Genomic DNA, 71665 nt, shown 5'->3' on the forward strand with positions numbered 1-71665 from the left:
AAAAAAATAATAATAATATATATATATATATATTTATTTTGTTTTGTTTTTTTTCTCTCACACCCAATAATTGGAGTTGCATTTCCAGTGGTTGTTACATAAGAGATACATTTTTACAACTTGGTGTGATCATATATTTTGAAATCAGTTCCAACAGGAACATTTTTAAACTTATACAATCATTGTTTTTTGAGGTTAGAATCATAGGCAAGCAAGTTGCTTTTAAAAACCTTTATTTGCTTTACAAACAATTTTAAACCAAAAAGGACAGACTAGTTCGCTATTTACAACATTAACATTTGAAGATGCTATTAAAATAAACTGGATTCTATTAGTTATAATGTCATAGCAAATATCATAATGGGTATTTAAAAATATACAACTTTTTTTTTTTAAACTAACGCGTGATCCTGAGGTCTTCATTTTCTGGATTCAGACGGACGCTCCTCGAATGCTGGAATTGACAGAACATTGTGATTTAAAAATAAATAAAATACAGTGGTAGGTCGATTCACGATTGACCTGACTTACAAGGATTTCGAGTTACAAGTCATTGCTTGGCTGATTTTTTTCTCTTGAGTTACGCGAGTGCTAGATTGTGGTAAACACCGTTGAAATTTAAACATAAAACAAAGAGAATTACGCATGTATTTAACCAAAGAAACTGTGGCGGCTCATCAATAGAGGGCGTCTTACAGCCCAGCTTTCAGTTTTCCTGGCTTGATACTTGTTGCTGAAATCTAAAGTAGACTTTCGCGTAGGGCTGAGCGATAATTCAATATCAATATGTATCGTGATTGACACGTGATCGATATCAATAGAAAATACTTTTGATAAAACGTTAGATAGGAAAAACATCAGAAAGCAAACACGATCACGGCATCGTGCGTGTTGTAGGCAGCGCGCAGCCACCTCCAAACACAAAGAAACAGTTAAACCAACGGAGAAAAAGCCGCTAAACCAACGAAGTAGCATTCAAACCAACAAAGAAGCAGCAGCTAACCCAACGACGCAAGCTTGTGGCATACTCTCATGCAGCGAGAGAGTGGCATAACTTTGTCCAAATAAATAACCAGTCGACTCAGCTCTTACAATAAAATTCTATTATGCACATTAACCTGATTAAACACCTCTGGATGGAGACGTGGTGTACAAGTAAAGGAGTTCTGTTTTTGCTAGCGCCAGTGTTAGCCATGTACGAATGAGGCAAGTACAATATGAATGTACTACGGCAATAATGAGTCCACTAAAAAGGATCAAGTAGTCCTAAGGCGGTTGGTCAACGCTAATGCATGCACTGCAAGAGAGTCTTAGTTCACTACACTTACATTGTAAGAACAATGAATGAAGGCTAATGTAAGTGTATCAACATTATTGCTTTGGGATAGCATTGAATGCAAATAAGCATTTACAATGCACTGGTGGAGGAGAAACTGCACATTACACTCCATAAAGATGTACACAAAAACAGTTCATCGTTTTTTTTAATAGGTTAAAAAAAATCAATAATTATCGATATTGACTGATGAAATATGAAATACTCTTTTCTATTGTGAAACATTTGTCAGCCATATCACCCAACACACTATGTGCTTAAACTTAAGCACATTATGTTTAAAGAGGAGCTTATTTAATCTTTATATCGACCAGTTTATTTGACTTTTTCATAGTTGTTTTGAACTCATTCACTGCCAGACATTTTCAGATCCTCTTTTACCCTAATGTTTTAAAAAATTGGAAAGAAGTATAAATAAGTTCCTGGGTTTGAATGGCTGGACTGTGAAAAGATAAGACAAGTAAATTTGTCAATGGCAGTGAATGAGTTAAAGGTGAAGTATTATCGGTATGTTAAAATAAAATAACCTAAATTCAGCCTTTTTTTCTCTGGGTCCTTATTTTTAAAAGTAAAAAAAAAAAGAAAATGCAATACATATCGACCAATAACCATAAAAACCATCAAGAGTAGGACTGTTACAACCAATCAGACTGGAACCTGACTGGCGCTGTTCGATCAGTACTCAGGAACACTTTTGGTTTTATAGGACAAAGGGGGCTCTCTTTTATAACTAATTGTACATAACGTATGATGCTGTTCACGCAAACTTTACGTTTTTTGTTTTTTTTTGGTGTATCATGATACACTTTTCAGTCAAATCGCCCAGCCCTACTTTCACACATTTTCAACAAAGAAATAAGAGTCCACAAAACGAATTGTTTGATTGTAAATTGCAAACAACTTACTTGCTCTGTTGTGCTACCATTGTTGCCATAAGTGTTAATAATTTATGTTGCTCCAACTTAAATCAATCAATCAATCAATCACATTTTATTTATATAGCACTTTTCATACATAAAAATGCAACTCAAAGTGCTTTAAAACATTCAAAGCAAAACATAGAATTATCTTCAATCAAAAGAAAAGATAAATTATTTAAAAGTTGTTGAAAGCCAAACTAAAAAGGTGTGTCTTGAGCTTCCTCTTAAAAATATCAACAGTCTCTGCAGACCTGACATCCTCTGGCAGGCTATTCCAAAGGTGAGGACCAAAATGGCTGAATGCAGCCTCGCCATGCATTTTGGTCCTCACCCTTGGAATAAATAAAAGGCCGGCGCCAGAGGACCTCAGGATCCGCGAGGGCTGGTATGATAAAAGCAAATCAGATAAATAAGATGGCCCAAGACCATTAACACATTTATAAACTAATAAAAGTACTTTAAAATCGATCCTGAAACACACAGGGAGCCAATGCAGCAATTTCAAAACTGGCGTAATGTGCTCCCGCCCTCTGGTTCTCGTCAGCACCCGAGCGGCTGAATTCTGCAGTAGTTGCAGTGGTGAAATGCTCTTTTTCGGGAGGCCAGAGAGCAGGGCATTACAGTAATCTAAACGACAGGAAATAAAGGCATGCATCAGCACTTCCGTGTTAGCCTGAGAGATGACTGTTTTAGCCCCAAAAAATGCAAGTTGTGTTTTCAAAAAATACAAGTTGTGGTTTTTTTGTTGTTTTTTTTTACTGTGTATGAGGTGTCACAAAAAGCAAAATACAAACAAAAACAAGCCAGTGTGCTGACATTTTTTCATAAAGTTTTTAAGTTATTGCTGTATGTTTTTTTTTTTAGGTAATAAGGTAGAGTGCCATTTTCAAAAAAAGAAAACATTTCTGTTTGGTGTTTTTTGTGGGCCTAAAACAGATTAATAGCATTTCAATTTATTTCAATGGGAAAAGACGAATAGGGATATGAGTGCTTGAGCTTTGAGCGTGGTCACAGAACAAATTAAACTCTTAAGTCCACGCAATACTGTTTTCAAAAAAGATAAACATGCAAAAATGAGACACATACCAGGGACCTCGTGAGGCCAAAAGTCATTACAAGCAGGGCACCGTGGCTCAGTGGCTCCCCTGAAGAATCTCGCCACACACGGGTTGTGTATTTTTATACCACACGTTGGATTCTCACAGACCTGGCTCTGAAAAACGAAATCAAAGGATTTGTTTAATTGTTGGTTTGACACACAAGTTCCATGAATAGTTTGAAAGATTTTGATTATAGGTGATGTTATTTGGTAGGAGTGGACCTGGAAGGCAATGTTGCGACAAATGCGGCACACTTTGACCTGGTCCTGATACATCGTGCGAATGTATTGCTCCATCTCGATGATACATCTGGTGGATAAGCAGTATTCACCCTCTTTCTGCACAGAATAAAGAAGTGTTTAATGTTTCCGAGCAAAAATCTTCATGAGTGTGCTGACATCGCCCGGGTCATGATTCAGTGAACTGTGATGTGGAACGGAATGTACCCAATCAAAAAGGCGCCCTGGCTAATGAACAAGGAAGCGGTGGTAAATACAACAAAATATAGCCTACCCGATGCCATTGTTTGAATAAAAGTGGGCTCTCCAAACAGCAAAAAAGTATTTTCAAAAGCAAGTCTTTTCTTGACGATAATGCAGTTTTTCAACGCTCCCATCTCCGGTCTTTTTTGGAAACACTCAGGAAACATGGGTACATATCCAGGTTTGTCTCCTCTTCATTTTTGAGAGTTCATGTGTGACCGTCTTAATGCATGTGGTCCTCTCTGTTGAGATTATCGGCACACACCACACACAATATGACCCAAATTGTTAGATGCCAGATTTTTTTTTTAACCTTTATGTGCCAGAACAAAAAAATCTTTCAAGATTTGAAAAATCCATATGTGTGTAGCGGGCCTTAATGGATGGCCGGATGTCCTAAAATGCTTCATGTGGTTTTCAAAAGCACTGTCTACAAAAAAAAATAAAATAGCCACAACATAATGTACACTTGCAACATCTGATGGGATCCAAAACATTAACTGCAAAAATGTCTGCCTTTAGAAAGGAAACTGCTTCTACAATACCTTATTATGCTATTTTAATAAAAGACCCTGCAAAGAGCAACAGCTCAGGTTTCAATAGGTGTTTTCCTCTTACCTCAGTGAGCCATTTGTCTCGCACAAGTCGATTGAGCAGCTGTTCCGTGTCTCTCTTCTTTATTTTTTTGGTCAGGGTGATGGCGGAATTGAGAATATCAGTTGAGTAGGCCCTGCCAATGTCCGAGTCCACAATCAGGTCCATCTTAATATGAACAGTGCACACTTGTCACAGAACGGTCACAGTAGATTTCTCAATCTTTATGTTGCTTTGGTTAGAATGTGTACAGCATATTGTCGGAAAGTGTCCAACGATGTTAGTGTACATGACTGTACGCACTATTTTCCGGAAAATCTCCAGTTCATGATCGGCGTAGTCAGACGTCATTCTGGTGACATCCGTTTCAATCATGTTAACCTAGGCAGCAGTCACATCAAAATGATTATTAACAATCTTGCAAGATTATGTTATGTACGGCAACATTTTCACTCAAACATACACGAATTACGGCTGAATTGTGAACCGTTTACTTCTTGTTTGAAAAGTTAAAGTTTTGCGCCTGGGAGCTGCCTGCACTTTTTGTGAGAATATGTTTATAGTCTAAGACAGGGGTGCTCAATACGTCGATCGCGATCTACCAGTCGATCGCAAAGGTAGTATTGGTAGATAGCATGACATAAAAAAAAAAAAAATAGATGTTCATAGTTAATTATGTTGTGTTGTGTAACATTGGCTCATGCGGTTATGCAGGGTACATCAACATACATTGTAATAAAAGAATCAATATATTTGAAAATAAATATATGTTTTGCATTTTTGTAGTGGGTAGGACCTACCCACTACAAATACGCAAAACATACTCTACCCGGAAGGTAGATCATTTTGACTTGGTCATTTTATAAGTAGCTCGCATGCTGAAAAAGTATAAGCACCCCTGGTCTAAGATTTTAAAAAAATGCCTTAAGCATTTTTCAAATCTTACAAGCTGTTTAATAAACAGGGATTCAAAGTTATGTGTGAATCTGTACAATTCAAAATTTTGACAGAAACAATATTTGCCTTTTTACTGCAAACGACTACCAGCTCCAAATGTTGGTTATCAACCTCCTTGACTACTAATAATTGTATCGGTCCTGGAAAAAAAACAAACATATAGGTCTATCTGTAATCTGAAGCTAAATTTTACAATGCACTGATTGCAGCTTGCTTCATTTTCCAAAAGACGATGCACCAACACGTTTGTATCATCTTGCTGAATCAAGCCTAGTCATGCTTAGCAAGATGGACTAGTCTATTGTGGAAGAAGAGCGAAAGGAGGGTTTCTGTGATCAGTCCTAAACAATCAACTTAACTAAATTTGCAACACAAATTTTAAATACATTAGCATAATAGCTAGCAATAATATCTGCTAAATTAGAGTGCATATTAAAAGTGTCTGAAAGCATATTATCGACATTTACAGGCACTTGCGCACAGCCTCCTTTGTTGTTATAGTTTAATTGTACCAACAAATAGTGCTGTTGCTCTGTGCTTATTCTGATTTTATAAGGATTGTGCAATCTGAGGCAAGGCTGGCTGCTCACTGCCACACTTCATATGTTACTGTATGTATTTGAACAAGAGTCAAATTTGTTACAAATGACATGTTAAATTTTGAATGTGTCTGTGGCATTTTTAGACCTTTGAATGACTCAAGTAGAACCAAAACTTTCTTTAGGTAAAATCAAATAAAGACCTCTTGCAGGTGCATAGACTCATACATGTGAATAAAATTGTAAAGTAAATACTGATAGCTCGAGCCTGGAATTGATCAATAGTATTTTTTTATGGATAAAATTTGTTTCAAAATCTAAAACTGGATATTGACCTGTAGCCTTTTAAAGATTGTGGTCAACCTATAAAGGTTCCACTGCACTTTGTGGTCTGAAAGGCTGTGTTTTATTAACAATTACAGTATTCTTAAACATGGTTGGAACAGATGAGAGACCACATAAGATATGCTACAATAAATAACATCACTTACCAAAGCATAGTGCTGCACACCGCTATCTTCACACATTCCTTTTCTAATCTGCATGAACATGGGCTCCAGATTAGAGTTGATGGTATCAATATAGTCATCAAGATGGTCTGGGGCATAAACGGCTGGAAATGAAACAAAACTATATAAATCTCCACTTTATATGTTATATACATTTCAAAATTAAGTTACATTACTATGGTTTGCTTTTTCACGAGGTGACACTGATTTTGCTGGAAAGTACAAGCTTCTCCAAGAAATACTTCATATCCTTTAGTACAGTAGAGAAGTAAAACGTACAAGTAACGTATGGAAAGGCCACCAGTGCCATCATGTGTAAGCAATTGTGCAGCGACTCACTGTTCTGTCCACTGCAACAATGGCGATGGAGCTGCTTTGCACTTGGTTCATCAACAATGCCACTGCGCATCAGCGCCTGCAAGAATCTTCTGTGGCTGTCGTCCATCTGGTTGCACGGCTCTTTAAATTGTTGGGAAAATACGGTTATGTCATTTCTTCTTATCTTTGAAAGTTACATTGTATAACAAACACGCTGACAATGCTTAGTCGAACGTTTTTTTTTTTATTTTAGATGATGACGCCAGCCCCATTAGATAATGCTGCTACGCATGGCACTATTCAAGTTGACAGATTAAAATTCAATGGCGTTGATATAGACGTCGTTTTCTAAATATTCAATCAGCATTTTTGAAATTTAAAATAAAAATCATTACCGGCTCCTCGACTTCCGCGCTCTTTCACCTTCGTCTTTTACGCCACGGCTGTTTTAGTTACAGATCCATTAATTGCGCCACCTGCTGCTCCGGAGTAGATTTGTGCAAACTCGACCAAGCTCTCAAGCGGCGCTCACCAATGTCAGGTGTACACCTAAGCAACGTCCAGGATCTCCATTGTTACTTGTTCATTGTCATGTTTTTTTTATTATTCACAAAAGAAACATATCATACTTATCACGTTTTCACTTGATAAGTTCCAAGTGATATTTTTTTCTAGTGTGGCAGCTCAGTGTTCGCTGTCTGTTAGAATTACAAGTTAGTTAAGTACGAGTAGTTTGGTCTTTTGGGGAGCTTTCCCATGAAACTACATCCACAACATAACTAATCGGATCGTACACCCACTAATTGAAAATGTACCATTCTTCAATTGCATACCTCGTTTGACCTATATCCTTATTTTTGGGTGAGATGCACACCCCTAAAATTCTGACAAGCACAATAGTACCTGACTGGATGAGAACCAATGTTCCCACGGCTCCAGTCCTCGAACCCAATCTCCGTGACTGCAACTTGGTGAACTCAGGGAGAAAGCGGCCGACAGCAGCGCCTCGCTCGCCAGGGAGAGGCGGAGCTTCAATCATTTCCAAAGTAAAATTGTTTCGCCGAATGTAGACTTTCCATCTCCTTCGCAGAACAGGTGTTGTGGGCTGGGGGAGCATCCCTTTTTTTTTAAGTCCTACATTTCGATGACATTTCCATGTTGCGCAAGGCCACGCTGTTACACATTTAAAGATTGAGGTTATTTTTCCTCCAGATAGTGTCCCAGTAGTAATGTGCTGAAATGTGTTCGTGAACGTGAATATGGTCCATTCCATCTGGTTCAGTTCAGTGGCGCATCTGTAAGAGTGTGAGTACTAGATTTACTTGGCAACAGTCCAGATCGGTCTCCCATTGAAAATGTGTGGTGCGTTATTAAGCACAAAATATGACAACGGAGACCCTGGACTGTTGAGCAAACATCAAGCCAAACCGGAAAAGAATTCCACCTACAAAGCTTCAACAATTAGTGTCCTCAGTTCCCAAATGCTTGAGTGATGTTAAAGAAAAGGTGATGCAACACAGTAGTGAACATGCCCCTGTCCCAGCTTTTTGGGAACATGTTGCAGGCACCAAATTCAAAATGAGTTATTAAAAAAAATAAAATATCAATTCGAACATTACATATCTGGTCTTTAGTGTATTCAACTAAATATAGGATGAAAAGGATTTGTCAAATGTAGTATTCCGTTTTTATTTACGTTTTACACAATGGGTTTGTGTGCTATCGTTTGCTCTGCAACAGGTTAATTTCCCTGCTATCTGATCAATAGTCTTCTTCTTCTATGTCAACAATTTCAGTGAGTGTACTCCACGCAAGGTATGAATTGTATTGTTGCAATTAAATCAACATGATGGTAATTGGAAATGCTTTAATAGCCTAACAAATTAAATAAGAACATATAATACAAGTCCTTGATTGCAATATAGTCTATTATAAACATAATTTAAATAGTTTTCAATGTCATTGACTTTCACTGCAGCGTTTAAACCAATATTCCTTAACATTATCCCACATAGCCACAGCTCAGTTTCATCCAACTGTCCAGGGGTGAATTCTGGCCAACATTGATAAATTAAAAGTCAGTGATGTCCATTCACCAAAGTGTAGAAACCTAAAGACAGAATTCTGATTAACCTGCTCATATGGTCTACAGTACTCTGATGTCACAAAAATCAGAGAAAACAAAATATCTAAATACAGGCTGAACAATGTGCACAACTAACATTGTGAGAACACGAGGGAGAAATTGCTGAAGGATATCGTATGACTCTTGTACTGACACCGGTGAATCACGCACATTTCACCTAAACATGACACACACAGATCTTAGGGGTACTTTAGAGTTACCAATAAACCCAATATACATTTGGGTTGTGCGGGGATATTGAAACACACAATTCTCTGCATCAATGAATACGGGCCTTACCAACAGCATTCAGCAGCATTAACTACAGCAACACCTGCTCATAAAATGCTTGGATTAACTAGAAGAAATAAATTAGCCACATACAGTAAATAAATCATTAGTGTAATCAGGGCACTGCCTTAGTGTTTTAACACATTATTCACGTTGAGGGAACACTTATTTGGTTTGCCGTTCCATCCTTCCATTTTTACCAATGTTGTGTTGCAGCTAAGATGGAGCCTGTCCCAGCTGAGTGAGTGAGGGGCGTGGTACAAGATGGACTGGTTGCCAGCCAATCGGGTTTGTCTTTCAGCAGATATAATTTCAATTCCTGAAATTATGCCTACGTGCTCTTGACCTTGTTTGTCTGTGTTAAGTGCTTAATTTAGTCAATTCAATCAAATGCAAGTAAACAAGAGGTTAAATGGGACACAATCATGTTGTCATTCCAGACGGAGCCTTATTTTCTAGAAAAGAGTAAAAGAGGTCATTGAGCTCCGTATTTTTAACAATGATCATGGCATTTCTTGCTTCATTGAAAGCAAGTATATGGGAACATTCCGGAAATACAGTCAAATGCTATTTGCACTCTCTTTCAAAAGTGTTCACCCACTCACCACTGGTCAAGCACCCACATCGTGACATTAATCTTGTTTTCTCAACAATCAACACTGTAGAGCATGTGCAATCAGAAGACCTCAAAACATGATTAAACCTCGGTAATTTGTCTGAGACGTCAAAGCTGTACCACTTCTGCGCTTCTGTGGTGACCCTTAAGTCTGTGTCCTTCTTTCCTGTTACCAGACTTTAGTTTTAGAGCTGGGATGTCAGAAAAAAAAAGGGGATTTGGGCTAGCTGGATATTGTTATCCAAAGTGCCCAATGTAGACCCAGTGTGCTCATCTAATGTCTTCATTGTTTTGGTTGGCAGCAGTTGACTGAGAAAATGCTAAACCTGAGAAGAATGAGTGAAAAGAAGTCAATGATACGTCGGTAGCAGATACATGTTTTCATAACAATAATGTGTTCATTGTGTGAAATTACGGCAGGTAAGTCCTGCTTTTTTTAAGCAGTTCTGTAGTCTTATTATCAAATAAAAATTGAAATGAGATCACTGTTGGCATACCTTTTGTTCTAGTGGGTGGTAGGAAACTGTTCATGTATGTGGATGGACTGTTGCAACTTCTCCTCTTTGGCCCTTCTGCTGTGGCAAAGCTGCGCAGTAACATAAAGGCAATCAATTTACTTCTTGGAGAGAAGTTTGCACAAACACTTTGAAGGAAATATATATATTTTTAATTCTATAGGGAAATTAATAAATTCATGCATTTTCATCTGATTACTGTGCTTACGACTGAATGCATGTTTGGCTGTTCTTCAATCAAAATGGGGTGTGTTCGCCATTCTATAAATCAGCAGAGCACAACCTTCCTTGTGCCACGGTCTGCGCAAGTCACAAGCTCACATATACATACAATAAAAACAAAAGACTCACACACTCACAATTGATGTGTGATGACCATGAATGTGGTTGTTAAGAATTACTGGGTGCCCTACGCTTGTTCTCTTCAATGAACGGGGTCCCATCTTAAAAATTCCAAACGCCATCCGGGAACAGGTTGGAAGTACAAATGCCTCCTTGCAGTTAGAAGTGACCATCATAAACAACCGCCGAAAAAAGGTCCGTTAGAGAAGATATAGTCCGCCAATAAATTTCAAAACTAAAATGCTGTGACCGCTGACTTTGATCATCTCAATGAAATATTTTTTGGGTTCAGTCTCTCTCTCGTGTGGCCACGCACATTGGCTGAGGGCCGCCGCTCAAAATCACAAGCACCAGTATGGTGATTGATCTGGCTGGAGAGCTGACCCTTCATGTCAATGTAGTTTTATGCCAACATTGGCATATTGCATAAGACTGTGGTGTTACGGGAAAAATAATAACTTTCTGGGAGTGTCTTTTACAATATTTGTACATGTGCTTTGAATTATAATTGCATCCAAAGTGCCATATGACGTTTTACCTTCACATGAGCACTGGACTTATGGCATCTTAAGCGCTTAAGACGAAAAGTGGCAATATCGCAGAGAGAATGTGCAGAAGGCCCTATTTGACAGGGAACGCCCCCACAATGTAGGGTTGTCCCACCCAGAGTGCATATCTGTCATGAAGGTAAGTAAATGACAAACTTAATTGAATGGGAGAATCTGTGTAGCCACAAAAGTGTGCAGCGTTTCCCTCTTAAACACATGGGAGAATATAGCCCAGAGTAAATTTTATTACTATTCACAAGCTCACCGTTCTCTTTTCCATGAAGCTGGTCAGGAATTCATCTATGTCAGTGCGTCCTTCTAAAAAGTTTTCAGCAGTAGCTTCAGACTCTTCCTCGGCTTGATGTGCTGCAACCTTTAACCGAGCCTGAAGACTACTCAGGCTACAGCTCTATAGTGCGGGGGTAAAAATTAAATTAGTTTCTTTCCTTTGTACAAGTACTAGAAGCAATTCAACAAGAGAATGTGTAACTATTTATGAAACAATTCACTCCTTTTAAACTCTGCAGTGCTGCTAATATTGACATCAGAGGTGTGCATCTCTATGACTTTCACCATTTCTGTCTGTTTTTGACGTAATTTTCTCCACGCTCCGTCAACCACATGTGCTAAATAGACTTCAATTTTATTTTATTTTTTTATGAATTGTATACATTTACTGGGCACCGAGATGGTGAGATCAGTGCGCAATGAGGAAACATTGATACAGGATACTTTCGCAATGTCAGGAACTTGCGAACACACCACGGTGTTATGTACATTAATAATTTTCCTTCAAATATGTTTTAAAGATGGAGAGAAGCCCCCCCTAAACCTGGCACAGTCGACTTGGGAGCAGTCCGTGGTCTGCCAGCCAACCGCGATCGACTGGTTGGGCACTCCGAATTTATTCCTGAACCCACAAATTCCAACAAAACCAGTGACTTTTAAACATTAACTGCTTGGTTCAAAAATGTGTCTCTTTGATGAAAGCATAGTAGCCTGTGGTTCTCAGGTTGAGGTTCAATTTCTTTTACATCAAACTGACTGCGTCTAATTCAAACTGAAACCCCCGTAGGATGTCGCCATGTTGGGAAATTCATGATGCCACAATGAGGTTTACCTCACTCAGATCATGTTGTCTCTGCATCTTTGTCTCGAAGGCAAACTTCAGCTGAGTCAACTGTTCAAACTGAACACACAAAGGGAATGTGAGCTGCTGGAAAACAGAAGCAATGGGTGGATTTTGAGTTAAAGTATAGTATCAAACCTTGTAGATAATTTCTTGTCTTTTCCCTTCCAGTTGTGGCTCCATCTGAAGGTTTCTCTCTGGAAAAACAGATACACAGGTTTTCCCCACTGTTAAGCTCCTCCTTCCAGACTTGCCTGAGCTGATAAAGTCCAAGGTTGGGAGAGGTACATACTTGCCATATCCACAATGTTAGTGACCAGTTCCTCTTTATCACTTGTGATTTGTTGGAGCTGTGGCAGCATCATGAAGAATCTCAGTAAAACATCCTCATTTTCTGACATGTCGGACAGTTGAGTCAGACTGGGGCAAGGCACAGGTGAGTATGTACCACAGGATGGTTGGATGGATAGAGGACAAGAAAAAGAAGAAATATTTTCTTCAATTTCACTCTCACAAACATGCTTCAATAATGTCTTAACGCGTGAGAATAAATTACTTCAAGTCAGAGAGTTCAGGAAAAGACTCAGGAATCTCAGGCATCTTATACATATGTCCATTCAGGCCAGCCTGAAAAGACAAATGGTGATAATGGATGACGACGCAAATATTTAAGTGAAAGGCAGCCTCTAAAAGGGTCATTCAAAAACTACAGTATTATCAATGATCCACATCTACTGCTAGATTGTATACTGTAATGTCCAGACTATGAGATGCAACTTTTTTCACATGCTTTTTAACTCTGCAGTGTAGATAATGATATGGCTAATTTATGCATTGTTATGGGTTAACAAGCTTCAAGCCGACAATATGTTGGCACGTAGGCCCTCAGATGTGTGCATTCAAGGAGTGTCCAACTCTCAGAGGGTTTAGTCTCACATCAGGAAGCAGTGACAGTGACTCTGAGATTTGGCTCGCGAGCAAAATGCAGCCTGATGTGAGACCAAGACCATGTGAGGGGTTTGGTCTCACAACAGTATTCGTTTTAATGCTCCCATCAACACAACGCACTGGAGAAGACATTGTGTTTAAAAGTCACACTCTTCTTCAGTCTTCTATAGTTTCCCCATTGCGTGTACGATGATGGCTTTGGACTTGCATGCGCACAATTCATAAAACATTTCAGGATGTTGATATACGTTCATGCATGTGTACTGGTCCATGCTACCCAGTCAATAAACATGCATGTGTGTTTATAATCCCTAAATTTTATTTACAATCTTGTCTTGGTGAAAATCAAGCAAACTACCGGTATCCTCAATCCCAACCAGAGCTTTGAAACACTACAACTAAGTTAACATCTTGAGGTGTTTTTCATCAATGTACCTGTAAGTCTCCAACAGGTACAGGCAACGGCAGGTCAGTAATGAGACCATAAGGTGTTGGACCTCGAGGGGACCCATGGACAGCGTCAACTGCAGGATGAAGCGCTGGTCCTACTCCGGTGGGAGCCGGTGCGAGGGGTGGCGTCTGACTTTGCCCAACATGCCGAGGACCATAGTGGTAACCGTGAGTCGGGTAAGGAGGGATGCTCGATGGCTTGTACATACTGCTGTTGGTTTAGGTCAAATACCATTACGTTACATTATTTTCATCTCAAAAATGGAGTTGTTTAATTGAGTTGTTTGGTTATAAAAACTTTTGTCTTCATTTGTCTCTTAATTAATGCAACACTTTACTTGTACACATCATAAATTATGAATACTGTATATATCCAAGCCTGAGCTCAAACAATGTGTGAGGCAAGGTCTTTGAGTCTAATGTTGGCTAGCTAGGAATCCAAGGCATACTTTCGTTTCAGTTAGTAGTCTTTTGGACTCGGTAGGCCAAAGGTGTTGCTGTGAAATGCAGGTTATTATTACTATATCCTGAAGTCATTCGCCTGACCATTTGGAATTTATTTGTCAAGGGGTTATGCTAACTTAGTTACTTATCATCATTTATTTGTTACAGTGGATGTGTGTGTAGAATTCAATTAAAAATTGGGACATGTAGGCAGATAGATGGTGGAAAACCCTGAACAAATGGTGCCATTGGTAATTCAGTCAAAAAGCACCGGTCAAAATTGCAGCACAATCACCAACACATTAAGGACACCATCTAGTCATGTGTAAATTGCTTACCATTCTGTACATGAGTCGCTGTAGTTTTTTTTTGTTTTAATAAGTAGTGCATAGAAATAGAACAGACTCACTAAGGAAAGCCAGACGGGCCAGTGGACATCAGGGCAGGAGGACTCTTCCAGAACTCATCCAGCAGACTTTGAATGACCTTACCCAGGTCTGAATGCATTCCAAACTACAACAAAAAGGAATGTATGAATTGCAAGATGAACTAATGCTATCAATCATCTCGGTTCGGAGATGTCAGCTTCATGTTTTTGCCATTCATTCGTAACAGCTGGCCCAACTGTTGCTGTAACGGTCATTTGGGTAATAATAGTTCTCTTTTTGTGTGTCGCCAAGAAGCAGCGTCATCTGGTAGGGTCTGTTTTGCTCCTGTTTTCTTTTGTCAACTCACTCCGTAATGCAACCGAACAAACGTGTGGTCTCCTTTTGTAGTTCATATATGAACAAAATGCAGGGCTAAAATGTGCTCGGCAGAAATGGTACCAGATTGCACAGACAGCAAGCGAAAAGAAGGGGAGAAGAAGCAGAAGTTCTGAATGCAAACAGAACTTGTTTGCTACCATCTACATGGGGTGTGTTCAAAAATTCACTCTGACACCCTAAAACCAGATAAAATGAAGCGATTGCTGTTCCATATGGCAGTATCTTAGTACCTCAGCAATGTTGCTTCGTGACCTTTAAAATGAAGACGATACAAAAATCCAGTAAGCATTTGCAAATGTCCCAGACATGAGCCACACTTACATTAGTGATGAGGGGGCTTGTGATCAAAGTACCATTATTGCTATCGACGAGGTGGTGACCAACAGGAGGGTAGATGCTAACCACTGGCTTCTCCTGAGGGAACTGAGGAGGCAGAAGACTGTGGAGGCAAATAGGTTGACAACTTTAGTTTGAACCTTTATTAAACTTACACTTCATTTAACATCAATATAAGATAGAACAATAGTTAAAATCTAACAGTGTTTGAGGTAACATCTCTCACAAGCATTTGAGCATGACTGTGTGTGTGTGGCCTATGGGTAGTTTAGTTAACATGACTGTAAAACCATGCTAAAGTCTGAATGTGATACTCAAACTTAACTGTCTGCAAATATGAACTTACATGTTAACAGTGATGGTGGAGTTGTTGACTGTAAACGGAATCCTGTATTCCACATCTTTCTGGATTTCTGCAATGCTGTTGGGAGACAAAAATCCAGTTAAGTCGAGAGCTGTCAACATGTATTTGCAGTAGCAATATTGACAAGATTTCCCAAAAATGAGAGTCAGTCAACAGGGAGTCTGGTTGGAATGACCACTTCGACCTGATCATTTGAATCAGGTGTGTTACAGCAGGGAGAGATTGAAAACCTGCAGGACAGAACCCCTCGAGGACCGGAATTTGAGACATGTGAAACAGTGTGAACTAGCCAAACTACTGCACTTCCCAGAAGTGACGATCAAAATGGATACCAAACCACTGAAATCACGCTGTTGTGTGTGCACATGCTGAGAAGAAAACTATTTATATCACATGTACTTATTAACAACGCCGGATAATTAAAAAGGTGGCTGGAAAAAAAAAACACACACAACACACAAAAATACAGTGTCATAAGACAGGCGTGAAATGCAGTGATATCACAAGACGTGACAGGACAGCGACAACTCGTGTTGTTATATCTAAAGATAGCATATAGTCACCGTTGACAACTGGATTAGCAAAACACGCTGCGCTACCAGGAAGTACAGTATTAGCACCGAGACACACCGTTAAACGTTCGCGGGAAAACTGATAATTTGCACCTTGTACCAACATCCACTTTGGACAAATCTTTAATCAGAGAAACACAGTTAGTTCCTTTGCTGTAATTGCGAAACGGGTGATTAGTGCAGTTTAGTCACGTGTATTCGGTGAAGCTACAAAATTAGCATGTCATTGTGATTAAAATGCCTCAACACGTACCACTGGTATAATGAAAGGATGAACGCTTACAACAACCAACATGACCGCGTTCCGGTTGACGTTACCTGGGATGAGCAGCTTTCAGGGACTCAATCTGTCGCTGTCTTTGTTGTTGCAGACTGTTGAGTGGAGTGTGAGGTCCAGAACCCTTTGAGATGGGGAAAAGCCAGTTCATCCTCTCTAAACCAAATAAGACTTAGCTTGGCAATACAATACAAACGTCTGATGTAAACGCAAGCGAAACAGAGCAACAGCGAGTGCTAAGTGGAGCTTTGTGTAGCTAACCCCATTAGCTAGTAAAGAACGTTGCCAACTCGTTTTTGTCGCACACGCGCTTGTAGCTACGCTACTGAATCAGACAGCACGTCGTGTTGTGCCAGATTAAATGTATTCGGTTCCTAAAATCAGCTTTTCCCCCGTTTTAATAGTGAAATTAATGCCACCGGTACGTTAGATAATTCGGGCTAAAAGGAAAAACAACATTGACGCTTCAGCAACTTCTTTACGTAGTTGCTCAGAGCAGAGCAGGCAAGGTGTAACTTCCTGCTTGTCCTTTCAAAATACAACTTGTATAAATAAAACCATTCTACAACTAAAGAAAATTATTCAACTTATTGGTTTGCATTTATGATGTGTATTGGGATTTCAATATCACTTATACTTGCCCTCCACATATACATCACAGAGCAAGTTGGAAGCAAGATAGAGTATAGCTATTTCATTTATTTCTTTAGGAGGCGAAACGTCTCCCAGTCGAAATACAGTTGGTTTAATATCCTGTGTGATGAGGACATAATATTATATCCCGATACATAATTTTATATCCTGATAACGATCGATACCCCAATACTTTTTGTATCCCTTTAAAAACAGTAAATGAAAGGGAATTTTGGAAATCAAAGTATCTTAAGGTTATGTTTTTTTATCAGAAAAAGCTCATAGTCATACATGACGCCAACCACGATGACCAAAATTGCGGTGTCTAAACAATTATAGAAAACTTTGAAAACAGTTCACTCACGTTTTAGTGCAGGTTTAGTAAGCTACATCATGAGTGTATACAGTTAGCAAGATGCTAGCTCAAAACAGCTGGGGGATGCATTTCTTTCAAAATGATGGGCTTGGGGTAATTTGTACCAAAGGACCTAGGTCAAGTTGTGCCAATGGCATAACTTCCCCCAACTTATGATTATTTACTATACATTACTTTATTGTAATTGTACATTGTATTCTTACATTTGATCACCAAAACGGGGCACCATTCTTAATTTTAGACCAAAATCCATCATGCCACGCAGATACAAAAGGAAGACAGACAGGGTTTCAACTCCTCTTGATGAGTTGGAAAGCTGTGAAAGAGGTGCAACAGGGTAAGACCGTGCGCCAGGTTAGAAAGAAGAAGATCTGCAATATGACTATAAAACGACATATGGATAAGAAAAAATAGGCTTGGTGGTACAGCTAGAAAGGAGCACATTCAAGTTCACATTTCCCTGCAGCATTAACAAGTGGAATGTCCAGTAGTTGGCCAAATCTGTGAAGGTATTCAGATGCAGATGCAGTTAGGTGCTCATTTTGGAATATTCATTTTGTTCTGACCATGTGTTCATGTGGCGCTAGGTCTTGTTGGAGCAAATTTGCCCTATGGCCTTTGATTATGTTAAAACTTTAAATAAAGATTCAACAAGTACTTTTGTTTTGAATTTGTCTTTCTTTTATATTTTTATTATCGTTTGTGAGATTAATATGATCTTTTTTACATCAGTTATCAACGACACAATTTACCCCAGTGATTTCTAAATAATGGCACAATTTACCCCACACTCGGGGAAAGTTGTTCTACAAAACCACTTTTTTTTTCTAAAGCTATATTTCTCAAATAGTTTATTTAAGCTCCAAAGTGATTGTTCCCAGGGATGCACAGCATCCTAAATTATACGTATTTTAGTTGGAGGTATTCCTGTGATCCCCTTGCGTAAAAGGCACTTTAAGTAAAAATTGGCACACTTCCCTACCCCGTTCTCGGCAAATATTACAACTGCTTATCGGCAGTTCTACTTCGCCCACTCTGTCCTGCGCTTTCACAAGACTGATTCTCTGCACGCTGCTGCTTCAAACCAGCTGTCCGACCTACAGTTACTAGAGCATTGCTGTTGCAACAGTGAAGGCTACAACGAAGGCTATAACGTATCTGTGATTTTTCACATTTTGCAGCACATCAGAAAAATTAGATTTTTTTATTTCATTGCACCATTCTCCCATTCTCGGTCATTTGTGGTTCTGACATTGCGTTCCATAAACGCCCAATCTCTTTGCAATTTGTGAAAGAAGCAGGGGGAGTTACACAGGCCATATTTTATCCTGATTGGCTGTGTATTCTCAAGTTGGACCAATGGCCTGCTCCTTCAAAGGGGAAAAGTCGAACAGGTTTCTGAGTCTACTATATATTGATTGGTTCAGCTTACTGTGAATTGTAAATGGATCAGCGGGCCTCTCCCTCTAAATTTTGGGCTGGGAAAAATATGAGAAACAAATAAATAAATCAGTACTACCAACACATCGGCCGCAGGGCATCTGCCGGCCTTGCCCGACGCTCAGTCCAGTCCTGCTCACTGATAAAGGTGAAAAAAAGTCCAATGACGTTGATATATAATGTCCACGTTGTCGTCGTAATGTATTAGGGACGCAGTGAACAAAACATTCTGGGAATGCTGATTCTCTAATGATTACATAAAAACTGATAGTCCTGTCTAAAAAAGGTCAGTATGTGATACATTCTTAAGCGAAATATAGTATTATATTTATATGTCCTAACCATTGCATGTACAGTATTTGAATTTTCTTGCGTCAGTTTCGTTCACGTAATTTACGCATGCGCAGTGGTACGTGTGTCTGAGGGTAGAGTGCACCGTTCACTTTCATACATGTGCCATTCTCACAACGCACTTTTGAAGGACAGACAGGCTGTGTATTTGTGATTGTCTGACTGTTGTGTCATTTAGGAGGGAAATGTATGAGTTTATTTTCCAAACAAATTTACAATAATAGTATTCAGCTATTTTAAAAAAGCGTTCATAGTTCATTGTTTTGTTTAATATATTATTTATTTTTACAGCAACCATGTTTGTTTAATATATTTGTTGATGTTTACAGCAACCATTAACCTTTTTATTATTTTTTTTACCAGTTTTAATTTAGTTTTAATTAGTTTGACAGCTTGTTGACGAACATCCCAGGTGCATTGTTCACACATGTGCTGGTCAATGTGTGTAAAGTGTTCTGCATATTTATATTTTGTTAAGTTCGAAGGAGAAAATAATGTTATTGAATGTTTACTTTTACATACTTTTCCATATGCCATAATGAAGCATAATGCTTGGCGCAATTCCCAGCATTTATACTACCTATTATGACATGCTTAGCATGTCATCATCTTATATCACTTTAGAAGACTATGGTCAATGTCCCACTACTTAAACACATCAATGCTGACATTACCTGAGATGTGTCTCTACTATTAGTGTTTGTTCCATGAGATAAGCATTGACATTACCGAATCCGTACTAACAAACGTCAAAAAGAGGAACTTCAATGTATTTGAAGAGTAAATCGCGGAAGGTTTCCGTCGAGTAAAGGGTTATATGGTATAATGTTGTTGATTTGAAACCATCAAGCGAAAACCACTCTGCACACATTCCTTCCACCAATGCTCCACAGAGGATCAAAGGACGTTCATCAATGGCAAAGAACATATGACATAGTCATTATTCAATACCAGCTTCACGCTCAGGAAAGAATGTCTCCTCTCATCATCGTGGTTAGCGAGACCAAACACTTTAGAAACACATTTCTCAAGTCAAGAACTATAGAAATGATCCCTGAAAGTATAGTCTTAACTCAACAATCGTGCGACAACGGAACTTAATTCACAACAGTACTATTTTCACCTCAAGGGCGAACATGTACTGTTAGTTATCTTTGTCCAAACCTCACCACATGACGTCTTGTAAAGCTATAAAAGAGTAAAGTCAATATAAATTATTTTGGATGCCTCAAAACAGACTTCGTTAAATTATATCAGAGTGCAAATACCCAGAATGCTTTGCGCGCTCTGTTTTGATATTACTCATATTTTTACTCGAAATTACACAATTTTTTAGGTTAAAGATAAACCAGAGTCTTCGTACAAAGTAAAACGCATACTTATATAGAAAGCTTACCATGGGCCTGGGGGTACTAGTGGTTTAATTGAGCGTTTATAAGGAAAAGAATGCACTGTGCGTCAATTATAACGTTCCGACAGTAAACTAGTAAAGCAGAACAAGCAGAACCGTCAGGCACTGCACTATATTTACAAATGTTATTTCTGCACTGTATTTACAATGTTATTTAAGTGAAAATGTTCCCCCCCCCCCCTTTTAATTAAGGAGATTGATTCATGCGACCATGTAACACAAACGATGTCAAATCTTGAACACTTAACTTAAATCACGTCAGTTCGGGCTTTGCTTTTGGCTTGCAGTCAGCTTCCATGACACTTGAGGGCAGCATTTTGGAAACCAGTTTAGACTTTAATGGGTCCTCACTCCTAAATATTTTTCATTTGCTGTATGCTGCTTTTATACAGCTAATGGGATTTAAAAACAATAATAAAAAAACACAGCAACCTTTTCTTGCGTTGTATTGTACAATTACATGAACAACTGATGTCGAATGAACAGGAAGAAAGCACAATATGACCATAAAACGTTAGCTTCTTTTTTTCTTTTGTTTTACCCCTTTATATCACGCTAGTAGTTAGACGAATGTTAACTTACCAGTATGTTGTACACGGACGAATGAAACATTTTCATTCCTCATGAATGCAATAAATGCAATAAAAAAATGAGTGTGTTCAACTAAGTACAGTACTCTTCGTAAGGCGCATCATCCTCGTGTTAAAAGCGGTTACGTGACGATGTTCATTGTGCATGAGCAAAGCAAACTGAGGTCAGTTAATTGCCACAAAAAATGCTCACCAAAAATATTATTCAATTGTTTCATTTACCCGAGAGAGAGAAAAAAAACTCACTTAAAGAAGTACATATATATTTAATATTTCAATTAAATAGGTACACCAGCGCAAAATGAACAACTGACCGTTTTATTACATCACTAAACATAGGATGAACATATCCGTACACAAAAAGACTCAAAGCAAACATCAATCAGTAATAAATAAATAGGGAGGATTAAAAGGGGTAAACATGAGTGCATGGCCATCATGCAAATATATTAGTAAGTACATATGAAACAATTAACTTAAATATCTATGGACTATATGGCCACTTTGTTATTTCAGTGTGTATAGGTTGAACAGCAATTCATGAACTTTTTTCATGCTGTGAATACTTAGTCGAACATTTCCAAAACTTTCAGTATATTTCATCCTGAGACTTGAAATAAAAATAGTGTGTGTGTGTGTGTGTGTGTGTGTGTGCGTGTGCGTGTGTGTGTGTGTGTGTGTGTGACCAGTTTTCCGCCTTTCTTCCGACTACACTCAACAAATCTATAATGACTGTGTCTCCCATCCAGGGCCAGTCTATTTGTCTCGTGGCCTCAGAGACAACATGCACAGCATGGAAAGGAGTTGTAACATGTGGCATTCACCTAGTAAACAAAAAGCAGAGGGTGGCATGTTCGTTATAAAACGCAACACTTATGAACACTTTTACAACATATTACAACATATTTCATCTAGCGTCACAATCACATTCTAAAATCAATTAGTAAAATGGCTATATCACAGACAGGTTAGGTGTATATAGGGTTGCCAACCGTCCCTTGCAAAACAGAATCGTCCCGTATTTAGGAACATGAGTACGCGTCCCGTATTGAGTTGTAAAGGGACGCACTTTGTCCCGTAATATCGTCAGAGTAAAAAATAATGTGTAAAATGTCGATGGCATTAATGGAACAACAGTTCTTTAACACACCGCCTCCGCAAAGGCTAACTTCAAAATAAAGCTGACCAAATAATACATTGCGTCATTGATACCAATGCAATAGCCTTAGTGAGATTTTTACTTTGAAGTTGACCTCCGTGATGGCGTAACAGCTTCCTTGACTTCCGTTTTTGACGTCTCAATTTGCCACCTACATCAACGCAACGCCATCCCGAAATCATATTCAGTCGCGAATTTAGGTCGCTAACAAACCGCTAGTTAATTACGCTGTCATTGTATGATACGGCACAAGTCTCCGGCGTTAGTAGCAAGCAGCTGTTATCATTAGCAACAAGTGCCTGGCTGGTACTTCATCAGATGTTCCTTGTTTTTTTTTTTTTAAACTTCTTTTTCAATATTGTGGAGATTATTTTGTAATGCGCTGTCCATGTGTAAAGGAAGGTGATTTAAATTGCACTTCAAGGTCAAAAAATAAAACAAAACCTTGTCTTCATTTATTTTATAAAAACACTTTTGCTCATTAAATAGTTTTAAGAAAACAATCAGCTCAAAACCTTCTTATACACTGTACCACGTATAAAATAAGAACATTCTTATTTTATACATGGTACAGTGTATAAAATAACAAGGTATCCTGCCTTATATTGCGTTCTTAAATCCTAAATGGCCATATTAGACAGGAGTTTTTTGAATGGGCAAAAGTGTTTTATAAAATAAATGAAGTCAAAGTTCTAATAATCTTTTTTTCCTTTTGCTGATCCGAAACACAGTCCGATCTCTGACTCAAAATCCGTGACCAATCTGAACCGTACGTGACTTGTGAAATGTGATCCGTTGAACCACTAGTGAGTACCAAAGTCAATCTCCTGGTACTAATGTGAGTAACCCATGAAAAAAAATGATGCACCCCTGTTAATATGGGGAATGTACAATGAATGTTAGCATTGTATGGACAAACAACATATAATAATTTTGGGGTGGAATAAACAAGTACAATTGATTGACAAGTATGTTAAATAGATTAATAATACATAAAAGTAATACGTTGATGAATAATAGATAAAGAATACACACACAGCCTTACATTACAACAAGTTCAAACAGATATGCATAATTTTTACTGTACAGGCAGTTGATAAACTACCCTGAAACTATAAATATAGTAAAGAGAAAGTGGACAAAAATGTTCTGCTGAACTGATTAAAGGTGAGCTCATTTTAAGCCTCAACTACATGTCTTGCTCTGTGTTTTACTCTGCAGTTTCTGCCAAGGCAGGAAGCTCGTTGCCCTTGGCAACACATAGTGACTATTCTAATTGGATAACAATAGAATATTCTAAACTATAGATTCATAAATATATTATAAATATGAATTAATTGCAAATATCACTACTTTATCTTGAGGATCAATACTTAAAACTGAGCACTATGGATCGGAATATCGATATTTTGGTATCGATATGCCCATCCCTCGTTGAAGGCAGTCAGGTCGGCCGTCCCCGCCGAGTAGGTGTCCGTTGTTTATTTTTCAGGGAGTTGGCAACCCTAGGTGTATAACAAACATGGAATGGGTACAGTTGTTGGGTATACTTATCTGCTTGCTAGCTCTCTTTTCAGACAGGATCTAAAGGAGACGGCTCGCTCCGTTGCTTTATATCCCTTTGAATGATATTATGTCGTGACAGAAGAAAAGGAAAATGCAGGGAGACGAATGAGCAGGGAAAGATTTTGGAGCAGTATAAAAGAGAGGAAGACAAGTGGGGAATAAATCAAACGTTACACAAGGTTAAGAGTGGCATTTTGGAAGAACAACAGAGGAAGTAAGAATGCATGAAAGAGTGTGAGAGGAGGGAAAGACATAGAAGAACTGGTTAGTTATCAAAGATAAGGACGCCAAACAACTAATGGGTCACAAAATACAAAACTGTAACTAATGGTAGCGTAATTTCGTTGAACAACTTTGACAGTCGGCTGTGTTGACATATCAGACAACACCACTAGAGAGCAGTGTTTTTTCTCTAGAAACAGCTCAGTGCAGTGACATGAGGTGGTTTCCATTTCTCTTGGAGTTTTTCACCACTTCAAATAATTAGGTGGAGTTGATAACAGCCTTTTTTCTCCAAGCTGTCATAGATGGTAAAGATCAAACATCCTGAAAAATCCCCACAGCTTTCACTATACACTGGTGATAGGAACGGCAGTTCATTTCTCTGTGCTGAATCACATTAATCAGTTGATAGTTTAATTCCAATTTTTTGTTGACCAAATTGTTCCGTGCTTCGTCATTCCGTTCATGATTCAGCCCTGAGGTTCAGATTCTCTCTGGAACACATTCACTTACTGAGGGATATCGTGCGTCCATGGACCATTGTACACGGTCATTCTGAAGAGAAGCAGCTTTACTTTAAGTGTTATACATGCATTGTTTAAAATGACTGCACAGTTAATTCGATTGCTCCCACTTTTCTGTTGATGTGCCATTGAGCGAAGAATCACACAAGTAACTCTGCCTGACTAAATCATGTGCCCGCTCTCACTGACATCTTTTTGTTGGTGCGTGTCGATAAGAAAAAGTACTTCCTCACCCTGGCACCTCGGTGCAGCCTGTCCTTCATGATGCCAATGAACTCCTTGTAAGAGAGCTGGTCATCGTGATCCACGTCAAAGATCTTGAAGATAGTGTTGACCAAGTGACGTGTCAGCTTGAGACCTGTGGCCACATACACTGCTCTTGCAAACTCATCTGGCAGGGGGCAAAGACAAATAGTGTGTCTCTCTGCACACAAAAAGGTGACCACATGTTCCCGTAAGTCTAACTTTTACAGCTCTGTCCCAACCTTGTCCGATGGAGCGAGAAGCAAAATTGTACATCTGCATGGCAATGGCAAAGTCCTCTAGGTTGTTCAGAAATTGGAAGAAACAGCGGAACTCATCAAAGGTGATTCCCTTAAACAGCAAAAGAAAAAGACACCATTAACAGTCTTTGAGGCACATCAGCTCAGTGACATATCTATTAAAAACACAACAAAACAAAACATGTGGTAGGAGCAAAAGTAGCTGCTCATGGCAATCAATCAAGCAATCAATCAATCAAGCAAGCAACCAATCAATCAATCAATCAATTTCTGACATATCTAGGTATACCAATAGATGAATACAGTTGCTCGAGAGAGAAAAGACTGACAGCATGCGCGTATGCATCAATGTGTGTGTGGCATCAATGTGTGTGTGTGGTCAAGCGAGACAGAGGAGCGTTGAAGTGTGGAGCGCGACAACAGCTGCGGGCAGAAATGATGGTGGGAAATTTCAGGTGCTATTCATGGCTGGGAGGCAGAAGCACTCACAGAGGAAGAATAAATCAAACAGATGTGAGGGAATTGAAGAAGTGCTGCTGCCCGCGAAAGAGAAATTGTCAACCCAAAACATCACTTGAAATTTGTAGAGCAAAAATGTGCAGTTACTAATCAGTGGTTATCAGTTTGTTCTTTTTTTTACAATGTTTTCTTGTCAACGATGAAATCTTCAGTAGGTTTTAAAGAAATCTAGTTTAAAAATCACCGTACACATCAGCTTTACAGATGCCCTGTCCGCTCTTTAGAAGGCGTATACTGTATGCGTTTGGGCACATATGGCTCCCGTGCCAAATTGTATCAGTTGAAAAAACAGGAGGTATTTACTTCAGGCGCAGCACTTTTTTGTTTAAATGGACAGAGCACAAAGACATTATGTAAAGTACTTTTTCATCAGGTATGCTGTGTCGGACATTTTCCAGATAGGCACCAATATTCTCCACATTGGTGAAGCGCAAGAGGATCTTGGCAAAGTCCTCTTCACTGATGGTGGCCATTCCTTTGGAGTAGGTCAGAAATTCAATCTCCAGCACCTCAGTCTGGAGGTTATCCATGAACCTGAAAATATAAAATATAGGATAGCAACTATTCCATTTGAAATCGGGGGAAAAAATACTGTAGTAATAATAATGAAAGACTTGCGAATCTGTGGCATAAATAAGCGTGCAGCCATCACATGCTACGGAATAATACCTATAAAAGTCATCAAAAGTGAGCTCAGCCTTCCCTTTCTTCCCGAAGAAATGGACCAGCAGGGTGGTGTCAATAGTTAGACTCTCATCTGCACGCTACAGTCAAAATCGAAAGGAGGCAAAAAGGGAAAGAGAGAAGCTCTGTGAGAGACTAACGAAACTCATACTTTTGCTTTAGAAAACATTTGTCTGTTTCTCAATACCAAAGAAGGGAGTCACTACAATTGAAACTAAACCAAAGCTATCTTGGTTGTCAGTGCACCCTAAGATAGCTAACAAACTGAAGTGGATACCATTAGTGGATTTTGACTGTTTTGGTCATGATAATAGAATTTGAACAGAACTTGGTTCCACAATCTCACAGGTTACAAAACACAAATACACAACAATATACTGTATATTGAGAAACTGAATGAAGAGGACAAAAAACATTATTAATTCAACAGTGCAAGCATGGAGTCAAGCTAGTTAGTGAATGCAAATCATATCAACCAATCAGCACAAACAAAAATAGTCAGCAGTCACCATGACACTGACGCACTAACCCAGGTGAAATTTGTTGATTTTCAATATCACAGTTTTACTCATAAATCAACTTATCCAATCTATCCGTGAACTCATGGTTTCAAAAATCTGACAACAGTCTTTATTTGATGACAAGTATCATTACTATTCTAAACCAAGTGATGATCAAAGATACACATTTGAAGACATCCTTGGAACCTTCAAACTGTTATTTCTTGACAATAGAGTTCAGCACGACAGTTGAAATGATCTTAATCCTGTATCCCAGACTGGTGACTTTTATTTTTTATTTTTTTTTTTTTACAGCAGAAAACAGATTTTTACCAAAGAAATAGAGCTTACATTGAAGCACACAACTGATACAGCGGAAACTGTCATGCCCATTGTCACCAAACATGCTGGAGGTTGAATCAGAATATAGAAAGGAAGAAGACGTAAAAGGAGGAGAGACAGAAGAAGTACTGAGCTTGAGACGGATGAAGTGGCTGGGGAAAAGATGCAATCAAGCTAGCACATCTCATGCATTTTGTTGCGAATGCCAAACAGTCACAACATTAACAGCACACCATTAAGCATGTGAGATGATTCCACCTTTTATCTTTCATTTATATTTGCTTCCGTCCAGTTGGGCAAGTAGGTCTATATTCAGTTATTGTGATTAGAGCCAATTAATAGACTTTATTCTATTTCTTATTTTGCCCATGATATAATCTCTTATCATGCATTTTAACTGTTATAAAAGCTCTACAGGAAAGAGAAATACGATGATTAGGATAGTTGTGTAGGTTTCATTTGAAGTGACTGAACGTGTGGCTATTTCAGGATTGGCATGATAATAGGATACATGACACGATTTAAACGGGTCATTGGGCTTTTATTCAGTTCTAATCTAAAAAAAAAAAGTCATCAAGCATCATGGCAGAAAAGGGGGAAGTAAATAACAATTCTCAATCACAGCCATGCCCATCACTGCCAAACCTTGTTTTTGGTGGCCATGCTACTGTAAGCAGAGATGACGCGGGGTCAACTCTCGTGTTTGCCAAAGATGGAGGAGCATTTATGCCGTTATCATAATCATTTGCACCAAAATGTTGAATGGGGTTCTACCTCAAGATTAAAATCCTAAAAGCCAAAGCAGCACAAAGACAAGTCAAAAAAGGCCAATATTCTTGCCTCTACAAGGACACATTAATTATGTTAACAACAGTTAAGATTACACTTCGCATGATTTAGATTGTTTGAAAACTATGAATATTTAAAATAAAATCATTTTTTAACTAATCATTAGGCCAGTCAATTTATTGTAAATAAATACTGTTGAGACTACTAAGTATTTGGACCATGACCTGAGAAACTACTGAATTCATTTTAGAATCCGTCAGGTTATGGCTACGTAAAATCCTAAATCGTAATTCTTCATTTTATTAAAACATGTGGAGGATTCTATGCTTCCAAATTTATCTGCATACCAGCAAAGCAAGGTGGATAGAACTGGAAAACTGGAGCTTATATTGTAAACCAGGCCCTCTATTAAGTCCAAATTCACCTCTGACCTCGCAGACATTAATTTGGACGAACAGGTAAAACATCTCAGACCCACTCCAACATCTTACAGAAAGTTTACTGAAAATGACATCCCGGTTGCTCAGGGCTCAGGTAACGATCACTCACGGTTCACCTGTTTTCCAAAGTCAGCCATGATTGGTCATTAGCAAAGCCCTGAGCAACTGGGATGTCATTTTCAGCCAACAGCAAGAGGCAAAATGGCCGCCCCTTGAGATGTACACAAACAGGTGGATTTGACCTCTTAACTAACATTCCACAAACACAATATTGCCATGTTTCGGCTAGTGGGGCTGCATAGAACCTGTTCTTGTAAAGAAAATGTTTGGGTTGACTTCCCCTTGAACTATACCTGCAGCAATAATGCTAAGAAACACAGATAATGGCATGTAATGTAATGGCAGAGTGATTATAATCATGTTATCATTCCTGGAGGTGTGGCGGTAACGTTATGAGCTCACCACCCCGATGATGACAAAATGACTACTCCACTCACAAGCATAAGTGTGTGTGTGTTACAAAAGATTTTTAATCATTTACGGAATATGTAAAAACAGTCATTACTGATGTAAACACTAAAAGGTATTTTACCTTCTCCGAATCTATAACTCATACCTCCAGGTCATTGTCAGTCTTTAATCCCGACTGTTAGTAACACCTTCCAGGGACTCGGACGCAGGCTACTTCACATTTTCATTCCCATGACCTGGTCTTCTCTCCCTTGTCTTCCACCTTCTGTCATTCCTTTTTTTTACCTTCCCCGGTCACTTATTTCCCTCTCATACTGCATGTTCTCAGTTTACCCTTATTTCCTTTCTCCTCCTAGTAACTGTCAGAGCCTCGTCCTCAAGCTGTCAGTAAGAGCCTCTTTTGCCACACAAAAGCAAAGAGCTTGACTAATCTGTTGAGTAAACACATCCTCCTTTAAATACAACCTGCTTCTTTCTTTTGCCCTCAAAGTGCTTCCCGAGGCTTTCTTCTACCCACCCACTTTGTACCTCAACATTTGTTGTCCGCTGACCTCTGGCCGCCAATCTAGCATCCCCTCACCTCTTTGGTGATTTTATCTCTTCCTCTTTTACTCTATCTATCTGATCAACTATTTCTTATCTCAAGTGTATTCCATCACTTCAGCATATTCCTGTTTCCACAATGGACTTTAACTTTTGCTATGTTTGTACAATTTATTCATGATCTACTGTCAAACCATTTGAATTTGGAAGGTATTCCCATCTAGTTTATTCTGTTTTTTCTTGTCACTTTGCCTGGTCCTGTGTGTGCTCTGTCCATCTGACATCGCGGCAGATGAAAGGCTCCTGAGAGTAAATACAAGGTCAGACCCAATACACTTCACTGTCATTACCTTCACCTCAGCTTCCTCTGCCACGGCACTGCCGCAGCACAAAGCCTGTCATTACTCAGCTAGCCGGTGTGCTAGCTGAGGCAACACCTCCACTTGCACAGATTGCTGCCTTTGCAAACCATACCACGTTGTTTTACAACCTAAAAATATCTGACCGTGTGCTCAGTGATATGCATATCTACAAATGTTAGCGATTGTTACTGAACAGAAACGATCATTCGCCAATTCAGTGTGATCAGTGTGTAGGCTACAGGTCTTTACAGTGAAAGGAAACATTTGCTAACTTATATTTAAGTCAAAACGAATGCCTTGTGATTTCTTCCAAGCAATAAATGAAAAAAGTAATAATAACTGTAGAAGCTACAGTACATTCTAATTACATATGAAGAAAGATGAATATATCACCTTTGTAACTATGACAATATTTAACAGTTTTTTAACTCAAAGGTTTGTAATGTGCAAACATTTCTGATGTTAGCATTTTGAATCCCAAACTGTGTCATTGAGTCTATACTATAGGGTTAAGCGTGCTGAAAATGATGAATGCTTTGACATGAACTTTGGCCACAAAACAACACAGATTCAAACATATTGTAGACAGATGTAAAAAAAAAAAAAGAGATTGGTTATTAGACAAACACTACATTACTAGTACCATAATATTACTAATATTGGACAATCACATCACAACAACACAGTACAGATTTAGAAATAAGCACGAACAGACACATTGAGAATAAATGTACTATATCCATAAGAACCATTTAAAGTTTGATTTCTCAAAAATAAATACATTCATTTAGGTGATTATAAGGGAATACAAGTCGAAGTTTATGTACTGTTATGAGTGCATAAACTTTAAAGAAAAAGTATGAAGGCGAAGGAAATGAATATGGTAAGGGGAAAAAAAACGAAAAAGGGAAGACTGGGAAAGATATGGTGGCATAGTAGACAAATGAATAAAGACGTTTGAGACAAATGTATCTTGACTCAAGCCAACATAAAATACCTTGCAGTTTGATAATGCAGCTTGACAAGTGGTTAATTTTTATGCTTTATTGTTTTCGGGGAACTCGTGGGAATAGCCTCATTGTCTTCATGCATTTTTGGTCTTATTCTGGTATGTGTGATCAGAACAGACAGACATACAAGGATGATTACAGAATTAAAAAACGGATTAATGATAAACACTGGAGGAATGACAGGATAGAGGACAGTTGGGTCTGTGTACCTCCGCCAGGTCAGAAAAGAGGATTTGGCTGGCGCCTCGCCTTAGAACGTCCCAGTAACTCCGTGCCACAAACTCCTGACTGTCTTTTTTTAGCACCTGTAGGGGGTGGTCAAGGGGGGCCAGGGTCAGTTCACTTCCGACACAACCACTTCAGGAAGTAGCTTCTGCACTTTACCCATCAATCCAATTTTTTAAATATATAATTATATCAAGTCCTGAGGTGCCATGGGACCACCTGGCCCTTAACAAAGTACCCAACACATGTACCCCATTTATCAAGCAGGTTAGAGCCTCAAGGAAGTGGACTATTAAAAACTGTTACGCTAACTGGATGCGGTTTACATAAAACGCCTTATTGTAAACAATAATTTGAAAGATTAAGAATATACATTCTCACATTAAAAGGACACAGGCATGAAACTCATTCGTGTCAAGCACAACACAGACCAGGTGATGCCAGATCAGAATATCAATGTTGAGTTTGTGAGTTTGTGCTATTTAATGTCACAAAAAAAGAGAATGTGTCATATGCTGGCCGTTGCGCATTCACCAATTTTGTCCGGGAATAAAAATAGAATGTTCTGACTAAAATCCTGACATCTGTCCTTGACCATTGATGAAGCGCTGATTGTACTGAAGTGTGCTGCCTTGAAAACGTGGAGCTTCTGACCACTTGCCTCTCATTTTCTTCACGACAAACACTAATGAAGGCTTTTTAGCATGAGTCATTGTGAAAACGCATCTATCCACCACAGCACTTCACACAGATCTGGCTAGCTAGGAAATCCTCAGTTAGCAATGTTTAGTCAGTGACAAAATGTTGCATTTCATTCATGGTTCAGTTTGAGGAGTGGTGGACGCATACTGCTTATGTCTTTAAAGTGCGCCACATCATTCACAACCACATTAGTCTTCAGTTAGCCCTGTTCTTATTCATGCTGGAATCAATCACAGAGCGGATGGGGAAAATTAAAACATCCAACCATGGTGACATTCCATTACTTTTGTTTACCTGACACTTTCTTCCTATTCCTTCAAATATATACGATCCACTTTTCAGTTACATATCTAACATTGAATATCACAAATAGCCCAATATTCTGTGTTATTTCACACACTACTATTCCTTGAAGTATCCCTATGTTAAGATATTTAATATGAGGCCACTAACAAGTACAGTTTTAGACTGATTAATAATTTAATCTGGGAATTTCACCCATTTATCACATCCTTTAAGGCTCTCTAAGGTGAGCAAAAAGAACACTACGGTGGTATGTTTTTGGATACATACGCTGTTCATGGGGGCAACCTGATATCCATACAGCTGCATACTCTACCACACAGAGAAGAAGCATGAGGGAGAGAGAGGGGACGGCAGAGCATGCAGTCAGAGAGGAAGGAGGAGAGAAGATAAAAGACATGTTAGTACATGCAAGGAGAGAGGTTGTGGATACGCTCTGCATAGGGAGGGACATGTCATTTCCAATGCATCTCTGATTATAGCTTAGAGCAACACATATTTCACAAAATATCTCTTAAAATGTGCATCTAAAGATGATCTAGCTATATATTAAATGTGCAGTATATAGTAGATACTGGATACTTTTACAAATCACCTTCTTTGTAATATGCAGGGCTTGACATTAACACCAGCCAAGACGCTAAATGAGGGGGAATTTCAGCTGTGCCGGGTAACAGTGCCTCTCCCACTAGCCACTTTGGCAGGTTAAATTTCGAATTGAAATACATGCTGAGATTAGATGACAAATCACAATTGTGTCAACTTTCAAATGAAGCTTTATTTTTTGCTCAAAACTCCCACAGTAGCCTCCTGCTGATGTGACTCTTGTCTGCTGTCTGTTGTTATGGCCCACGATATTTTCATTTTGTTAATTGCGTTTTTGTGTTGTGGAGCTTAATTTTTTGTGTGTGTGTACTGGAGATCGCCACCTGCTCCTCCCTGATTGGCAGTCCTTGTCCCCAACTCAACCAACTAGTTGGTGCAGGGAAGAGCGGCCTGTTTGGCAATTGGTTTCAGGAGTGCCACCAGCTGTAGTGATTAACCACCACTGTAATACCTAACACTGTACTTGGCACACATATAGGGCCTGGGCTGGCCCACAAATTGCAAAAATTCAGGTATAACTGACGCCCATTGAAATGCATTGGAAAAAGAAAAGAAAAAAACCCGATAAACATATGTAAACATATGTGTTTTCCATGAAAAACAACCAAACAAAATGTTTTAATTAAAATACATATATTTTTTACATTTTTCTTTTTTTTGAATTTTAAACCATGAATATGCTGTGCTTTGTTTTAGAAAAAAAATGCTAGTGCTATTGCTAGCAGTCAATGTAAAATCACATTGACACGCTAATAGAAAATTAGCATCGAGGTTCAGGAGTGATATTCCTCCACATAACGAATATTCACACTCAAATGCTGGAGTAACACACAGAGACATGCAACATAACAATAGTTAGTGGCATATTTTCTTCCTAATTTGTGAAACAAAAGAGTTATATTCATGAAATATATATTCTTCCTAATTTGTCAAAAAAATAGTAATATTTATGAAATCCAGTCATAATTTTATTCTTCTACTTTCCTTATCTTAATGTAAGAAATGTGTCCTGCATGCATGCATGGTGGCACACTGCCCCTAAGGCTAGGTTCACACTTCAGGAAAATGCGACCCAGATGGGATTTCTTTGCCCTTACGCGACCTGTATCAGATATTTTAATTGACAGTCTGAACGGCTCAATTCCATTTTTTTCAAATGCAACCTGGGCCACTTTCATATGTGGTCCTAGATCGGATACGCGTCAGATTTTTGGCAACGGGACCGGAGTCTGAACTAGCAGGTCGCATATATCCAACATTGACGTCTTCCTGAGTCCAAAATGCGCTCCACATGGCGGAAGGAGATTGCTGGAAGCGGGGAGATCAAATCTGCAAAATTGTAGGCAAAGAGTCCAAGGCGCTCACAGCAGGAACAGAGAATATTTATTTTATGTATTGTTTTACATTGTTTATTAATATGTATCATTATTTTCACTTTGTTACTTATTTATTTTCTGGCTGTTCTTTCAAGTTATATTTAAAGTTGGGTTTCGGTAGTTGAAGAAATTCAAAGTTTTGAAATCATTTCATAATTACTAATCATGATTTCAATAACAATCGAAAATAATCGGGATGATTATTTTTTCCAGAATTGCCAAGCCCTAACATGCGCAGTAGTGGTGATAGGGGTCGGCCGTGATGTGACCGGAAAAGCGGTGACTAACTGTATGATGGCTAACCATAATGGAATAAGACTAAAGAGGAATGCATTATAAAAGCTGCGAGACAAAACTTGCCTTTGATGGCAGCGTGACAGTGCTACACACGTATCTAAAAAGCACGCATGACGTGACTGATTTAAATTCGGACAAAGTGGGATAATCGTCTTGGTCACTCTATTGAGCTGCTAACATTAACGTCACTGTTAGTGAAGCTACTTGCTTAAAGCTGTAAATTTTAATATTACCTTAAGGATAACGATGTTACGTTTTCTCAACCCAGCCCAGCTGATGAATCTAATTACATGTATTTAGAACTTCTTTCAGCCACCCCACAGTTAATGCAAGCCATGATGTTAAAAATATGCCTATAAACATTTTCCTCAATCAGCCATTTAAAATGTGTATGTGGAGTATTGCCAAAACTCTCTGATAAGATCTGCAGATTCATTTTCTCAAAGAAATTTTCCATGAGTCAGAACACAAACATTCACTATTAAACATGGATTAACATATTGTCTAAACTACTCTGCAACAATTATTCATATCAACAGATGCATAATTAAGTAGCCAATGGCCAATGAATACAAGAAAATGTTGTTCCTTTGCCTTAATCACAGAAGCATGGAAGAAGACAAATTAGACAAGAGTATATCCATTTGATCCAGTACACAGTTGGGATGTCATCGTCATGGTACAACAGAGAAGAAAAACTTGTAAGGCAGCATGCACTAAGTCATGGTTAGATGATGGGTTATTATCCTAATACTTCCAAAGATGACAGTAAACTGTTACTAAATGTTTTTCATCATTTTAAATGCATCCACATGCACAGTTTGGCACAGCAGTCCAGTAACCTCAAATGCATAACACCACAGCGACTGTTGTATCCCAATACCTTTGTGGATGATTTAAAATGATCAGAGCCAACAATGTTTACTGTTTGGATTATTATTATTAGTCTCAATAATACAATGGATCAGTGGTATCGGTTTTTAAGAACAATTAATATGGACAATTAATAATCATCACACCATTGGTTATATTCAGGACAAATGGGAAACTGTGTTGTTTATATATACTGTTATACTGTATGGATCCTTGACCCCAAATTCCTGTTTTCCAACTCGCTTACCAACTGTGCTGACTTCTCAGCATCCCCTTTCCTCCCCTTCTTCTCATTTTTCTTCCTGAAGATCTCCTGAAGCTACAAAGAGGTCAAGAATAAAGACCTTTATGACATAATTGAAATAATGCTTTTTATATACTCTAATCAAATATAAACCACACAGTATTGGCACTCGTGTCCACTTGATTACGCAAACCCCAGTGATTAAACCTGAAATACATTTATGTTATGCTTATTACAGTACATTAAGACAAAACCTACTAAATACCCATGACATAGCATCACTAATATAAGAAATGAAACTGACAATAGAAGGAAAATTATGTCACGGATGATTGGTTTTCCCTTCCTATTAGTGACTTACCACCAAGAACTCCCTCTTGTCCACCATCTGGTTGCCGTCTGCATCAAACATATTGAAAGCAATCTTAAAACCAGCATGGGGCTCTGCACCAGAGGAGAACACACATGGTGAGAGTTATCAACAGGGTCTGTTAAAGGTAACTGTAAATACATAAATAGCATACAGTCATAAGTGGTCAGATGGCCAGATACAGTATAAATGAGCATGACCTTCAAATTATTCAATTCTTTCAATTCATGAGGAATTTTCAATGCTTCTTTAGCTATCGTTAGAGGTTGATTGGTTTTCTCAGAGTGGATTGTTTTTGGACCACAGAAGCTCCCCTGGGCTAACCATTTTATTTAATTAATTATAGTGTAACTTACATTATTTGTATTATCTGATTGTCAGATTCTTCAAATGACATAAAAGGACAAGGCTACTGTACAAAACTTGCCCTACATTGCAAATAATAAAATGTATGGCATAATGTTGGATCATAGTTGAAATCTGTATACTCTGCCACACACCGAGCAATGCGGCCATATCTGACTGACCTGTCACAGAGTGTGCACACACACGATTTTTAATGAGTGGGCGAGTGTCGGCGACGAGTTTTACTGCTACAAAAAATTGACTGGAAGGACACCGCATTGCAACGTTGCAAATGTAATAGCCAATCAAAACTGTTCATGCCTTTCACAACAAAAATACATTCGTATGAGGCGAAATCCAGCCGTCACCAAGCTGTGCCGAAACAGTATATCGACGCTGTCCTGTGAAAAACACTTATGTCCAATTTTGGAATTTTTAAAAATGTTCACGTTAATGTGATGTCTGCAACGTGGAAACAGCAATTACGTAAAAATAAGAAAATTGAAAAAAATGGACAGAAGTGTTTTTCACAGGACAGCAACGATATGAAGTATTGTATTTGACAATAATACTAAACTACTTTGTAGATTCATGGAGTCTCGCATGAGAGCTTTTACAACAAAAAGTTACATTAACGCATTGTTGGGCCATAAAATACTTAAACGTGCATAAGTATAGTCATAATTTTATATGTACTTGTGGCTGAAAAAGCAAAGCATGCATGGAGCCAACAGCCTCTCAAATATCTTCACACTCTACTTTTATTTCATGGCCGTTTCCTCTTTGTTTTACCACAATATAGATACAGTGAGCTGGGCAATCTGCTTAACTTTCTTGACAATCACACCATGTTTTTTTGTAGTTAAATCAAATAAATAATACAATGCTGCACTGTTTATGTGGCAACCCAAAACATTGTTTCCTAATAAGAACCCAGGGGCTTGCTGTTTATCTGTTGCTGTGATCGTCAGTCACGCCTGAAATTTGTTCACGATTGTCCGCTGTGTCTTTTCTTGAAAATCACTGCTTTTGGTATAGAATTGTAATATTTAAAGTACTACTATATTCATTATACTACCAATTACATTATTTTACCTACTATGTTTTTGCCTTTTAACTGAATTTTTATTTTTTTAAAGTGTGGCTGCTCTTGCCTATGACCATGTCTTGCTCAGTTGAAAACGGATCTTTAGTGCTAAAGGTTTGCACTGTATTTGCCATGGCAAAGTACTGCAAACTTCACATCATGAAGCGAATGTGCTTTGCCCACATTTAGCTGGATTCGTTGTGTCTTTCTTACCTGGAGAGGAGACTAACTACGGCAATAGCTGATGTGATACCTTTACTAACTTTAGTCTCCTAAAGAAGTATAGTGCAGAGACAGCAGGATAGGAGAGACTCACTTGTCAGAATGCAGAGCAGGAACAGGTACTCTGTGTATGATATGATACCTAGCAACGAGACCATGAGGGAGTTAGTCGAAGTATGGCCGTATACACATACAGCCACAATAACGCACAATCTTTCCTTTCAAGAATATAGCATCTTTTGATGTATCTTCTTGAAGTAACAAAATAATCCATTTGGCCACACACTATTTCTAGCAATGTGACAAGGGTCTGCATTTTCTAAAACAAAAACAAAAAAAGCATGTAATTTGCACTTCAAACACCTCTGAAATCGCCCATAATTGATAAATCAACAAGGAAACAATTGCAAACTAAAGTACATGATCGACAGTATTCTACTGCCGCCTATGCTGCTCTTCTCATGAATAGTATTTAATTTGCGCTATTTAAGTCGAGTTTTCTTAGGGCAAATGATGCACTTTAGAATATCACAGTAATTTTAATTTCTTCCACTTGGAAGAAACGTAGGAATTTTGGCCCACATGAGCTTAGTTGTGGATATTTTTAGCTGAAACTTGTCAGCTAATCGAAGAAGGGCTTGTTTGAGTAGCAGCCTTAACTGGTGAGTACTGACATTGTGTTCAGGTTTCATTAAATAAGTTGAAACCTATAGCAAATGTTAATAGCCCAAATGTCATGTATCACTGAGATTTCAGCTCGGGTTTGAATGAAGAAAATGACTGATTCCACAAGCAGACGCAACTTGTCCCCCTTCACAAGTTGAATGTGCAAACCTGCACAGTCAATTACTATGTCCTCATGGCAAGTAAAAAAACAAACAAACAAAAAAACATGCGGGTTCCATTCAGTTATAGGAGTGATCAATTTAGTTTATCTAACTCAGTAATGTGCGTTTACGTCTTTCACTAACAAAACATGAAACCCCCTTTATAAATATGGAAAATAATGTGGTTCTGCGTCTACTTTGTTTGAATTTGCTTGAATAATACTACTCAAATTGTTCAACAAAATAGCTGAAATCAGGCAGGTATGTTAAGGATGTTAACAGCACAATTTTTTTGTGGTGTGTAAAATGTATTTTCTCTTTACATGGCCTTTAAAGTTTCATAGAATCCTTGAAGTGATCATTTATCAGGGAGTATTTTACTCTCTTCCAAGTGTTTTTCTCTCACAAAAAGCTGAATTTCTTCAGAACCCTTGATCTGATTTTCTTGCTGTGTTGTGGTACCCATTTTTGGGAAGTCCTGTGACATTGCTACTATTTACTTCTAAACAAACTTTGCGTCAAGTAAAGATCTGTGCGTGTATGGGTGTATGCGTGGGTGTGTGAGTGTGCGTGTGTTTGTATAAGCAGGTGAAAAATGTTTCAGGACGCAATCTTTTCTTGCTTCGGGCCCATTAACTCTTTTTCGCTTTCTGCCTGATTGTCCGGATAGTTCAGGTTGACTCGCTTGAGTGTTACGGGACACTGCTCTCTCGTGGATGTGAATGTGTGAGTGGCGTTTGTGTGCGTGTATGTGTGTTGGTGAACATGACACCGGGTAGAACCAGTGACAGGCTTGTGTTTCCTACAGCGCAATTACTTTGTGTAAAGGTGCTGATTTGGAACCAAAGTACCCCCCCACCCCCTCCCATGTAGCTTGAACAACACAATGATCATGTCACCAAGGGTCCTTGGGGAGACAGATAGAAATAAATACTTTGTATACTCAACATTTAATTTGAGTTGTTGTTGTATTATGAATTGCATGGGGTTTCACAAATTATAGCTTTCAATACCTGTTTTGCCAAGTGCAAATCGTGTTTTTAAAATAGTGCTGCTTGTAATTTTCAATATTTAAAGCCTTTCTGTAATGTATCTGTTCCTAAGCCTAGTCAATCAGAACACCAAACCATATTTTTCTCATGAAACTACAAAGGAATATTAATATCAAAAACAGAGAAAACATGAAACGCACACGTGCACGCACACACAGCATTCCATTTAATTTTGTCATTCTCAGAAATCTGTAGCCATTCCAAGGAATTTACTGTAGCTGTTCCTGCTCAGGATGGGAATACGTGTCCTGACAAACACAGTTTGTATTACAAAGTACATGCATATCAGGGCATAAACTGACATATCGTCAAATTAAATGGGGAAATACCTACAGGTATATAACTGCTTTTTTTTTGGGGGGGGGGGGGTTGCTATAATATCTCATTGGTGCAATATGCTTATATGAGGACTAGAGAGGAGTGAAGAGAGGGCCTGTGATGTGGTTTATTTTTAGTTTGGTCAGCAGGTTGGTTGGCTGTCAGTAGAGACAGCATGCCTCCAACCTCGGATTAGAGACACCTACTGTGACTCACACAAACACACACTTTGGCAGGTAAGCCCTGAAACGGAGTCAAATATGTTATTTGAGATGTGAGCCTCATAGATTCAGAAATATAATCTTTTGTACCAAGAGAAGTAAATATAATATGTTAAAATAAAACACTGACACCAATACAACAATTCATTATCCGTGTGATCGTTAGATAATTTAAACCATTTCACTTATTTAGATTGCAGTTACAAATAATGGTTTAGGTATGCAAAGTGCCTTTTCTGCTTGTAGCATTTGTGTGTGAGTGGGGTGTGTGCACATAAACTGTACATGCATGTGTGTGTATAGGAATGCTGCATACTGTACCGCGTTCTCTCAGGTTACGGAATAGTTTGGACGATCCTCTCCATACGGGGGGAGTATCTGAGAGGATTTTCTCCAGCTCCTGAAAACAAAATGTATAAAATAAGTCACTTGTGAGGATTCTCATGGAAATTTGCAAATATGTTTCATTCAAAAAAAACAAAAAAAAATTACTGTCTGCGAGTGTAGCTTGAAACCTGTCCCAAGCGTGTTTGTATCCTGACATAACGCTTGCTGGACATGCACCAGTCGAGCGACTCGAATCGATAACAAACAAGTTCTATTGAGAATGATTTTGAACACACCTACTGTGGAATTTAAGTTAAAAATAAGTGAAATAATTAAATAGATAAACCAATCAACCCACACTTAATCCAACTGCTACGAAAGTAGTGTTTTTGTTTACCTTCAAAAAAAGAAATTGTTATCTACATATAAGTAAAGACATACAATGCACGGGCTTAAGGAAGTCAAATTTAAGATGTTTTCGGACTTTTAAAAGTCATTTCGATTAAATAATTTGCCAAATTCATACAGAGAAACAAACGTATATATATAGCGATATTATGCTTGTGGTAAGGCTTTAATTTCTAAAAATCACATTTTTAAGGATGCTGAGTGGATTGTGTGGAATTGATTACAAATGGATTGTAATGTGAGGCAATTGAGTGAGTTCACACTGAGTACATTTTGGGCTGCAACCAGCAGAGGCAATGTTGATTCATTTTCAACGAGTTTCTAAAAATAGAACACCATAACATCATCTGTTGGAAGTTGAGCAACATCCACTCAAGCAGACTTAATCTGCTCAATGCAAGAATAGTTCAGAACAATAAGATAGCTATTGTCAGGGTCCAAAACAAGTTAACACCTTCATTGTTAATTTTCCTCATAACACTGGCCAAAAGAACATTTTAATCAGAGATGGCTTTGTGTGCCCTGAAATTTAGTGACGTTGATTTCAAAAATGTTTACTTTTTTTTCTAGCACATTAGGTCCTTGAGATATTTTCATTTTTGTTTTAAAGTTTGACCTATAAAAGCTTGCGCAATGTGGAACTTAACCCTTAAAGCGGAAGTCAACCTCCAAAAAATCTTCATCAATAATTTGCTCTATAGAGCCCCACTAGTCTAAACATGGCTTTCTGATTGATATTGTGTTTGTGGAATATGAGCTAAGTAGTAAAATGCACCCATTTTTGTCCATGTCAGGGAGCGGCCATTTTGCCACTTGCTGTCGAATGTAAATGACATCACAGTTGCTTAGGGTTCAGGTAACAACCAATCATGGCTCAGCTTCAGAAAACAGGTGGCTCAGCTTCAGAAAACACCTGTTTTGGGTAAAATGGGTGCATTTTACTGCTTAACTCATGTTCCACAAACGCAATATTATTCAGAATGCCGTGTTTAGACTAGTGGAGGTTCTCAGAACATATTATTGTAAAATAAATATTACTAATATATTCCTATATTACATATTATGGGTGGCACGGTGGTCGACTGGTTAGCACTTCCTTCTCACAGTGCAGAGGTCATGGGTTCGATCCTGAGTCTAGTTTGCATGTTCTCACCGCGCTTGCGTGGGTTTTCTATGGGTACTCCGGTTTCCTCCCACATTCCAAAAACATGCATGTTAGGTTAATTGAACACTCTAAATTGTCCCTAGGTGTAAGTGTGAGTGTTTGTTTGTCTCTTTGTGCCCTGCGATTGGCTGGCAACCAATTCAGGATGTCCCCCGCCTACTGCGCGAAGACAGCTGGGATAGGCTGCAGCACGCCCGCGACCCTTGTGAGGATGAGCGGTTTAGATAATGGATAGATGGATGGATTACATATTATATTGTGTATATTATAATGAGGGCAGATTTGGAATCAGTGCAAAAAACAACTTGAAATGTTTGCTTGCATCTTTTATTAAAAAAATGTAGAAAAAAATTGTTGATGAACAAATGAACTCAGTCAAATGTCGATCAGCGATGCTGTATATCTCACTATGAATTTTATATAAAACTGACCACATTATATACAGTACCTAACGAAAAGTCACATTTGAAATGAAATAGACAACCACATGTGAAATACAACAGATGCTGACAACATGGAGGAAAGAAGAAAGAAGCTTTTAGAGTGTATCGCCCACCTGTTTGGTCAGGGACCTCCAGGGCCTCTTGTCTGCCACGGAGCCAGACAAAAAAAGAGAAAAAGAAGGGAAAGAGGAGAAGAAGGTTTGGGTGGGCTCTGTCAGATAGCATCTGTATTATCTAGGAATGGGTCTTAATGTGCACGCCTCAGTCACAACACACACATATGCTGTATATACAACTGTGATCATCACAGGACCATCTAAAGTGCCCTGTGCTTGTCTTTGTAGTAGGTGGAATGTCCCAGTAAAAGCACATACTACTTTTGTTCTGTTTTATACAACAAAGTTCATCTTAATTCAACTTCAAAGGGGGCATTAGAGGATGTCGGCTGCTGAGTGGGTATGTGTGGCTGTATCATATGTCAGGAGCAATGCAGATGTAAACACTAATACAGGTGCATAGTTTGCATGCAACAACTGTCCACTTAAGAACAAGACAATAAAATGTGTTGCGTGGCGATAACTGTGACAATAAGGGGAGAATCCGAGTAAGCAGAAGTTTGGATGTTTATTGATTATAATAAAGTTTCAAATGTGAGCAAATGAAATGAGTAATGAATGGAGGTTGTGTGCGTCAGTGTCAATGTGTCTGACTAACATTATTAATCTTAGACTAAACAAAAGCTGTTAGGCCATCTGCTTTGAGGTCGCACCGGCAAATTTGTTTCTAATGGCAGCAGGTCTACAGAGCACAGACAGGGTCAAACATTTTGATGTATTATAACTTAATATCGGTCCTAAGATTTTAAGTTTGACACCGACCAAAAATAATTGACGTAAAACACATCAAATGAATTTGGAATTAAAAGGTAGATCAAATATTGAATGATACTCAGAGATGAAGGCAAATTAAATAAGTCACTTTTCATGTTACAAGCAACATATGCCGTATATTCTATGTAGTGGCCAGGGACAGTTATTGACTCAAATGCAGAGTGGCATGCATTCATTTACACACCGTTGATGGAATTTGTGTTCATGTCTTCAGCTTCATTATAAGTTAATTAAACTCAGATTTCATAAAATTGTGAGTGTGCATGAAAACTAACACCACAACAACAACATTTTCTTTTACTCATGATGTCTATACCATTAGTAAAGAAGGCCTCAACAAATAAAGCCCCTTCTTCTCTTTTATTTTATGTACAAAACAATGCTATTTTGTGTAGAAAACAATGCTATACATACTCCTTGGTTCACTCATGGTGACTGACTCAATAAAGTTCTGAGGAGTCATGTAGAGCTGCCCGTCATACTCCACCGAGCTAAACAAACGGAAACGATGCTCATGGGTCGACATGTGCACATCTCCCTCCTCAAAGTCCATCGGCTGTGCCTGTAGAACAAACAAAGAAGAAGGGTACACTTTAAAACTGATGGGGCATACAAAGCTAAATCATTACAATAAAAGTACTGCATACAAAATGAGAGAAAACAGCAGTATGATTATTATAATACTGCCATTTTGTCGTTATTGCAGCCAGGTTGACGTTGCAGTGTATTGGACTCAAGTCATTACTCATTCAGGGGGACGACACCATCGCACAGCCCCTTGGACATCTTTCCACATTTTATTAAGGCAACTTGCACCCACCAAATTGTGAATGCATATATATACAAAGCAAGCCTGTCATGTCTCCCTTTTTGCTATTTTTTTTTCAAATTCAAATTCTAAATTCTTCAAATTCTAAATATAGTCAGACCTTTTAGAGCAATGTAACAAGCATCAGTACAAGGGCACACACATTTTTTTTCAGTATACTTTCAACATGATTGGAATCTCAAAGCAGCGCAGCCCATCAACTTGATTAGCTGCAATGCTACACCACCAGTTTATGCTGCATGAAGCGTTGTAATTCCAAGACAGCTTTCCAAATTTAAACCTGTTTGGCCACAGAACTCATTGCAGCGAGGTTTCTGCACAGCTCAGCTAACATGCTAATGAGCATACCGATCCATTCATAAAACTCTGATGCTCCCTTCACTGAGAATGCATGAATATGAGATGAGTGTTGTTTCCTTGTAGAGAAGCGTGAGGAGGCTGTGGTTTTGACTCGCATGAAGGAATAAAGTAGAAAAAAATGTTGTAGTGAGAGTTTACTTCCAAGGCCATGCTAGAATGGCCAAACGAAATAAAAATGCTCCATAAAAAAAGTCATGTACACGCTTCCATCTGTTCAGCCAGGCTGCATCCAGCCTGTGCATGCTCTGCCTTTATGCGAATGCGCAGCAACATCGTTGTTTACATACTTCAAAAGCAGAGGTGCGAAGTAAAATACTTTGTTACCTTACTTAAAGTGGAAGTCAACCAAAACATATTTTTTTCAAGGATATGTTCTATGTTCATAAAATATAACTCAACGAAAAATGTGGTTATGATTTGTAGGGCAAAGGAGGACAAACACATGAGCTACCCTCTTTTTTATGTGTTAAACACAGTTCTCATTATAACTGATAAGGTTGAATATCCTGGACACGTTATCACTGTCAATATGGCAGATGATGATGATATTTAAAGGCAATGTATAGAATATTGTATGCTCAGGCTAATACACTGATGCACAGGTTTGGCTCATGTACTGATGATGTAAAGTTGACTCTTTTTAAGTCATCTCTGTATACAGCCCACCTTTGGACTCAATATAAAAGAGCCAGTATGTAAAGGCTACACAGGTGGCCTACCATGACGCATTGCAGGTGCTCTTGAGAAGACCTCGAAGGACTAGTGCGACTGAGATGTTTGTCTCTGCACGAGTGAACACTTTGCAAGCAGTACTATGAACTCTAATGCACGGTTTTATTTGTAGGCTAGGAAGGTCTCAAAATGAAATCTTGGTGCCACTCACAAATATTGGGGTTAGTGCAATTCGCTACCAGTCAGACATGTGGAAACACTGATATGCCTGTCTTTTTAATGTGTGATGGTTTACATTTTGTTTGTGCTGTTTTTGTATGTTTTTATCTAAAGTGGACCTTGACTCTGGAATAAAAATTGATTGATTGATTGATTGATTGATTGATTAATTGATTGATTGATTGACTGATATACAAGCCCACTGGTTGAAACAAGGCATTCTGATTAATATTGCGTTTGTAGAATAAGATTGAATCCACCCGTTTTTAGCCATCTCGGGGGGGACGGCTATTTTGTCACCTCTGTCAACTAAAAATGACAACACAACTACTCAACTACCGCTGAGATGCTGAAAAGGGGTGGATTTTTCTGCTTAACTCATATTCCAATATCGATATCACGATAATGGCCTATGCAACATGCATAGCGCAAAGACATGCAATAATTTTCTTGTGGAATTGTATGCTTTTACCAGTCAGATGCAAACCTAAATGTGCATCGTCACCCAATAGTTGGACATTATCTAGGGAAATTACAATGAATTAGCTAAGAACACATTGAGCTTGCTTAATTTGTCGCATGAAAAAAATGTACTTTTTTCATTAAATAATATAAATGTCATTTCATTAGGCACATGTTAAATATTGCAATAATATCGATATCACTATAGTGAACATCCTTATCGCATATCGCATGTTTTTCCAATATCATGCAGCTCGAGTATCTATAATTTGGTGGAGTCGTTATTTTTCATCTTACTTTGTACTTCCACTCCTTACAAACACACAAAAGCCTCATTACCATTTCATTTTGGATAGTGTTCATTCCAGTTGATCATTGTTGAAAACACCAATTCGGGTAAATCGCGCTAGGATTGATCGAGTGATTTTGATTGTGGGTGGATGAGAAGTATAAACATACCATTCCGACACTCTCTTGGTTTGTACGCAATTCATTACCTGCACGTAACACAAATTAACAAATCAATGAGAAGTCGCCACATTTAAAAATGCAATATTTATTTGAATGCCTTGTTTCAACCAGTGGGGGCCCTGCATAGAGCATATTCTGGACAAAAAAATGTTCGTGTTGACTTCCCCTTTTGCAGTTTCACTCCAAGTCTGAGGGTGTCGCTACAGCTGATATTAGCTAGGACACCACAGGGTGGAATTTCCTCTGCCTTTTCTGGACAGTTCCGGTTGGCATTTTTACCGCCGCACAACGAATAAAGCTACAGCGACAACAATGGATATCGTGCCAGCTATAACAAAGGGAACTAGATGACTAGACGATACATTTATTTGTATTACGAAAATGATCTGCTGGAAGGTGGCGGCGAAGGTTTCTTTACACACACAGTGACATAACACCCATGCCGCTGCCAAACTAGTTTTGCAGCTGCAACAAGCTTCGTGGTGTGTATAATCTCCTCCGTGATGACAAAATAAATCACCCTTAAATAACTGATCCGGGAAAACTGTACGTTATCACAGCATGTGACATAACGGACCAATCATGAGAGAGAGCACGCGCGGCATCCTATGCGCACCACCAATTTCTGACGTGTGCGCTGCATGTGTTGCAGACATGTCGCAAACATGTTGCACAGCACAATGGGTCGGTCACGTGATGCGATGCAGCAGGTGTTGCCCACCGTACGCGGGAGTATAAAGAGGCCTTTAGTGTGCTGTCAGAGATCATCAGGTGGGCCGCGGGAAACAATCCAATTTTGTGTAATTGGTCCAAAATAACTTTTTGAAAACCAATAAATTGTTCATCTATCGATGCCAACGACTTATAGTGCCAGTCGGAACAAATAAATGCTCTTCCACTAGACGGCAGAAGGTACATAACCTGTGTATGCACGTTTTGTAATGTTTTTGTTTGGTGTTACACCCTAACATTTTTTGTAATGTAAAATATGTGCTGAATAAAGGTCGGGAAACACCGATTTCAAGTATTTAATGAAACAAATGAACCTACTATGTATGTTTTTGGAATATGGGTGGAAGCTGGAGTACCAAGACAAAACCCACGCAAGCACATGAAAAAAAAAGCTCCAGGAGGCAGATATTCCAACTACTTATCCGGCCTGCTATCACTGTACACCTGCTTCTCAAATTTCAATTCAAAGCTGTATGGCCGTGAGTTATTGTTGACATTTCAGCACCAGCTCCATCGGAGAGCGCCACCGCTGCTTGCACGCGCGTACATCGCCCAGCTGCCAACTAGTGATCAAAGCGTTTTTGGAACAAACTACAGATTACATTTTATACAGCCACCATGAAAACAAAACGACTTCACTCTGAACATATTCTTACATTTGTGAGAGGCGATGTGAAAGTAGTCGAGGTTTTCTTTCACCATGGATGAAGAATACATGGCCAGTGACCGCAAACACGATCAAACGAACATATTTGACAATTAACGCGCTGGTTAAAGCCACCCACCTTCTCTTTGGCTTCAACGGCTGGGATGGATGGCAGCAAACCGTGGATGCTGCGAATTCCCATCGTCCTCCTCCAGCCTCGGCGGTTGGTCATGTCCTCGTAGAGGTAAAGTGCCACGGCACCTCCTGTCGCCAGACAAAGCCCGAAAGTGAGACACTTCCGTGTTCTTGAAGCCGTCTCACGCCCGGTCACCTCGTTTCTCGACACCGAGCGCAGGCTAAGCTTAACGGCCAGCGAAGCCAGTCTGCGGAAGGCAGCCATTGTTGCTGTTAGTGATGCCGTTAAGCTGGTGTGGTCAGAACTTTGCGGAGCAGTGCGGAGCTATCGCGTGACTTGCACTCTATCGCGAGAAGTGCTCTAAAGATTGTACTGACTTTGGGCTCGTTTCCAAATGGCGTTGTCATATTTTTGGAAAGCCCGCATTTAGGTCGAAAACATACATTACCATGGACAGGCCATATAGGAGCCATGTCTGCCCACCAACATCCAAAATAATTGTGAACACACATACACGCACACTCTATTTTGTGTTCAGAAATACTTGTGTTGAGTTCTTTACCACATTAACTACAAGAAACAATGGTATGATTTGTTTAAACTGCTTTAGGGGAAAGTAAAGTATAGTGCCAATTTTCACTTAAAGTGCCTTTTATGCAAGGGGATCACAGGAATGCCTCCAACTAAAATATGTACATATGGTTTAGGATGTTGTGCATCCCTGGGATAACTCAATTTGGAATTTAAATAAACTGTTTCAGAAATTACGTAAGAAAAATAAAAGCGGGGCGGCACGGTGGTCGACTGGTTAGCACGTCCGCCTCACAGTTCAGAGATCGTGGGTTCGATCCCGGCTCCGGCCTCCCTGTGTGGAGTTTGCATGTTCTCCCCGTGCCTGCGTGGGGTTTCTCCGGGCACTCCGGTTTCCTCCCACATTCCAAAAACATGCATGGTAAGTTGATTGGATACTCTAAAATTGCCCCTAGGTGTGATTGTGAGTGCGGATGTTTGTCTCTGTGTGCCCTGCGATTGGCTGGCAACCAGTTCAGGGTGTCCCCCGCCTACTGCCCAAAGACAGCTGGGATAGGCTCCAGCACGCCCCGCGACCCTTGTGAGGAGAAGCGGTACAGATAATGGATGGAAATAAAAGCGGTTGTGAGGCACAACATGACCCTAGTGCGGGGTAAGTTGTGCCATCAGTCAGAAATCCCTGGGATAAATTGTGCCGTTGATAACTGAAGTAAAAAAAGATCATTTTAATCTCACAAATGGTAATGCTATATAAAAGCAAGACAAATTCTATACAAAAGTTAAATGTTTCATGTTTAAATATGTATTTAAAGTTTTAACATCATCAAAGGCCAATTTGCTTCAACAAAGCCTAGCGCCACATGAACATACGGACAGAATAAATTGAATAATCCCGTTTTTTTTTTTTTTGCTAGTCTCACACCCAGTTTGTAGCATAAAAGGAATAGGTTTTTTTTCCAGAGTTGGAAGTTCCAACATAATTTCAGCAAAGCTCCCGAAGCCCAAGCTAACAGATAAGCACATGGCTGATGCGGTGTGCTGGTGACTGGCTGTAAGTGCACCCACAAGTGCATGGCAAATGATTGACTCCTCGTTGGTCACACCTTTTGTCTAGAATAGGTTGTTCTTGCTCGACTGTGTTGTTTCTGAAAAATCAAATTAGAGGGTAAAATAAGGTCGGATGGGAGAACGAAGGCCAGAGAAGATTTGTTGTTTTCCTTGTTGTTGATGTTTTTAAACTGCTTTGTAGTCTTTTAATCAGATTTGTTCTATGTAATCAGTCTGTAATCTCAACATTTTTAATCACATTGCATTTGTGTATTTTAGGTACAGTGATGATTAAAAAGGTTCTGTTAAATAAACCCTTAAAAATGGATACTCCAAGAACAGGCATAATGTGCAGCGTGGTTTATTGAAACTAAATTGGCTACGCAGACTCAGCGAAAGTACAAGGTTAAGCATGGAAGACATCTACTGTGGACACATATTCACGCAAGCGACAAGACATTTACTGAAATAGGGACAGCGTTAGATGAAGGGAGGAGTGGATGACCAACTGGCATTTGTTAAACACTTCTCTATCCACTCTTCATTTTGTTATAGTTTCCAGAGATTTGTCTCTGCATTTGCCTGTATAATAAATTGATTGTATTATAAAGACACTTTATGAGCACGCAACATCTAGCCAAATTTAGATCATTCTAATCAACCAAATTTTAGAACATTGTCTGTCCTTCTATTGAGACGGAGTATGAATAATTTGGATCCAAACCTTCTTGTAAAAATGTAAAAAAATAACGAAAGTGACGAATAGGTTTTATTTCATGGTATTTAACTGGAAATCAAACGACTTTCATTGGAGAGACTCTATCAAACAAATATTAAATATCAATTGTCCATTCAAGTCAGTGTGTACGTGTTAATGCCAGCCTGATGAGGCCTTTCTCATCACTTTGAAGATCAAAGAACAGAAAGTTCAGAGAAGAACTTGATATGTGTTGACACATGGAACAAGTTTCACCCTAAACCATTACTCAATTTAACATAATGTCCTCATTGGATCAAACACTTTACCATCAAACCGTCTTTAATGCAAATTTCATATTTTAATGTGAACATTACTTACAATGTTACACTGATGGAAACTCAAGTAGGAGTTGATAGGACTGTTTCTGTAGCATGTGAACACCATTATGTATTTTAACGGCTTATTTCAAACCCCCTATCAATCAGTGACACTAAAAGAAGGGAAAATAAAAGTAATGCTTAATAGCTAGATGGTGGTGCGGGGTAAATGTAAGAAAATCACATCTTGTGCATTGAAAAATAATAAAACTGACTTTATATTGCCAATATTTCGACTTACTTTTCCATTCAGTTCAGCCATACCAATCTGACAACAATGTATAACATTAACCTTAAGGCTATTTAGTTATTACCTTGTCCAGCCATTCGATCAGTAATTTCATTGTGTAGGAGGGTGCAGGTTGGGATTTACCCTGGGGGTCTCCTCCATGCACCTCCTACATACAGAAATAGTTCCTACATGGTCGGCTACACTCTGCCCTATGCCATTAAGGAAGCAGTAAACCAAGAAATCATCTAGGATCCAGTCACGTGACCATGGGAACGCTTCACTTTGCACCTCGTGTGGAAATGTGCCATTGTAGTTGATGTCTTCATTGTGACCAGATCAATATCTAATATATCAGGATCTGATCAGCCTGGGGGAGATGCTGATTGATCCTTTGGGGGGAAAAGTTATTTTCTGGTCATTAATACTAATGAATCAGGGGAACGCAAGTAGTAGGATACACACCATACACTGTGTCTGATGTTTGTAAATTTAAACACACCCAAATACACACATATGCAGCATGAACAAAATAACGCTGTCCTACAATGCCTTTGCCCTTTTTTTCTATTTTTTTTTTAAGAAATAGAAATGAGTACAAAATGATCAGTTTAGTGATCAGAAAGGCACGCCCATATGGACACACACCCACGGACACGCAAACACAAAGCACACGCTACCTCACCTTCAAGTCATTTATCAATGCATCTCCCCAGGGAGGGTGGCAGCTGTGTGTGCATGTGTGTGTATGTATGTATGCCCACCAAAATCAATGCAACATATAGCTGGAACTTGGGCTCCTGGTTGAGATAAAACGTCCAACAAACAGAGAATGAGTGTGCATGAAGAAAAGATGCAAAGTTCGTGTTAAAAAAGACACTTAACATGCATCGTATACCCATAGTTAGTTTATAATCTGCATGTTGATTTTTTTCTTTTTTTTTTTTTTAAATCAAATTTTATTCAATGTTGCTCAACATCATAGTAGTGTGTTGCATTTCTCTGAGCTCAGGAAGCACTAAGAAGAAATACAATGCTCAAGTGCATTGCAACGGGTAGACCTAGCTTAAAGGTGGCGTAACCAGCTCCGGCTGAAGATGTGAACCAGGTTCCTCTCAAATACTGACAACTCTAAAGTTGCATGCAGGCCACACTGCATGTACTTACCATTCTGATACTATGAAAGGCCTACTACAAAATACATTTAAAATATGAACTTTCCATCTTTTACTGTCTCTTCACATACCGGTACTTCAAGAAACAAGTCCCCTACTTTATTCATTTATTTATCCATCCATTATCAATACCGCTTAACCTCACAAGGGTCGCCGGGCGTGCTGGAGCCTATCCGAGCTGTCTTCGGGCAGTAGGCGGGGGACACCCTGAATTGGTTGCCAGCCAATCGCAGGGCACACAAAGACTAACATCCGCACTCACAATCACACCTAGGGGCAATTTACCATGCATGTTTTTGGGATGTGGGAGGAAACCAGAGTACCCGGAGAAAACCCAGGCAGGCATGGGGAGAACATGCAAACTCCACACAGGGAGCCCGGAGCCGGGATCGAACCCACGACCTCTGAACTGTTAGGCAGACGTGCTAACCAGTCGACCACCGTGCCGCCTTACTTATTTATTTGTTTATTTATTTATTTAAAGCAAACAAGCCCAATTGTATAATTTCATTCCCTCACCCACTAAGAATCGAAAAGAGAATTAACGTTTTTAAATTGTAGCAATAAGAAGTATTGATAATAGAATTGGAAACGATAAATTCTTATCCATTCCCATTCAGACACTGAAACGCAACACAATTGTTACAATGCAGCATCTCAATAACATGATAAATGACTATTTTGCTTTTAAATGTAACTGTTAAATAATGTTTGTTCTGCTGTTTTATTTCTGCCCTATTTCCTCCACACCACTGAAAACGAGGACTTGCCCTCAATGATCTCTCAAGATTTAAATAATGGTTTGAATGAATGGTGAATCTCTGCTTTATTGTTGTTCACCTATAGTCCCTTCCTTTCTGTCAGACTATTTCCAAATTGGTCAATGTCCAGCAAATTGGGAATATTCAAGAGGTACATTTGAGTGCTTTTTATTTAAATACAGTGTGTAACTCTTGTCATTTAACATGAGTGTAGGCTGCAAACAGTTAGTTCAATAATCACCCGTTTAGGTCGATCAGAACCACTTTTACTGACAGCACAGTATAGGCTATATATTAAGCAAATAATTAAAAAAGAAAACATGCATTACAAATCCACGTGTCATGTGTCGGGGTATTTTGGAGGCCTGCAGTTCAAACAGGTATTTCCCCACTCCAGCTTGTTTTCGCCTGATCCTCTTACAAGATCTTCTCCACTTTGAAGCTTGTGCGTCTTTGATTCACCCTTTACCACAATTAAGGATGTATGAGCTCCTGCGCAGTTCAAAGATCCCTGGAAAGATCAGTGAAGGGATTGACAGTCAAGTGATGTCGTTTGCACAGGTGTGTAGTGGCCGCTGTGTGTGTGAGTTTGCGCCTGTGCGGGCCTTGTAAATGTGCTGCTGGCTTACATAAAACGCGGAGGCAATAAATCAACAGCCGTCGGCGAAAATTACGCAAACGGGGGTTTTCCTTCTCCTTGTCGCAGCACATGAGACATTTCGATACGTCGGCGTATGGGGCTGTAAAGCGTTTTGGGAAATCCTAAAATCACTTTCGTGCTCGTTGGCACACACACTTTCTCACAATGTTTATTCTTCACACCAAGGTCCCGCGGCACTCGTATAAGTGCACAAACGCTTGATTGGTTTAACAGGGATCTTCCTGCCAGGCCCATGACAACGATTTACCCACAAAAAAAGAGTTTTCCACAAAGCAGTCTTGATTCTAGAGTGCACGGGAAACATTATAAGGCCGTGACGGCAAACGTTAGGCCGTGAAAGTGCGCTCGAGTCAGGGTGTGCGCGATGTGAATGGGCTGTCTTTGAGGGGCAGTGCTGAAATGCGCCATAAAGGAGGAGATCAAGGCTCATTTGCATAAAAGATCACTCCAGTCGAGTGTCTACGCTGAGTGCATTATATAGACGTAAGCTGCTGCTGCCTCATTCTGTCGCTGGATAGAGCGGGAGACTGTGCATGAATAAAACGTAAGAAGTGAATTGGGGAGGAGGAAGAGAGAGAGAGAGAGAGAGAGAGAGAGAGAGAGAGAGAGATAGAGAAAGAGAGAGAGAGAGAAAAGAGAGAGCAAAGAGGAGTATCCCGAGGAGAAGCACCGCACTGGTGAGGTGATGATGATGATGCGCTGATAAACTGCAGCGCAGAGGAGGAGACGGGACGCGGTTGTGCAAAGCGGGATGCCTGCATACATCCGCTCCACGAGGTGCTGATTAACTGCGCTGCAACTTTTACTTTTTGCTCCAAGGATCTCCTCTTCGGGTATTGTAAACCGCATCGGTTCGTTCGCACTGTGATGGGGGCAGCAGCTGAGGTGGGGATCTTCAACGGATTTCTGGACAGCTTTGGCTCCGCGGGTGGCGCTCATTTCCTTCTCACCCCGGCGGGCGCGGTGGAATACAGCACGGTGAGCGGACTCATCCAGCAAGAGCAGCAGGAGCACCTGATGTCGTCGGAACGCCTTTCCCGGAGCTTAGCGGACCTCAGCCACCTGAAGGGGATTCTGAGGCGGCGACAGCTCTATTGCAGGACCGGCTTCCACCTGGAGATCCATCCCGATGGTACCGTGCGGGGCACCAGAGAGGACCACAGCAGATTCGGTAAGCAATGCATTATCGTCCTCATTTTAATGTATTATTCTGATTTTAGTACCTCGAGGGGAAGTTGAACTTCCATTCTGTTGAATTGTGTTGCACACCACACACATAGAACAAAATCACTCGCAAGCAGGCATGCATGGAGGGATGTCAGAGTGGAAGGACGTACAAGAGCGAGGAAGCAGATTAGCATCTCGACAACAATTTAGTTGTCGTCTTTATATTCTGTCCGCATGAGAGACTTTAACCATCACCATCTTGTTCTAAAGACAAGTCCAGTATCACCATTACTTTGGCTCAAGGGTAAAATATGCTTTACTATCACTACTGTTGTGAGTAATTGATTTGACTTCATCTCTAACTTTAGATAACCATGCATATAATGTGCAGTACATTATGAGCACGTGTGCAATCTATTGAAATGGAGCAAAATAACACTATTTGATTATGATTAACACAGAGAGTTGAACAATTTGCTTATTATTGCATTTGCGTTGTAATGCACTGCATCATGGTCTGATATGCTGATTGGTTAGCTAAACCAAATTATCTTAGCATCTTAGAGTACGATGCAGTGCAGTTTTATACCAAGGCAACCATTCATCCATTCATTTTTTTCCTGTATCGCTTATCCAAATTAAGGTCACGACTGAGCATATGAACAATTTATAGAGTCTCCACACAAGCACGAGGAGAACATACAAACTCCACACAAGAACTGTGAAGCGGATACGCTAACCACTCCAGCCTTTTGCTGCCCAGTAATAACCATATTGTCCATTTAATAGCTCTCTGGCAATGTCACTCAAAACAGCATTGTTACCTTTGCAAAGGCAGAATTTTGATACAGCTCTCACAGGATATCAAATCTATTTCGACTGTGCAAGTGTTCATAATGTTGTACCCGATCCGGCTATTAACATGGCACCCCTTGCATATTGAAGTACTTACAATACGTTTTACTACTGTGACGACAGCTGCTACAATATATTGAGCTACACTGTCAGCAATGGGGTTCCATAAGAGTCCATTTGTAGCACATAAGGCTGACTAATAGGCTCCACTAACTGTTTGACTAAGGGAAAAGACAAGTATGTTTCCAAGCTGCAAAAGCCAAGTGTCAATGATAGAAAATGTACTTTATATGCTGAGAATGCACATGGGGTGTTTTGTTTGCGCACAGATTGAAAGCTTTTCATTATGTCCTGGGTTATAAAGATGATCAAATGCTTTATCATAAACATCAAAGTAGGCCGCTTAAAGATTTATTTTGCAGCTCAGAGGTAGTAACTCTTCTGGCACTTGATTCATTCCCCCTGAGATCCAAATGTGACTTCATGCCAGAGGCCATTCCAGACATCTAACCTCACTGCTTCCAGCTATATTCAAGTTACTGTAACACAGCTTGGGGAGTTTCGCTCCTTTGCAAACAATTTGGGAGGAAACTGTTTGTGTAATTTGGCAATTATTAACCAAAAGACGCTGGTTTGATTGTTCCCGTTGAAGAGCTCTGTGTTTTAATGTGTCGTAACGTGTGCACAGGTATTTTGGAGTTTATCAGTCTAGCTGTGGGGCTGGTGAGCATCCGAGGTGTGGACAGTGGCCTTTACCTCTCCATGAACAGCAAAGGAGAACTGTATGGATCGGTGAGTATATTTTAGGCTAGGTTTCTAATAATCGCATCTCGAGAGTTAACTCATTTACAGTGGCGGCTGATGGAATTTTTGCCAGCGGGGTGATATGATATACATACATTCATTTTATTATCTTCTTTTTTATTAGTAGCTGTAGCCTTTTTGCGCAATCTGCTACGAGAGTTAATAAAACTTTCCTGTATGCATTATTTCAAAAACGCTATTGTGTATTTTAATTAGAAGATAACATTTTAATAAGTCATTTATAATTATATTACTTGTATTTCAACTACAAATGTTTATCATTTATGTACAGCAGTTTCTTACAGCTGCAATTATTGTGCAGTACTGTATAAATAAAGTTGAGTTGAGATTTAACTAAATTATTACCCTTAAATGACATTCAAATTGAGAAATGGATTTCAATTCTTTACAAAAGTCAAAAGAAAACAGAAAGTTACTCCAGTTGGGGCTTGAAATCATGCCATAAATATCATCATCCTTCACTGATAAACCCATAGGAACTAGTCACATAATCACGGTCCACAATTCCCGGCCATTGCCTTTCTTAAGACAGCTGACAAGAGCGACAAGTCTTGTCTTCACTTAAGCCTGTCTGTAATTTTGTTGAGACACCTATGATTAAGTCCATAAATCCCCCATACCTGTTCTTATCCATGCAGCCCGGGCTCTGCGTTCTCCTCTGGAAATATGTTCAAGTGACTTCACTGAGTTGAATGTAACGATAAAATTAGATTTACTGTAGAATCCTGGCTGAGCGCCACTCTAAATGGCGACCATATTGGATGGGGCAAGTTCCCAGCAAAGGCAGGCGCCACTCGGAGCAGCCGGAGCCTGACAGGAAATGACGTCGGCTTTAACGCTATCTCCGTTTTAACGTTATTGTCTGCGGGCGGTGGAATTCGGCATCTAACGGTGGACAAGTCGATTAGCGTCGATTAGCGGTGATCTCTGCTTCTAAACTGGAAGTACGTCATGTGTAGATAAGAAAAAACAAACAATTTAATCATCAGTAATTTTATACTATTTATCCTGCTCATCTAAAACAGATATACTTCTGTTTCGAAGTATTTTTATCATAATATTTCATTCTCATTTTCAGTATTTAATTTTGTGCCTTTAAAGGGGAATCAGCTGGGCAGGAGGGCTGTGCTCATAGCGATCACTATTGACGAGCCGCCACTGCTCATTTACCATCTGGTGTGACATTCTAGACTGTTGACCTTCATTTTCTTTGCTTTTGCAGCAGAAGCTATCAGCAGAAAGTGTTTTTCGGGAGCAATTTGAAGAGAACTGGTACAACACCTACTCATCCAACATCTACAGGCATGGAGAAAAAGGAGCATTTTATTTTGTTGCTCTGAACAAAGACGGTACACCGCGGGATGGGACAAGATCGAGGCGACATCAGAGGTTCACGCATTTCCTACCAAGGCCTGTAGATCCAGACAGAGTACCAGAACTGTACAAGGATATACTTGGACGGAGCTGAGGCTTAACCAATGTTGGCCAGAAACCGAACTCAACAGTGATAGTCTAAAACTTCACCCCTTTTGAGGGGAATGTTTGACTCAAAAGGGATCGAAAGAAATGCACCTACTCCAGACTCCCGATTACTGGTGTGGTGGAAGGATAGCGACCCCCTCTGAATCACTTTGCAAGGGAGTTTGACAGAAAAGCGCCAGGGAACGCCTGGGATAATGCAACAGAAACAGAACCCCCCTAGATTACCTTATTATTGGCATACGCAGTGATGCATCAGCAGCCAAGATGGATTTTTCTTAAATCTCCACGCTCCATGCTTGTCCAAATCTGCATGTTTAAATGAACGAAGGCGAGTTGAGATTAAACAAGCAGATAAGTGGGGTTTTTTTCTGCTGTTTTTCTGTTTCATTGCAGGACCCTTTTCTTTCATGCTACACATTACTGAGGCTGCTAAGTGAACCACTTGCAAAAATGTATAGCCCACTATACAGGATGACTGGTTTACAGAAAAGGGTAGTTTTATGCACTGGAAAACAGCCATGTTTGTGCTGTAGAAGGGAGCTGAAGCCATCCGAAAGGTCCTGATTGCTGATGCACTGAAAATGAGAAAGAGGAATAAGACAGAGAAGACAAGCAAATTTGTATGGACATCCTCTGCGGTGGCTATGTTCTGCTCCGAACTCTTATACTCTACGACGCAGTGAAGGAATTGGACTGTTCTCCTCGCTGATTGCAGTCAAAGGATGAGCACAGAGTGGCCATAAGGAATTTACAGACCTGTAGACAGATTGTATTCTTATTTATGAGGCTCTAAATCCTGGGACAAACACTATATTTATTTCCTATATTTATTTATTTTGAGAATATATTTTTACAGGTATGACAAAATAAAATAGAGCATCTTTTTCTGATATTTCAATTTGTGTGTCATTTCTGCATATTCATTTATCTAAATGTGTATTGTTGAGTGAAAAGCATCAGTTCAGTACAAAGTCATTTTGTTTTTCCTGAAAAAAATAGAAGTCTTCAAATGTAGTAGATTAGTTTTTATCCACAAAACAACAAATTTGACCTTTTTGTTCTTCGTATGCAAATAAAATGTCACAGAAAAACATGGTTTTCATGAATGGAACAGTGTACCGTCATTGTCAAATTTGACAATGACAATGCACTGGAGTTTAATGTTTAGGTCAGGAAATCTGAGGAGTCACTATTAGCATAGGTGGGCATTTTACTAAATTTTGCTGGTCCGTCATTCGTCAGTCCTTCATTTTCTGTGACGAACTGAATTGTAATTGTCAGTCCATCTGTCAGTTAAGTCCATCAGAAGTCTGTTGGTCCATCAGTTGGTCCCTCCAGAAAACATCAGAAAACGGACTAACGGTCCATCGGTGGCTGATGGACCGTCACTGACGCATGTGGTTATTGACGATTACACTGACGGGTGATACCCGACTTCCGTCATTCGTCAATCTGTCATTTTTAAAAGGTGTCCCGTCATTCGTCAGTAAAACGGGTGTCCTTCAGTTTGACAGAATGCCCACCTCTGCTATTTAGAGTTCAAAATAGACAATCTGAGTGGGTAGGGGATACTTAAGGCTAAATAATGTCGGAGAGTTTACTTTAAAGTTAAATCTACCGTGAAGCGGAGTCCAAGAGATCACTGGAGCTTCTTTTTAAAAATGCATATAAAAGAATGTCACCTAAAATTGTTTACTAATTGCATTGGCAGACACTAAACAACACAGTTAAAGTCCAAATTAAACTATAGAAACATTAAAAGACATTTTGAAACATTTTGTATCAATGTGAATCAAGTAAAACAAAATGGTGTTCTTGATATTCTTTTTTTCTCAGACATGTTTTCAGTGGCAGGTGTCTTTTCACATTCCCAAGGGCAGAGACCCAACACTGTGGTCGCCTTGATAAGGATCACTAGAAAAAGTGGGTTCAATAAAACAGTGATAGGTGCCATGGTGTGCTTTTTGTATTATTTGGTTGTAACAATTTACTCAATTAGAAACTACCTGGTGACAAAACCAACGTCCTACACACATTTAAAACTGCACCTATGTTTGTATTAGAAATAACGGGATTTGTATTTAATTTACAGTAGAGTTTCTATTTAAATAGTCCGTCAGATGGATTTGAGGAGCAACAATTAAAAAAAAAAAAGAAAGAAAGGTGTCAGGCGCTAATGGAAGCATTGAGGACAAAAGGAGAAACATAACATGAAGTCCAATCATTTGTTTTTTAAGACAATTAGTATTTTTAATCACCTCATTCAGGGGTAGATAAAAAATGTCTTGAAAAGACAAACAAATTATTGAATATATAAGAAGACAAAATGGACTTATTAACCACATAACATGAAGTCATCAGTGTGAAGAGACGGTTTGCATTTCCACTGACATTCACCGCAATAACAAGTGACTCGTAGGCCGGATGCTGTGCAGGCAGTCTTTCATCCTCTTCTTCATCATTCCTTTATTTCTCTCTTCACCTGCCTACCTACAGGTGAGTCATGCCCTTTTCTTGGAACAATCCAGAATGCATACACCACTCTAGCAGAGTGAGCAGAGACATGCGTAAGAGTGATTGTGTCAGTAATGATGTCCCAAAGTCAATCAAAAGTTTGCGCTTGAACATGTGTGGAATCTATTGGAGGATGAGTTTTTTTCTTGTCAGTGTTCACTTGACAGACTTCCATTAACATGTTGTGAATGTTGCAAATGTATTTTCCTTTTTTAAGAAATAATTATTCAACTACTATTTAAACGTTGAAATGTTTAAGGAATTGTCATATTTTTGTATTACAATGTTTAGGCCAATGAAAAAGTTATAACTTGAATGTTGAATGGAAAGACTTTCTTCTCTGACCCACAAAAGTGATGATAATGATTTGCTGATTTGACGCTCATAGTCAGGAGGTTCAGGGTTTGAACCATCAACCACGATCCATCAATCAATCCATTTTTTTACAGCGCATGTCGTCAGAGCTGGAGCTGAGAGGCAGGGTACAACCTGGACCGCTTGACAGTAAATTGCAAGTCACATATCAACAATCAGTCGTTTCCGCTCACATTTACACCTATGGCCAATTTAGAATGTTCGGTAAATTGAACATGCATGTTTTTGGAATGTGGAAGGAAACTACCCATGCGGAAATAACCCACGCAAGTGAGAACTTGCAAAACGCCACACAGGAAGGCCTGAGCAATGATTTGAATGGTGAAGCTCTGAACTATGAGGCAGACATGTAACCACAAAGCACAATGCGTCCCCACTTGATTTCATAATTCTGATAAAATGCATCAAGAGTAAAATATCTATCAAGCTGAATTTCGACTTTTGTCTTCTTGGTTAAACATATGACTGATGCTATTTAATATGAGTAAAGTTCTTGCTTTGATCGGGGATTGTAATCTTCTAAGGGTTGATGAAGATGCTGATAATTTTTTTTTTTTTAATTATCTAGTGACCGATTTCATCTTTGACCTCAGCTACCCATCTAGTTATCCTCTGAATCCAGGTAGATTTTTTTCCAGCAGACTATACATCTATTTTAAAAATGTATCTCAATACAGATGATTTTATTTTGTGCAACCACTTGAGAAAATAAAATTGTTCAAATTCAACCATCATTTTTTTCAGTGTACAATAGTTGCCCGAATTTCATGAGTGATGAATGTTCTTGGCTTCTGTCTCGTTTCATTGCTTACAATTTTGCAACACAAATGTATAACAGTTTATAATTTGTTTAGTGATTTACAATATGCTTAAAGTTTTAAAGCGTGATGATGATGATAAGTGTTGCATATTGAGTCCAAGTATCTGCAACTGTGTTAAAAGTTTGGCCAAAAGAGTGTTTGATTTGAAAAATGAGTTGAGGTCACTGATAATCTCAGTGAATGCGGTTTAGTATTTTAGGAACTGCGAAAAATTATAAAACTTAAAATGTTGAAAGTCCTGACAGTCTAATTTGATCTTTGACTACAACTATATATGGCCTTTTGAATCAGATTTCATTCAAAAGGAATGAAGGACCTCCTTTGATGTAAAACCAACCTTTAGAAGCAGGGAGCACATTGTGTCTAGTTCGGAAAAGTATCAGATTAGATGTAATCCCCTGATAGGGGTCCGCAGTGTGTGGTGAGAGGACCTCAGAGTCAGAAAGACGGCTGAGTACCAGCATGCGTGTGTTTGCGTGTGTGCTGCCGTTCAAACCGGGACAGAGTGAGGAAGGAATGGCTTGAAGGTTCCTAAAAAAACAGGTGGCTTTGTGAGAGGAGGAATTACCAACAGTAACGCTGCATGTGGGTTCGAAGTGTTGCAGCCTGTCATGCTGCAATCTTCCTTTGAAGTGTGAGTGCGTGTGTGTGTGTGTGTGTGTGTGTGCGCTGGGAAGGGGGAGGAATGTTTATGTGAGTCAAAGTGACTGCATGGATTCATGTTCGCATAACTTTTGTGTATGTGTGTGTATGTCTGTGTGTAAGAGCAGAAGAGAGAGACAGTGACTGCGTGTGCGTGCGCCAGAGAGTGTGTGATCTATGAATCTGTGTGAAGGTGAGCCAGGGGTTCTCCTGACCAGAGGCATGTCTGACTGATGTGTGAGGGCTTGTGTACGTGTGTGCGCACATGCATGTGTGTGAGCGTGTAGTGCCCTGCCTCTTATCCCTGATTTTTTGTGGTGCAGTCCTCTGTGGGGTTTTCCATCAAATAGTTAGATTGCCAGTACTGGATTCGGCATGCAAGCAGCCATGAAGGGACAGCCCATCGTTTTGAAAAGTAAAACTGTGATTAATAATGGGGTCTGTCGCTTGGCATTGGTAGTGTGGCAGGGTCATTCTTTCTAATATATTGAGCAAAGATCAAGGGGTAGGACTGAACACGTTTTTTTTTACTTTTCCTACTCCTTTTTGAACATGTAAACTTTGTTTCAAGGGGAAGTCAACCCACTCATATTTTTTTCAAGAATATGTTCTCTGCAAGCCCACTAGGTGAAACAAGGCATTCTGATAAATATTGCGTTAGTGGAATAAGAGTTAGTCCACCCCATTTTTAGCCATCTCAGGGGGCAGCCATTTTGTCACTTCTGTCGACTGAAAATGACATCACAACATCTCAGGGCTAGCGTAGTTCTGATGTCTATCATTAAAAAAAAATCTGAGTCAGTATATGAGAAGTCCATTAGGCACAGTATCACTGAATAATGTTTCTGTTTCTGTGTAAATGAAGACAAATGTGACATGTCCTAATGATCCCGTACTAGGATGAAGGTGCATCTTACTACGCAGAGAATTATATATTCGTCGGGAGGTCAGACCGCACAGTGATGTTTTAGCATTTCCCGAAAATTATCTTTTTGACCAGTATCGTTTCAAGTGACGGTCCATCATCTACATACACTGAAATAACTTTCTGTTGAATATTTACTCAATTCAAGTAAAGTAGGAGTCAGATTATATGTTCACCAAATTCAAACGCAAACCTGTCTGCCAAGTTTGCTTAGAGAATGAAGCATTGGAACCTGGTGTATCAGGTGTGAAGAAAAAACATATTAACAGTAAGTCAAGCCAGGTCATGGGCGGAAAAACACTTCCTGCAAAATTCCAAACTGCTCACGCACAGACACATTTTTCCAAATAGGCCTCACACAAAAGATTTAATTGGCTGTGTAATTAGATAATGTTGGGTAGGCAGGCACTTCACAGACCCTTTTTTTTTTTTTTTTTTTTTGCATACAAGCAATTGAAGTGTCATTTTTCCATAATATGTCCCCTTTAAGATTTAGAGGGCACATTCTCTGCCTCACATGCACCGGTGCTAGCGGGTGCTATAGTTCCACCAGAAATCTGTCCAGTCTCCATTGTATGCCCCACACCCTCCAGCAATGTATCTATATATTTATTTAAAGGGTAAATCAACCCAAACATATTCTTTTTAAGAATATGTTCAATGCAGGCCCACTAGTTGAAACAAGGCATTCTGATTAATATTGCGTTTGTGGAATAAGAAATAAGCAGCAAAATCCACCCCTTTTTAGCCATCTCAGGGGACAGCCATTTTGTCACTTCCCTTGACTGAAAATGACATCACAACTGCTCAGGGCTCAGGTAACGACCAATCACAGCTCAGCTTCAGAAAGCAGGTCAACCGTGATTGGTCGTTACCTGAGCCCTGAGCAGTTGTGATGTCATTTTCAGTCGACAATAGTGACAAAATGGCCGTGGCTAGAGATGGCTAAAAACAGGTATATTAACTCTTATTCCACAAACGCAATATTTATCAGAATGCCTTGTTTCAACCAGTGGGCTTGCATAGAACATATTCATGAAAAAAATATGTTTGGGTTGACTTCTCTTTTAAGTTTGAAAACATTCAGTTACAATACAATTCCTGTTCCTGTGTTTGGGATGCAGCTGTACACCGTCTGTGTTTGTGAGGGCAGGGAGAGGCGGGATAAGTCTTTCAGTTACATGCATGTTAGTTCAGAGTTAGTAAACGTTCAAATGTATTTACAAACACATTTGAACATATTTGCAAAGTACGTTCAACCGCATTACGGGAGAAGAATATGTTTTAGAATTCAGCCTACGTTTTATCAATACATTCGAACGTACTTTGTAAACAAGTTCCCATTTTGTCAGTCAAAAATGTTTACTCCACATTGGCAGTTCCATGCTACAAGCATGCTTATGATGTGTATCATTATACTTTTGTTGAAAAAGAGAGAACCTTTCATGTAAGTGAAGTCATGAAAGTCGATTTTTTTTTTCTCAGACATCCCCTCACCTATCGGTCAAGCACCCCCTTAGCCCCTGAAGAGAAAAAAATCCTGGCGCTGTGCCAGCTGCCTCCCTTTTGTGGATATTATTATTATTATTATTATTATTATTGAAATGCCTTTGATGCCAGGCCCTTTTGTAGTTGACTAAATAATCCCCCCCACCTGGCCACTATATGAGGTAATACGGTAGTTTGTAAGTCTTCAGAGCTACCAACACATTTCCGACACTGTCCCATCAATAACAAGATGTGTGTATTAAAGGGCATGTGCTTGTGTGCATGAGATGGGTGAGGGGTTTTGTTTTTGTCAAAAGGCAGGCAGGTGTGGAGGTGATCCCTGCTGGTACTTATCTCCAAAAGGTAGCACCCACACAGACCATCTTCCTGCGGTCGACAACACACGTGCGCACACATGCAACATCACACGCGCGCTGTCATTCATCGCCTCTCTGTGCGTGAGATTAATGGTGCGAGTGACTCAGCTGTGGTGAATTCAGACAAAACAAACCTCTTGCCCAATGCTCACAACAGATATACAGCTTTTGACTAACAAATGATTTGACCTCTCATGACTCCTGAGAGACCCGAGAGTGACTACTACCCACAACTTTAGACACACCTCATACACATTTGAATGATATCAAACTCGGCATGCATAATCTTTCCCTCTGTGTTTTTTGGTGATTCGATAACAGAGGGGTATTAGTCTTATAAAGTCGAGGAAAACTACAATGAGACCCTTTGAACCGGAAACGAAAGTTAGCGACAGAAGTGGCACAGGTATCTCTGTCCTGGCTGCTTAGTAAAATATAGCAAGCCAACATCAATAATACAGAATGGAAGAGGGCTTAACTTCAGTTAAGCAACTGAGTACTATGCATGAAGTCGACTACTTTCAACGACCATCTCTCATTAAAGGGATCATTCCATGGCCCATTTTCACTCATAAAATGTCTATGTATTTTTTGATCAAAAAAGTGATTATATTGCATTTTCAATTTCATCAATTTCTTTTGGAAAAATCAAACGACTCTCAAGCCGCCCCTTTCTAATCTAAAGCCACGCCCCACCCTTCTTTTTCACATGTCTTGGTGGGAATCAGCGGAAATCCATTGTATATACATTGCTAATAATGTCAAAAAACGGAAATGAATCAGCTCCAAAATATAGGTAGACATCTATACTTATGCCCACTTCAGCCTCTGGAAATATTGCAACAATTATCCTCTCCATGGTTCACTAAAGAGAGAATGAGGAAATGAGTAGCTTACATACAATTTCTGTCACGCCGCATCTGTTTTTTTTTTTTTTAAAGTCACCAAGATACGCAAATATCATGCGTTCCTAGAGGCTTTTCGTAAGCTGAATTTTTCCGAAAGTCATTATGTATTAGATTTAAATCTATAAGTGTTAGCTTGACTTACTTCTTTCCCAAGTCCACCACCATGGGCTATGTCCGTTACCCGCCCCCACGTATCCCAAAATCACCCATTCAAAGTGGGGCAGCTGGAGGGTCACTCCATTCGCTAGAGCTCTGGTGCTCTGAAAAGTCCATCCATGCACCCATGCATCCATCCATCCATCCATCTATTTTTTTGCACCACATATCCTCCCTAGAGTCACATAAGTACTAGAGTCAAGTCTTCATCAAGTGGCCAGCTACTGAAAGTTTTCACATTTTATATATAAATTCAATTTACATTATTGGGGGATGTTCATTTTAACATTTAAATGTTAATTTTACATGTTAAATAAAAATTAAATCAATATTGTACATATTCAAGAGAGGTCATAAAGTCTCTTGGATGCTGCTAAATACTCAACAGAGGCTGAATTCATTAATGGTACTCTATTTATTGTCCACTCACTAACACGATTACAGCATATACCCTACCCCAACGCACGCACGTGCTCAAGCACACGCACGCACGCACACACGCTCACACCTCTCTGTCTCCCTCTCAAACTGGGTGGAAGTAATTAAAGCAAGTGAAGCTAAATTGAAGTGTATTGAACTCATCTCTCACACGCTCCCACTCTGTCAATAGATCACTCGCCAAGCTATATCGACCTCACTGCAAAACACTCCCCTGCAGTGTGCGCATAAGTGAGTATGTGGGGGGGGGAAGGAAAGAGAAAGAGGGGAAATTTGTGCAGGACAATTTTTACTCATCACCTTATCATTATCATTCCTTCGGTCACCTTACACTGAAAAAGAATTGGCTACATAACTTTCGGTTGCATGATTAAAATGTGGTCAACTGATGTAATTTTCTACTCTTTTCCTCAAAAATATTCAACTGATATACTTTGTATGTTAGTTTAATATATTTTAATCATGTGCAATCGATGTACATGTTTGAATTGAGTAAATCCAATGGAACCAAAGGATTTATGTGTCCTCTTCTTTTAATGTCCTTATCTTTTAGGAGGGGTAATGATTTTAACCAAATAAGAGCCTTACACTTCCACACACCACTAGATTAACGGATCAGATGGAACAATCATCATAAACATCCAGTGACACCTGAAGTGACCCTGCACTGCGCCAACCATTTAGTGTTGCGCAACAAGAGCAAACATGAGAGCTGCGGTGCAGTGGAATTAGCAGCGGAGAAGGAAAAAATTGATTTTTATTGAATATTCATCAGGAATTCCCCTGAAGGTCTTGACATGACAAATGTGTCTCCAGCATAGCATCAATGGCAAAGGAGAAGAACGCGTCTGCTGTTGTTGAAATGCCATTTTCTTGACTTGATGTGAATTCAATTGGAGTTGAATTGATTCTGTCCATTTTTGGATCAATACAAACTTGGTTTGCTGACTCAGGTGCTCCACTGTGATTTGACTGGGATCCTTTGGAGCCTTTTCTACTAGAAAGTAAATGTTATGTTATTTTAGATTGCACAGAGGATTCTTTGGGCCACCCTATAAAGAAAATGGCCATTGTTTTTCGTCTTAATACATTTACAATCATAGACATACCTGTGTTAAAATTCGGACTGTGTCTTGGCAAGCTTACGCAATGTGGACACATTCACGTGTGTTCCTGAGAAAGCTCTACAAAGACTGAAATGACCTCTTTTTTTCTGTCATCAATCTGATTTATGACATATAAAAAAGTTCTGCTTCATTTCCAAAACCAGTTTAAGAGCGAATTAAATTGATCATGACATACCATTCATCATGTACAGATTTGAGTTTTCAATAGGATTGTTTTTCTTTTTCTTTTAAATTTTCAGGACAAGCGAGCAAGAATGTACTGGGACAAAAATTCATCAACGGTGGTGCGTACAGCGGCGACACGAACCAAAACCTATTTAGCAATAGCTCAGAAATGGACAGGCCGTTCGGGAAAGTCTCGAAATTCACGACGGTCCCCTGATCTGATTATTCGTTCACTTGTTCAGAATTCTTTCCCCCTATAATATTTGGCCTTGAGTCTTGTGACATTCCAACTTATTTTCTTTTCAGTGTGCCCAATACTCTTTAGTTCAACAAAAAGGCACTGTTAATACCAGAGCATTTTACTAAAATTTACCGGTCCGTTTATCGCCTTCTGTCCTCAGTGTGGGTACCCTTCTGCCGTCTGTCTATCAAGGCTTTTTGTCAAGCCGGACAAAGTAGTAACCGCCTATATGTTGGTCCAACTATCATTTTAAACAGGCTTCCGTTTAACGTTTCCGTCAACCAACTTCAGCCTACAGTTCATGTGTGTATGCTAACACGTGTTGCTGCATGTTGTGTGGTTCTCAAAAGATGGTGGTTTCCTCCTGTTAGTGTGACAGCTGAAGCCGCACACCTGAAAGACTGACAGGGAATTTTATGACCCTTTTTTCTGCGGGCAATCATGTGCAAACTTTATGTAAGTGTGTTTTTGTGTACGTAGAACTAGCCGCAACCTTTCAAATACGTCAACTTCACAGTATTTTTATCTGCTGCTAGCATGCGTTGCTGTCAATGTAAACAGGGGATTAATCATCACACACGTTTTGCGTGACTAAATGGGAACCGAGACTCAGCAGCCAACACAACCACAGGTCATTGAATAATTTTTTTTTTTTCTGTCGGAGGACGATGAGCCCCATTAAAAATGAATTTATTGATTTTCAAAAACAAGTCCATTAAAAAGGGAAGTCAGCCCAAATATATTTTTTTTCCAGAATATGTTATATGCAGGCCCACTAGTTGAAATACAGAATTCGGATTAATATTGCGTTTGCGGAATATAACTTAAGCAGAAAAATACACCAACTTTTAGCCATCTCAGGGGAAGGCCATTTTGTCACTTCTGTCGACTGAAGATGAAATCGAAGTTGATCAGGGCTCAGATAACGACCAATCACAGCTCACCTGTTTTCTGAAGCTGAGCCATGATTGGTCATTATCTGAGCCCTAAGCAACTTCGATGTCATCTTCAGTCGAGAGAAGTGACACAATGGCAGCTAGCTAAAAACGGGCGGATTTCTCATGTTCCACAAACGCAGTATTAATCAGAATGTCATTTAGACAAGTGGGTGCATAGAACATATTCTGGAAAAAAAATGTGTTTGGGTTGACTTCCACTTTAAAACAGTCCCGGATTTTTCTGCAAATTCGTGCATTTTTTTCATCTTATGACTTTGTCTTTCTTCTCGAGTTCAGTGAGGTACAGCTGCAAGCATTCTGCCATACGCTCTATTGAAACCATATCTTAGGTTATGTAAAAGATGCGTAAAAGACAACATGTACCACAACAGAACAGTCACTCAGGTCCTCATATTGTCCAAAGTATGGGAGAATGTGGTGAGAGGACGAGGTATCAGATCAGATGCATGACTGGTAAAAGGTGAAAAAAGGCACCTAACATTTCAGAACATCCACAATAATGTTCAAAAGGAAAACCAGACCATTTTTGAACTATTTATTCCAAATTCCACAGCACAACGTGACTACCAAGCATCTCCGTATTTGTGACAAATCCACCTGTTATTTTGACTCTTCTGTCTCAGAGGCTGAATCCAGGCTGAAGCTGCCCCAGCTGTGGAGCACGGAGCCTGCACGTTAGGACAGGAACATCCACACAACCTGTGATTTATCTCCATGTGTACACATTCCCGCACACACGTACACACGCACACACAAACCGCAAAGACACGGTGACAGGTGTGTTTTGCATACGGCTTGGAAGCATAGAGACAAGATCAGTTGCTCTATGCGGTGTGTAATAGTGTTCCCATACTGATGCTTGAAGTCAGGTGGGCTGCCACATTAGGAACGTCTTTGAAGGTGTGTTCATGCATAACACACACACATGCACACACACTGACCAGCTGTTTCTCTCTTCCACTACTCTTTGATGTCTATACTTTGCCATTCCATCCTCAGCACTTGCAATCTCCTCGTCTATCTTTCTTGCACTTAACACACACAAGCACACACACACACTTCTTCTACCAGCCAATGTTGTTATAACAGAAACCCAAAGAAACTCAAGTCAACTTTATTTCAAATGTACTGTATCATGCTTCCGCGACAACCGCAGCTGTAACAAAGAACTGAACATAAAATGATAAAAATAAAACAATCGTAAATAACCGAACAAAGACATTCTTCTCCAATCAAAACATAAAATAGCTTGCTTCACATTGGTACCTCTCATACAGAAGGTGCAGAGTTTCAGTCCCTCCTGTAACATATTGTCACTGTCCTGTGAAAAACACTTGTGTCCATTTTTTTCATTTTTCTTACTTTTACGTGAATGGTGTTGCCGCGTTACAGACATTGCATTAACGCGAACATCTTTAACAAAACCCAAAATCGGACATACGTGTTTTTCACAGGGCAGCGACGACATGTTGTTCGAAACTGTTTCTCGATGAGAGAGGAGCAAGATTGAAGTCTCCATTGACAGGTATGAGGGCACCGGGATTAAGGGGAAAAACATAAAAACATGTCTTGGTTTAGTTTCCAAATGTGAGTTAGCAGCAAGCATGCTACGTTTTCATCATGGAGAATGACGTCAAGTATTTGGAATATAAAAACAGGACTATCACTATCGGCATTCTTATCTGGTTTTACCGCAAAACGGGTTGTTCTTCAGCCACCCCTCCTTTTTTTGGGTAATATTTCTTAACAAACCAACAAATGACTTCCCATGCTTGTGTTTATAAGGGACATATAGCTCAGGTAAGCACATCTAGCACATGTACAGCACCCACCATAACTCACTATTTTCACATTTTTTTCCCCAAACCAACAAGCTGTCAAGACCTTCTTGTATTACCAAGTCTTTCTGTTTCTTTCCCAGGCCTGGGCTGCAGGTGAATAGGATGCCCATGTGTGTGTGTGTGTGTGTGTGTGTGTCGGCGTCTCTCAGCACAGATACACCTGATACATGCTAGCACCCCAACAACAATCACTCCACCGTCCAAGTCACCCTTCAAGGCCCTGAGTCCTCCTCTTGCCTGGAAGCCAGCTGCTTGCCTTACTCATAGACTCACAACAGGAATGAAGGATGTTATTGTTGTCATCAGCTACACCACCTGAGGCCCCCCCAGTTATGTATATTTTCTTTCTGTATACAGAGCCCATCACTGTCGATGTGGTGGTCCCTGTCTCAGCACTATTTGTATGTGAACTCCACGTTCACCTTTAAAGGCCGAAACCCCCCACCCCAGCCACAGAAAATTACCTCTCCGCTGCTTTGATTTCCTTTCCTGTCAGTGCGAACATGTGCACGTAGGGGACAAAAGTTTAGGGACACTGCACTACTCCCTTTACAGCGACTATAGCCACTCTTCTGGAAAAACTACTGTAGATGTTCAAGGCCATCAGTGAGATTTATGAAATCATAGGTTATTGACGTTGGCTCACAATTTCTGTTGTAGTTCCTCCCAAAGTTCAAGGCACTCAATTTCTGTCAGACAAAACCCACCCATACCTTTTTGGAAAGATATTTTCATAGTTGCATCAGAGTTCGGCGTAAAAACGGGTGCATCTTCATTTTCGTGCTGGGGATTGTCTAGTTTGCTGGGTGCGCTGGTGGGCACCAATTTGGTGACAAAAAGCAGACTAGACCTTAGACCAGCTAAAAGCAGGTCAAAGTTGTAGCGCAGGTGGTGCAACGCAATTTGGGTGAATTTTAGTTGAAGAACAGGCAGATTTTTCACGCTAACGATCAGAGTGGAGGGCGGTTTCCAAGTGCACATTTCACAGTGATGATCTATGACTGCCAACTTTACTTCAACTGAAAGTGGAGGTCTGTTTGCAGTCCCTTATAAACGTACTTTGCACGCTTTGATCGTTTGCATGGACTCCAGCGAAACGGAATGAGTAAAGCCACTTTCATCGGCCAGGAAGTAAG

At 39.5% G+C, this 71665-nt stretch overlaps 4 protein-coding genes and 1 non-coding gene across 15 annotated transcripts; 1 reads left to right on the forward strand and 4 right to left on the reverse strand.

The window, feature by feature from the left end:
- Positions 1-216: 216 nt before the first annotated feature.
- Positions 217-7300, reverse strand: nsmce1 (NSE1 component of SMC5/6 complex). Its single transcript, XM_086034725.1, has 8 exons — positions 7151-7300; positions 6777-6896; positions 6420-6541; positions 4736-4813; positions 4457-4600; positions 3578-3694; positions 3343-3469; positions 217-454 (listed from the first exon to the last, which is right to left on the reverse strand). Exons 2-8 carry the CDS (start codon positions 6880-6882, stop codon positions 420-422), a joined length of 729 nt encoding a protein of 242 aa, XP_085890851.1. The 5' UTR covers positions 6883-6896; positions 7151-7300; the 3' UTR covers positions 217-419.
- A 1307-nt stretch (positions 7301-8607) lies between these two features.
- On the reverse strand, positions 8608-21454 carry vps37a (VPS37A subunit of ESCRT-I). Of its 5 annotated transcripts, none has more exons than XM_086033122.1 (13): positions 21273-21454; positions 16521-16603; positions 15613-15687; positions 15252-15369; positions 14573-14676; positions 13705-13927; positions 12878-12948; positions 12614-12741; positions 12460-12518; positions 12313-12381; positions 11458-11601; positions 10285-10373; positions 8608-10113 (listed from the first exon to the last, which is right to left on the reverse strand). In XM_086033122.1, exons 1-12 carry the CDS (start codon positions 21306-21308, stop codon positions 10293-10295), a joined length of 1191 nt encoding a protein of 396 aa, XP_085889248.1. In that variant the 5' UTR covers positions 21309-21454; the 3' UTR covers positions 8608-10113; positions 10285-10292. The 5 variants fall into 5 exon arrangements, with proteins under 5 accessions (XP_085889248.1, XP_085889247.1, XP_085889251.1 ...); XM_086033121.1 differs by having other exon boundaries at positions 13705-13930; XM_086033125.1 differs by lacking the exon at positions 21273-21454 and adding an exon at positions 20676-20844 and having other exon boundaries at positions 13705-13930.
- On the reverse strand, positions 20135-20349 carry LOC147145876 (small nucleolar RNA U3). Its single transcript, XR_015087331.1, has one exon. It is a non-coding gene; the product is annotated as a small nucleolar RNA U3 (small nucleolar RNA).
- Positions 21455-21526: 72 nt separating the features above from the next.
- On the reverse strand, positions 21527-48058 carry micu3a (mitochondrial calcium uptake 3a). Of its 5 annotated transcripts, XM_086033116.1 has the most exons (15): positions 47746-48058; positions 43630-43777; positions 42439-42470; positions 40304-40382; positions 37659-37706; positions 35902-35984; positions 35544-35615; positions 32415-32456; positions 31124-31219; positions 26443-26537; positions 26136-26307; positions 25237-25345; positions 24985-25142; positions 23994-24058; positions 21527-22107 (listed from the first exon to the last, which is right to left on the reverse strand). In XM_086033116.1, the coding sequence occupies exons 1-15, from the start codon at positions 48004-48006 to the stop codon at positions 22101-22103; spliced, it is 1467 nt and encodes a 488-aa protein (XP_085889242.1). In that variant the 5' UTR covers positions 48007-48058; the 3' UTR covers positions 21527-22100. The 5 variants fall into 5 exon arrangements, with proteins under 5 accessions (XP_085889242.1, XP_085889244.1, XP_085889246.1 ...); XM_086033118.1 differs by lacking the exon at positions 32415-32456; XM_086033117.1 differs by lacking the exon at positions 21527-22107 and having other exon boundaries at positions 23990-24058.
- Positions 48059-53684: 5626 nt separating this feature from the next.
- Positions 53685-58412, forward strand: LOC147145878 (fibroblast growth factor 20-like). 3 transcript variants are annotated; one of them, XM_086033538.1, is made up of 4 exons: positions 53685-53767; positions 54043-54394; positions 55934-56037; positions 57293-58412. In XM_086033538.1, exons 2-4 carry the CDS (start codon positions 54091-54093, stop codon positions 57536-57538), a joined length of 654 nt encoding a protein of 217 aa, XP_085889664.1. In that variant the 5' UTR covers positions 53685-53767; positions 54043-54090; the 3' UTR covers positions 57539-58412. The 3 variants fall into 3 exon arrangements, with proteins under 3 accessions (XP_085889664.1, XP_085889663.1, XP_085889665.1); XM_086033537.1 differs by lacking the exon at positions 53685-53767 and having other exon boundaries at positions 53783-54394; XM_086033539.1 differs by lacking the exon at positions 53685-53767 and having other exon boundaries at positions 53783-54394; positions 57296-58412.
- The last annotated feature ends 13253 nt before the right edge of the window (positions 58413-71665 follow it).

The sequence above is a fragment of the Filicampus tigris genome, chromosome 6, assembly GCF_054856515.1.
Source record: "Filicampus tigris isolate MCC_2025a chromosome 6, RoL_Ftig_1.0, whole genome shotgun sequence".
Lineage (NCBI taxonomy): Eukaryota > Metazoa > Chordata > Actinopteri > Syngnathiformes > Syngnathidae > Filicampus > Filicampus tigris.

Coding starts and splice junctions, on each gene's coding strand:
- LOC147145878 (XM_086033538.1), top strand. CDS start 54,091: ATGGGGGCAGCAGCTGAGGTGGGGATCTTCAACGGATTTCTGGACAGC. Junction 54,395..55,933: donor AGAGGACCACAGCAGATTCG/GTAAGCAATGCA, acceptor ACGTGTGCACAG/GTATTTTGGAGTTTATCAGT. Junction 56,038..57,292: donor AAGGAGAACTGTATGGATCG/GTGAGTATATTT, acceptor TTGCTTTTGCAG/CAGAAGCTATCAGCAGAAAG.
- micu3a (XM_086033116.1), bottom strand. CDS start 48,006: ATGGCTGCCTTCCGCAGACTGGCTTCGCTGGCCGTTAAGCTTAGCCTG. Junction 40,383..42,438: donor GGAGGTCCCTGACCAAACAG/GTGGGCGATACA, acceptor TTTTGTTTTCAG/GAGCTGGAGAAAATCCTCTC. Junction 37,707..40,303: donor CCGTAACCTGAGAGAACGCG/GTACAGTATGCA, acceptor TCTCGTTGCTAG/GTATCATATCATACACAGAG.
- vps37a (XM_086033121.1), bottom strand. CDS start 21,308: ATGAAAATGTTTCATTCGTCCGTGTACAACATACTG. Junction 15,370..15,612: donor TCCACCATCACTGTTAACAT/GTAAGTTCATAT, acceptor TTGCCTCCACAG/TCTTCTGCCTCCTCAGTTCC. Junction 12,949..13,704: donor TACCTGTTGGAGACTTACAG/GTACATTGATGA, acceptor TTGTCTTTTCAG/GCTGGCCTGAATGGACATAT.
- nsmce1 (XM_086034725.1), bottom strand. CDS start 6,882: ATGGACGACAGCCACAGAAGATTCTTGCAGGCGCTGATGCGCAGTGGC. Junction 6,542..6,776: donor TTGTTGCAGTGGACAGAACA/GTGAGTCGCTGC, acceptor TTTCATTTCCAG/CCGTTTATGCCCCAGACCAT. Junction 4,814..6,419: donor GTGTGCAGCACTATGCTTTG/GTAAGTGATGTT, acceptor ACTGCTGCCTAG/GTTAACATGATTGAAACGGA.